This window comes from Centropristis striata, chromosome 17 (assembly GCF_030273125.1).
Source record: "Centropristis striata isolate RG_2023a ecotype Rhode Island chromosome 17, C.striata_1.0, whole genome shotgun sequence".
NCBI lineage: Eukaryota > Metazoa > Chordata > Actinopteri > Perciformes > Serranidae > Centropristis > Centropristis striata.
This window is the reverse complement of record NC_081533.1, coordinates 24,875,960-24,948,048: the sequence shown is the minus strand read 5'-3', so window position 1 is coordinate 24,948,048 and position 72,089 is coordinate 24,875,960. Positions and strand designations below refer to the sequence as shown.

At 40.1% G+C, this 72,089-nt stretch overlaps 2 protein-coding genes across 2 annotated transcripts; both read right to left on the bottom strand.

Annotated features, from left to right (window-relative positions):
- Positions 1–22,490: 22,490 nt before the first annotated feature.
- tmem102 (transmembrane protein 102) lies at positions 22,491–52,980 on the bottom strand. Its single transcript, XM_059354875.1, has 6 exons — positions 52,542–52,980; positions 50,779–50,990; positions 31,621–31,959; positions 29,977–30,170; positions 29,643–29,855; positions 22,491–29,221 (listed from the first exon to the last, which is right to left on the bottom strand). The coding sequence occupies exons 2-6, from the start codon at positions 50,978–50,980 to the stop codon at positions 28,622–28,624; spliced, it is 1,548 nt and encodes a 515-aa protein (XP_059210858.1). The 5' UTR covers positions 50,981–50,990; positions 52,542–52,980; the 3' UTR covers positions 22,491–28,621.
- A 12,451-nt stretch (positions 52,981–65,431) lies between these two features.
- Positions 65,432–71,144, bottom strand: tmem256 (transmembrane protein 256). The gene is made up of 4 exons (XM_059354931.1): positions 71,017–71,144; positions 69,645–69,682; positions 69,117–69,197; positions 65,432–66,084 (listed from the first exon to the last, which is right to left on the bottom strand). The coding sequence occupies exons 1-4, from the start codon at positions 71,096–71,098 to the stop codon at positions 65,941–65,943; spliced, it is 345 nt and encodes a 114-aa protein (XP_059210914.1). The 5' UTR covers positions 71,099–71,144; the 3' UTR covers positions 65,432–65,940.
- Positions 71,145–72,089: the final 945 nt, after the last annotated feature.

Genomic DNA, 72,089 nt, shown 5'->3' with positions numbered 1-72,089 from the left:
TACATCTCTGACAACTAAATCAGCCAGAAATTGAAGAAAAGTAGCAGGAATAGATTATTTGACATGAAAGGCTGCAACTTTAAAATGCATTTAAAAAAATGATGCTATTGTGTAGTGCATGAAGTGTGGTTGTTTACGCTAGTTGTTTATAATAAACTAAGTCATGACAGAGGAGAGAGAAGGAGGATGGATAAGACAGATTGCACATGTTATGAGGAAGGTAGCCGACAGAGGAAGGAGATTTTCAGAGCAGAGACTAGTGAAAAGAGAAGCAAATAGACTGAATTAGTGAGAAGTAATTTAGCATCAGCTTTTAGATTAAAAGAGGTCCCTGTACAGATTCAGCTCAGTATTGCCCACATTCCCACAGAGGACACCTGGACAGCTCTGAAGATGGAGGCGGTCCGCCAAACCCACCGTTAAAGTGGTCTTTGATTTTCTTGACAGTCAGGCTTCCTGGGGGGCTCCCCACTGATGTTTAGGTCAATCATCTGGCAGATTGGATGACACGTACAGGTGATACATATTTAACTTTGTTTCTACATGACGAATCATCGGTTATACTGTATGTAACCAAGCCAGTTAGTACTGGTGAAGTCCAGACGTCGACGTCTTAACACAGTTTGACTCTTCAACCTGTTCCAGCATTTCATGTTGGCTTTTTTATGTGTGGTGAGCTTGTTGGGGAGTGTACTGCAGCATTTGAGTTCTGCACTCTGAGAGACACAGGCCACCCTTCCCCTGGCTCCTCGGAGACACTGCTGATGGTGGGCGTTTGGACTGTGGGGAGGACTCAGTCCCGCTCTGAAGTTCTGCACAGTGACAGGTTTCACTGTGTGCTGTCTGCTGACAGCAGAATTAAATGATGCCGGACAAGTCTTCAACGCACCAGGAGGCAGGCATGCATGCAGTCCGTCTCCGAGCGTGTGGCACACCAAACTCTGACCTGTGACTGTGGATTGTGTCATTTTTTGCTTCATCGTTCTCACTCTTTCAGTTAAACCGATCAGATTCCTTTCTCTGCTGCTGTGAGTTGTCTGTGAGGGGTACTCACACTGGATATGTGAGCTTAGTGCAGGGTCTGTAATGGTGGCGTTCAGTAAAGAAGAACCCAAAAGCTGAGACTTGGGTAAAACAGTTGGAAACAGGGTTCATTTATGAATTTTAGGCAAAAGTAGTTTGAGGGGAAATAGTAGTCCAAGTGGTTGAAGTTGTGTAGAAATGCGTGAGGCTGGCAGTGTACAGAGGCGCAGGTAGAATAACCTGGTAAAACAAGAACAAAACATGCGTTACAAAACAGGAGACAAAACACAGGAGCAACTAGACTTGAGCGATACTTCAAAGGGCGATCTACCGTTCGTGCTTCTCAGCCACTCAGAGTCTCTGGAGGAAGTGTCCAGAACCCAAACCCAAAACTAACAAAATAAAAGCCACCAAAAAACCCCAAATAAAATTAGAAAAAATAAAATACATTTCCAGAAAACAAAAATAAACACCAAAATATACTAAAAAGAGCTGAAACCATGACAGTGTCAGGTGTGTGTTTCTCTGATTGCCAGACCAGCTGTGGGTGGCCTATATATGTAGTTGTGTTGCAGTGCTGACTCACTGTCTCACCTTCAGAGCATCTTCTCTTACATTTAGTAATCATTCCAAGTGTTTTCTCGTGTCTTCAAGTGTGTAGGTTGTTAGAACCCAGTTCTTTGTGTTCCTTAAAGGCTTCCTTGACAGCCATTTTTGGTTTTGGTTTTTAAGGCCTATCTTATGCTCCCTGGGTTTGTTTTTTAAGTCAGCTGGCCAGATTGCCTTAATTCCATATTTCCCCCTCTTCCATCCAATCACTTGCTATTTTTTTCTATCCCCCAGGGATAATTTTAAGTCACCCCTAGTCTGCAATTGAGTTCCATATCTCACCACTCTGTCAGTTGTCATTTCAGTGTAAAATCCAGTTCTCATCACATCCGGTACCCAGGGGTCCTTGAATCATCAAAAGCCTGCTCCACATCTCATCATTTCAAAACCACCAATGTCTAGACTCTAGACACCACCCAACTAAAATGAGAATGTCATGATCAGGTCAAAGACTTCTAACATTTCTTCACTTTATTGTGCACCATGTCAATAAATGTATGTGATCATTCTTAAAATGAAATCTCTCCTGACTGAATTGTCAATAAAGTTAACCAAGCTCCTACATCAATCATGTTTTGAACAGCCGTCTTCTGGCTTGTATGTCATTTATGAATAAACAGTTATGAATAAACATTGGATCAGCTTCTAATAATCTACTGTAAGGTGCATTTCTTAACATTTGTGTCAAGTAGGATAATGGAGCATTAGTGATTTGTCGAATTAATGTTTTCTTAATGTACATTAGGTATTGTACATGGATACAATTCAACGTCACACTTTCTTACCTAATAGGTTTTAAAGAGTGTGTGCCCTCAAATATTCATTCATATGCAATGTGAAGGATACATGTGGCTTTCTATATAGATTCCTTCTGCATGAAAGCTCACTCTCTGCTTTGATACCTCCATGTTTGGTTAATTGAGGCGCATGATGCATCATGCTTGACTTCCTGAGCACATGGCCCCTATAGGAAGACTTGTTCCGGAATTCTTAGGCACGCAAAGTTTTAGGTCCAATAGGTTAAAGAAGACTTCTTCTGTCTTCAGTATTTAAATAGCAAACAATCAAATCAAAGTCAATTTTCTAGATGAAGATGCAAAAAAGGTGCAAATGAGAGAAGCAATGTTACATTACATTGAAATATGCTTAAGAACTGATAAGAATTACTCCATAACATATTATTGTTAAATGTTCAGGCTGAAGTTACTACTCAGAAGACGTTTTGTTCTCTTTGGCGCCACCTATGATAAGCATTAGAGTTTGCATTCTCCCTGGTCAGCGTGGGTTCTCTCCGGGTCCTCCGGCTTCCTCCCACAGTCCAAAAACATGCAGCTTGGTTTAATTGGTGACTCTAGATTGCCCATAGGTGTGAATGAGAGCGCGAATGGTTGTCCGTCTCTATGTGTCAGCCCTGTGATAGTCTGGAGACCTGTCCAGGGTGTACCCCGCCTCTTGAACCAATGTCAGCTGAGATCGGCTCCAGCCCCTCGTGACCCAAGTTCGGATAAGCCCAGAAGCCCAGGACTCCCCAGAGACGCAAACAATTGCGCAGCTTTCGATTTTTCCAGGGAATGTCACCAGAGACACCAGGTTCATAATAAAACAAATGCTAAGGCTATCATCAGTGGGCTAATACATAAACATCTTTTAGATTAGTACTTTCAGGTTACGGTACACTATCTTAAATATTTATTTTCTGAATCTTGATGAATCAAGTTGTTCTAATATTGTTTAACCACACCCCAATAATTGACATAAACGCCTTTTCGACGAACGTGAACCTAGTTATTTTGCTGGTGCTGGTGCTGGTTTGCATTTTGTTCAACTTACGAACCATCTCAGAATCTGTTTGTTTTTCCACAGGCTGGAGAGCCACGTCATTACCTCACTGTATACATCTGGAAATGCCTCCGCTCTCCATGACTATAATAACAAAGATGGCAGACTTCATCATCTCTTTACAAATGTTGCTCGTGGCTTTGCGAGTCTACATTGTCATCCAAACACGACATGTACAAATAATTGGTTCCGCTCATCTTGAATGCTATGGACTGAGATTACGTTCTTATTAACACTGAACTTAAGATGTTGATGTTAGACTTTGTTGCTCTCTAACGTTAGACTGCTGATGCAAGCTCATATCAATCACATTGCAGTTAAAGAAATCAAATAAAAGGATTTTAAAACGTTTTAGTCGGTCTTGTTGGTCACAACAACACTGACCTAAGTGGTTTGTGGTTCAAGACCAGCAAAGAGCTGGTGCTTTGGAATCAGTTCTCCTGGCTGAGAGCCTCCTTTTTGGCTGTCGAAAAAGCGAGGAACTGGTTCAAGATTAAGCACCGGCTCTGAATTGGCCCTGGAATTGGCTTGGACGAAAAGGGGAAATACAGTCCCTTACAATACTGGGAAAGGATCTGCAGTGTTTGTCTTTGTCTGTGCACTTACAGTACTGTACATGCAGATGCAAAAGTGTCTGCGTGTCACGTGTTCATGTCAGTGTGTGATTCTAAGAACATACAGTACAAAGCAGTGGGTGTGAACAGCATTCTGCACTTAGGATGTCTGAGCTCTGCTCTAACTGTGTGTGTGTGTGTGTGTGTGCGTGTGTGTGTGTGTGTTACAGTAACTGTGTACTGTACTGTAATTTCTCTGTGTGTTTGTGTTGTTCGATATTGTACCGTACACAATCTAAAATGATGGATTACCCATAAACCAAAAACACATGTATGCACACATGCACTATCGCTATCTGCCGTACTGTTTTAATAATATAAGTTCCAAACCCGAGCCCTTACATAAAATGTGATATTAGATTCAGAGTATTATTCCCTTTCATACCTCCACATTCTTCTTCTTCCTCGCTCCCTTCATCTGTTTCCATTATCCCTCCCTGGAGTACTTTACTTTTCCTCCAATCAGCTTGGTTTCACCTTCTTTCTTTACTTCACTCTCCCACCCTCTTCCCTCCCCCAAAACCTGTGTGCAAAAATGGATTACCTGGCTTTTTGAATTATTCCTAAAACATATTTCTTTGAGCCCAAATAGGAGCTCTGCAGGAAAAGCTTATAACTAGTGTGTGTGTGTGTGTGTGTGTGTGTGTGTGTGTGTGTGTGTGTGTGTGTGTGTGTGTGTGTGTGTGTGTGTGTGTGCACGAGTGTGTTTAGTGTCTGCAAATATATTCACATTTTGGGGCATAATTGCAAACAGATACGCACACACAAACACACATAAAGAGAGACTTCCTGCTCTATTCATTGCTTCTATTCTGCCTCCTTTTGTCCCTCCCTTAGCTCAATGTCAATAAAGGCTAGGACAACACACACACACACACACACACACACACACACACAGAGTCCAGCATCACTCAATCATTCTCCCGTCACACACACAAGCACACACACATGAAAGTGGAGAGACATCACATTAGAAATCCATTTAACTTCACCACGTGTCTTATTTCATTCACATTCTGTGCATGTGTGTGTGTACAGAGTGTGTTTGGATGTGTGGGTTCAGCTTTAAGTACACGTGTTTCTGTGCAAATGTATAATTGATTTGTGCGTGTGTGTGTGTGTTTGCATATCCATCTATATCTGTATCCATTTTACATGTGCAATGATGCATAAGAGTTTTTTTTGTTTTGTAGTGCATGTGTGCACGTGTGTGTGTGTGTGTGTGTGTGTGTGTGTGTGTGTGTGTGTGTGTGTGTTGGGGGGTACATTTCTATTCATGTCAGTGATCTCCCGTGTGTGTGTGTTTGTGTGAGCAGAGCAGGAGTGATAGAGGAGAAAGGGATGGATGGAGGAGATATTTCATTTCCCAAACCCATGCATGCACGCACACACACACAGACGAAAACACAAACACACACACGCATACACACACACACAGGTCCTATTAAACTAAGTGCAATGATAAATACAGCTCTGTTGTAGAATTCTCCGTCCTCCCCTGGCCTGAGCAGTGCATGTTGGGGGGGAGTGGGAGGATAATGGCAGAATGAAGAAAAGATGATGGCGGCAGGTTAGCCTGCAGGCAAAGAGGATGACTGACAGCTCAAAGGTTATTAGTTCAGACTGAGGCTGTGATGCCTGGATGATCACAGAACAGTGCAACAGAGAAATGTAAACTGTTGAGGTTGGCTTTGACATGATGGGATTTTTGATACTTTCATAATGATTGCTTTCTTTCTTTCTTTCTTTCTTTCTTTCTTTCTTTCTGAGTGACTTAAAAAGAATGGCTGAAATCAAAGCAGCAGAGGCAGAGAGTTCATAGCTCCAAAAACAGAAGAGCCTACATTTCCCATAATGCAACCAGTCACAACCTTTAATTCTCCCTCCCAGGTTAATGGCCACATGCTTTCTCCAAATGACTGTATCTCAAAATAAATTATTATTTTAATAATTATTATCTCACAACGACGACTGAGTATTTCAAAATGATGACTCATTATCTCAAATTATCGAGATTTTTTGTATTAAAATAATGAACTTAATCTCCAAAATATTGAGCAACTGTAAAAACGAATTACTTAGTATCTAAAAATAATGCATTATTATCTCAAAATTATGAGAATTTTTATGAAGATAATGACTTATTATCTCAAAATAATTACTTATCTCAAAATGATGAGAATATTTATTAAAATAATGAACTTAATCTCCAAAATAATGAGAAACTGTAGGAAAAATGACTTAGCATCTCATAATAATGAGAAACAAAAAAATAATTACTTATTACAATGAAGACCTTTCTCGAAATCATGATGTAGTTTTTCAAAAATGATTAGAAAGTGTTGAAATAATGACTCACCATAATGAGACTTATTTTCAAAAATAGTGATGATTATATGTCAAGTCATCATTAATAATTTATCAGATAATGGCTTGCTTATATACTAGGTCATTTTTGAGTAAATGTCTCACTCCAAACACTATGTCATTCTAACAACTTACAGGATCTTTTTTTTTATTGCATTGGCAGAAATGAGCTTCCATACAGTTTGCTGTGACAACTTTCCTTTCTTTCTTTACCACAGACAGACTTTTCACAAATGTTTAGTCCAATACAATGAAGAATATGTAACAACCTTAATCTACACGGTTTAACTCACCATACATCAGTGCACAGCAACACAGTCATGGCTTCCCAATGCTGCCTTCCAGTCCCTGTAGCAGCTGATGAATAATTACAAGCTGTTTTCATAAATAAACTATAAAAGATGCTAAGGGGAAACATTTGCAGTAAGGTCATGAAATGAGGACAAGCTGCTTTTAATATTCTGCTACAGAAACAGATCACACGATCTTTATTGATCTCTGTGGAGGAAATCTTCTCCGGGCCCTCCCGGTCCTCATGCTCTACACTTCAGTGTCCTTACAGTGGGTTCACATATCAGGTTGTGCAGACAACAGGTGTGAGCTCAGTTCAAATCTGGCATTTTTACATTTTAAGCCCCCCACCTTTTCCTGCATGCCGCTACAGTGTAGTCTTCATATTCTGGCAGTAAACTTTGCTCAAGTAATTTCACTTCAAAGATACCGAGGCCGTGACCAATTTTCCTTGCTTGCCTCAGATTCCCTTCTCGACGATAGTAATTACACACGGATTTAATTAATGTGGGAACAGGAAGGGAGGAGCAGGGAGGTCTTTGAACTGTATGTTTGGAGGAGACGGAGAACGAGATGGAAAAAAAGAGAGAGAGAGAGTTAGAATGAGAGATTAGTGAGCGAAGGAAGATTGAGTTATTTTAGATCGCAAATGTGTGCCAGAGCTTAGGCCAAAAATCTCTGGTGGATCCGTAATATGTCAGTCTTTCTTCTGCCGGCTCCTTTATCCATCTGTCCCTTCTGTCTAATCTTTTTCTTGTTGGAAGTTTAATGTGTCCCATTCGCCTCTCCATCACACGTGCCTTTTGTCGGCCTGCCTTTGCTCTTTTCCTCCGAGGCCCCCGTGGGATGGTATAGCTTCCCTCCCTGTCCCCCTTCTCCTTCCTCCCTCGTTTCCTTTTCTCCTGGGCTGCGGAAGAGAGAGGGAGGGGAGGGGAGGGGAGGGTGAAAAGCAGACGGCACAAGACAACTTCTCAGCGCTGCGTCAGCACCGGCCACCTCTGGAGAATAATAAAACGGCGGGATAATTCAGCACTGACGAAGGGCTAATGAGGGATGGAGCAGAAAGAGGGGGAGAGAGAGAGAGGGGGACCGGTAGGAGGGAAGGGGGTGGGTGCAGGTGGTCTGTCACTCAGGTGAGACCACACCATAAAAATATTATCACTGAAAGAGTACCAAGTCCATCATTTGCATAAAGTTAAAGGGACGGTACAGTCGTTTCAGTTTCCAGGTGCATAATGACCCGTCTGGTATTCTTACTCATGTTTTACATTTTAGAATCTTTGCAAATATTTGGAAGTGTGTTGAACTCTGTCGGACCACTGTACACGATGAGTATCAAACACAGAAAAGTATGAATCTTTAATGTTTTGCACCTCATTCAGCAGTTGGCTATCAATAATGCACTCACATTCGTAAAAAGAAGAATCATACCTCCCTCTCCCTTGCATATTAGCTGTTATTAATAAGAACTATTTATTTTGAGACGACTGTGGCTCAGTTGGTAGAGCGTTTGTCCAAAAAACGGAAGGTTGGTGGTTCGATCCCCGACCATGGCAGCTACATGTCGAAGTATCCTTGAGCAAGTTACTGAACCCGAAATTGCTCCCGATGCTGCGTTCATCGGTGTGTGAATGAATTTCCAATGGTGTGCCCTGGTAGCCTGGCCACCAGTATGAATGTGTGTGTGTGAATGGGTGAATGAACGTAGTGTGTAGTGTAAAGCGCTTTGAACAAAAGCGCTATATAAGTGCACCCCATTTTCCATTTTACCATTTTGATATTGGCAATCCTGGTCCTGGTATTCAAACCCTTTTTTGTGGTATTGCCACAGACTGTATTTTAAAAAAAGTGGGTGTAACCACTGTAGCAAGGTTATAATAGTTTTGGATTTTTCATTAGTTTTAGTTATTTCGTTGTCATTTTTTGTTTTTAAATTCAGTTAGTTTTCGTGTTAGTTTTTTTGTAATGGGGTATTTGTTGGGTTTTAGATTCAGAAAGGTCACGATAAATTTTGCTTTAATGTCCTTTGTCTGATCTATCTCAGCCCCAATAAGTTTATCAAGTCATAAAACCAGTTCGATGAAACAGATTTCATATCAACCAAAAAGGTTTACGTATGAAAAAAATTGACAAAGATGAAAACTAAGGATATTTTCACTATAATTTTAGTTAGTTTTGTAACCACACAATACAGTTCCAGTTAGTTATCGTTTTTTTAAAAACTCTCATTTTAATTTTTATTTCAGTGAACGAAAATGTTTTTTCAATTCTAGTTTTCATTATTTCGTTAGTTTTCGTTTACTATAATAGCCTTGCACTGTAGTGGTACCCAATGGTTTGTGAACTTCGGTTTTGAAGCCTCGCCAGCTTTTTTTTTGGAGCCAAAGTTACCATATGACCGTATTCCGACAAGAGGTTGGATCTAGGGAGCAGGATGCTAGGCAGTGAGCAAGCTAGTTTGGTTAGCAACTGTAATTTAAAATATACAGCCAATTCTTAGTGTATTTTAATGGAACATAATGCTTAACAAGACATTTTTAGGTGACCTAGGTGACCTGGTTACCTGACTTCATTTTACAGCCAGTAGAGACGCCCCCTGCTGGTCATTTGAAAGAATGCAGGTTTGAGGCATTTCACATTGTTTGTAAAATATTATTTATTCTATACACACATGATGGGTATTTTTTACAACAGTGTTAGAAGATCTACAGCAGCATGTAGCCTGTATTTATTGTTCATTCCAATCAAAGGTTCATACTTTATTGACAACACTGAGACTGTCCTATTGCCATATTAATATGTTATTGCCTGACTATACATGGTCTTATAATATAGATAGAAGTATAAAAATAAAACACATTTATGTTAATCCTGATATCTGCTTATAATCAGGGCTTTTCACACTACATATTCTTAGCCCTGGGCTAATAGTTAAGCCTTAGGACAACTTAGCCCCTTATCACACACACACAGACATTGTTAACCTAAGCCTATGATTATATAATTCACATTGCATTTCCACCAGCCCTGGGTTAAATGTACGATGGAACATGTTGACATTAGAAATGCATAGTTTACTTACCCCTTAACAAGTTTAGCTGATTTTCAGTTGATAACCCTGCTCTGAAGAAGGGCCAGCAAGCCCACTTTGGAGTGTACCAGGATTTTGCCAGTGTGAAAACTTTCTAAGCCCATGACTACCACCTCCTTTAGTGCATTGCAATAACATTTGGTATGTCTTTTGTGCAACTTCAGAATTGTTACCTATTTGAGAAGGGAAGTTAGCTCCAGAAGCTCCAGTACAGCTAGCGTAATGACTTAATACCAATATAACTTTTATTAAGATTGTGTTGTCAAGAACAATTTCCAGTCAAGAAAGAAATTTCAACCTAAACTTTTAAGCCAAAATGGACAAGAAGACCTTAAAATGCTGCATGGGACAGACTCTCTCGTATGGGACATTGATAAAACTTCCACGTCCGTGCTGTTGAATGTGGCAAATTAGTATGTGCCATCTGTTAGCTGCACATTTGTTCGTATTTCCAGTGCAAGTAAGGGGGGGGGCAATCATACTGTATCTCTAATGCATAAAACCTTTAAACACTGGAGGTGTGTGGCTGAAGAAATCACACACACACACACACACACACACACACACACATTTGTCCTTGTGTCACCAGAAGAATCCTGATCCCTTCATCTCATGTGAATTAGCATCACTTATTAAAGTATCATGTAGAAAAGGGGAAATATAAATTATAAAAGATTTCCTGCAGCTTCATGCAGCATTTTTCAACAGGTGAAGCTCTGTCTCCATCTCCTTTCTCCCTTTCTCTCTAATATGCACACACACGCAACACACACACACACACACGCTGCATCTGATGCCAACAGCAACGTCTGCAAAGTTGAAAGGAGGAGAGCGAAGGAGAGGAGAGGAGCTAGAGATGTTGATCAATAAAAGTAATTGTGTCCAATGACAGACATGACTGCCAGCATTACAATCAACAGTGACGTCATCAAGCACCTTCTGCTGGAGCCGTCTGCACACACACTCACACACACACACACACACACACACACACACGTATATACAGATAGAAAGGCAGGGACAACAGAGGAGAATGGAGGAAGAGGCTTGTACAATATAATGAAAGATGTGACAAAGATTAATCCTGCAAACACTCATTTGAACCACATCCACACACACACACACACACACACATCCACACACACACACACACACATCCACACACACACAGATGCAGCAGATCTTCCAAACCCGGCAAACTTGATGACGGGCCCAAACTAATGACAACCCCAACAGAAAAAAAAGTGCTTATGTCAAGAACAGCGGGGGAAACACTCAGCGTGAGGAAGACGTACTCAGCCAAAGACTCTCTCTGTGTTTTCTTCTTCTCTCCTGAGTCTGGAGATGAGAAAACTCAAGGCTTTTTTCTGGCCACGCCACAAAGTCAACAGTATCGACTACAGTGTCAAAAATCAATGAGCGCAAAAAAATCATTTTGGCATCTTTGCGCCAGGTTAGAGCCAAACACATGGAGCCTCGTTGGTGTGAGGCTTTCACACCTCCCACAATGAAGGAGATTAGTTTTGGTTTAACATACACAATAGATGAAGATGTGACCCACTGATATTTCACAGCGTTAAATCAGAGCTGCAGCTCAGAAGTGTCACAACATTGGCTGAGGCCCCAGGTGTCCAAAAGAATTTAAAGCAGAGCTGACCTTTTATAGAACGTGGAGCTGAAGCCGTGATTCCTGTCCAAGAGTTGTTTCATCTATATGACCTGAAACATTTCTGTCCATTCTGTAGAGGCAGGAATATTCACAGTCATTGTAGTTATTATATGATGAATAAGGGCTCAAGATCTTTACTATCGAAATACATAGAAAGAAGTTAAGACTGGATAAGCATAAATTTGAGGGAAAAAAATCACCAGTCTCTGCTGTACTAAAGCTTAGCAGCTAGCATGCTAATGTTAGCATACTACAGAAACTACAGCAGTTTTTGAGGGGATTACCAAGCAGCCACAACCTGGGCTAAAGAGTGAAGCCAATGCCAAAGTGCTATGAACCTGCATTCTTTCCAATGGCCTGCAGGAGGCGACTAAACTGATTGCAAAAAGAAGTCAGTGTATGTGAAAAGTGTATGTATGAGAAAATGTCCTAATGAGTTTATGGTCTTATTCACAAGTTTCAAATCTTCTTCAATACAGCATGATGTTAATTTAGTAAAGTATGGCTACAGTTAGAGTACAATAGAGAATAAAGCGGGGCAAGCTCTTTGACGGGCTACCTTGAGATTGGTTGTACTAAAAGACACTTGGCTACTTATTTTTGCACCTTGCTAAGCTAACTAGTTAGCTAGTGCTAGATGATAAACAAGTTTCACCTTCTCATCCAAGTATTATCACAAAAAAAATGGCTAAAAGACACAGCTGCCAAAATGCTGACCAAAAGCCTTTAAAACAGTATTCGACAAGCCATTGGGTGATGTCATGGTGGCTATGTCCCCTTCTTTTATACCGTCTTTAGGTGTTAAGTGGGACTATTTCTGGGTGTTGTCACTCAACCTGCAGAGAAGGTTTTGCTCTGAGGTTTTTATATAATTTAATATGTCTTAGAGTTATTGGTAAGCAGATTGATACTTTTGGAGAAAGCCAGGTTAGTTGTTTCTCCCATTTCCAATTTTAATGCTAGGCTAAGCTAGGCTAAGCTAAATGTCGCCTGCACCAGCATCATACTGATGATAACACTCAATAAATCTTCTTACTTATTTTTTCAAGATGTATATCTACAGAGTGTCTATGAATATAGCAAGGCTGTACAAAAATATATCATCATTTTGAGATTAAAAAAAAAGAACTATATTTGGTAACTTCAGGTAACATTTTGAGAAAAAAGTTGTAAATTTACTTGATTAAAATGGCAAATCTACAAGAAAAAAAGTGGCAGATTTAAGAGATTTAAAGTGGCAAATCTGCACGAAAAAAGTCACAGATTTCCGAGCAAAAAGTGAGGAAAAGCAACTTTTTCCTCGCAGATTCACCACTTTAAATATCATGAATCTTTTTCTCGTAGATTTGCCACTTTAATCTCGTAACCTTTTTTCTCAAAATACTATTTTCCTATGGTTTTTTTTACACATTCTGCCAGTATATAATATCCTCCAATATTCTCTAGGGATGAAATTTGGAATTTGCAAGTATTTCAATGAGTACCCTATTAAGGGTTAATAGCTATTGTCATGAACCGGCTCTTAGATCATGACAAACAAGGAGACCACACATGTTTTGAAGTTATAATAAAGTAATGTTTATTTTATTTACCAAAAGAAACACAAAGGAACTTAATTATGTGAGTCAGTAAATCAGTGGTGAGGTGTGTGCATGCATGCGACGTGATGAAATGCAAATGTATAAGCCAAAGCAACCAACCAAACTAAACAAAACCAACATAATCAAACCAACTAAACAAACCAAGATGGAGGCTGTGCAGGAGAAGAGAGAGAGAACTGAGGCCTCAGCTCCTGTATATAACCTCAGTAATTGAGAGTGGAGTCAGGTGTGCTCCTCCAGCCTCTGCAGACTGGAGGAGTAGCATGTCCTGTGGCTCCTCCTACACAGGAAGAGAAATCCAGAATGGCACAACACACAGAGGGGGAGGGGATCATCACACCCCCCCGCATAAGAAAGGAGACCAAACAGGTACTCCGCAACATACATTAAACACTTAAATAATCCCATCCCCCAAGATACATCTTTTCTGGGCACTCAAGTCTGACTGAAAACACAATTAGGCCTCCTTCAATTTTAAGTTTGTTTATCTTACCAGTTTGGCAAAAACTCTTCCTACCCCCTCCGCAACCTTGAGACCTAGGAGCACTTTAAGAGAGAGCAGAAGAGAACATGATGGAATGAAGGGAAAACGCATATAAGGCAATATTAACTATGCAGACTTAGCAAGCCACTAGAAGGCACGAGAGAGGGCATCAGCCATATATTTTCCTTGCCCTCTATAAAAAGGCATCAACCCAAATCACAAGACAGCAGAAACGGCCACCTCAAATGGCAAAACCTTTGTTTTGTCATTTGCCCCACCATATACAGTCTATGCCTGAAGACATTCACAAAGTCAAGCAAATTCTGCCGCTGACAAGTTTTGCTGAAAACAGCGACATCCTCTTCCAATCTGGGCCAAAAGAAATGCTGCAAGACTTGATGGCAAGTTCCATGAACAGCCCCATGCCCAGCCACATCATCATGGGAGGCTTTCATGACAGACTCTCCAAATTTTCCAGGCACCACAATCTGCACTACAGGTTTTCCCACACAATCACCCTGTGCAGAACATTTACGCACCAGCGCACCACTTTGTAAGTACCCCTGACCTGCAGTTTCCATGTCTACCACTGGAGACACCAGATCAAACAAAGCACTCACTGAAGGATCAGTTTCTTGTTCTCCAACAAGATCAATGTAAGGGATGGACTTCAGAGGCTCAGGTATGATAACAACTTTTCCCTCAGCCTTCGATCGTTGAGCAGGTTGGTCTCTTACCTGACTCATTGCTCGAGTTACTGCACACACTGGAAACAGCTCAACCTCAGGATCCACCTCTGTCCTCACAGCCTGTGAGACAGCAGGTAGAGGTTCAGGAACGTGGGTGACATCACTAAGGGGTGGAGCCTCAGCCCAAACTCTGCCTCCTGCCAGGTCATTCCCAAGAATTATATCCACCCCTTCCACAGGCAATGCAGGCCGTAACCCCACTGCCACAACACCAGTCACAAATCCACAACATAATTCCATTTTATGCACTGGTACTGGGATAACATTCATCCCCATCCCACGCATCAAAACAAAGTCTCCGGTGTCTGTATCAGATGAGAATGGTAGCAGTGATTGACGGACAAAAGTATGTAGTGCACCAGTGTCCCTCAATATCTTAACTGCGACCTCCTTCTGGCCTGGAACCGACACACAACCATCTGACACAAAGGCCGAGTAGTCACATTCCTTTCCAGACCTACCCACAGAGGAACACAATGTAACGATTTTTCCCTTCCTAACGATCTGCGCGGATGACAACGCGACAGGTTTCACATGTGAGTTTAGCTTACCAGAAAACTTTGCTTTATCTCTCAGTGCAGGACATTCACTTTTCCAGTGCCCTTTTTGACGGCAGTAATTACACACATCATAGTCACCATGTGACTGAGCACGGATGCCCTGAACTGATTTACCCAAATGAAAACCACTTTCCTCGCACCATCTACTTCCTGGTCCAGGTTGACTTTGCCTGTACCCAGCAGGCACACGAAACTCACAGTTAGCCTGATGCGTAAGGACATAATCATCTGCTAGAGCAGCGGCCTCTGCAGCAGTCTTCACTTTGTGTTCATTTACATACATTGCAATGTGGCTAGGAACAGAATTTTTAAATTGCTCCAAAACAATCAAATCACACAATCTATCAAACGTGTCTACAGTAGAAGCCATGCACCAACGGTTGAAATGAGTAACCAGATCCCTGGCAAACTCCACATGTGTTTGTTCCTCAGACTTCTCCCATGCCCGAAATCTCTGGCGATAGGCCTCTGGCACCAACTCATATGATTTTAGCACCGCCGCTTTAACTGTAGAATAGCTTTTACTTTCAGCCATAGACAGGGCAGAGTAAGCCTGCTGTGCTTTACCAGTTAACACGCACTGTAAGACCAAGGTGCGGTCTTCATCACCCCAACCCCGAGTAATGGCTACACGCTCAAACAGTGAAAAAAAAGTATCTGGGTCTCGTTCTGAAAATGGAGGCACTAAACGCAGACTAGTGACAACATCAAACAAAGGTGGACCAGGAAACGCTTGAGCTCCCCTTACTGAGCCACTAGGTGCACTCAAACTCAACCGGCGCTCCTCTAGGTCCAGCCTGCGTATTTCCAAATTAACCATATCATTCTCCCTTTGCATTAATATTAACTCTCTCTGCTGCTCAAACGTTAGACCCACATTACTACTGGCTTCACCAAGGGCATACACCTTAGACACTTCATCTGGACTTTGAGTACATTCTTTAGACCTGACAGCGGGTTGCACCATACCCAAAACAGACCAATTTGCCTTAAGCACAGATCTCACACCCTCCTTTACACGCTTATCTCCAACATCTAATTCAAAATGTTCCGCGATCCTTACCAGTTGCTCCCTTGAACAGCGATCTAACAACTCCTCAGACGGAGCACTCAAAAACTCCTCTACACTAGCCATGGTTACAACACAAACAAATCAGCCTGACAAAATCAATCCTCAACTAATCCACAGGTCAATGTATCTCTTAAACTACGCCCAAACAAGTCCTATGATGCTACAAGTTAAGCAGCCGCCAACCGTCCACAATACACATTCAACAGACCACCAAAGTTCGTCCCACTAACTGCCTAACCAGAATCTAAACTAAGCTCCCCCCCTAGTCTTCAGGAGGCTAATTGCGGCGGGTAATTATGCACTAAAGCCCGATTTTTGTTGCAGCCCGGTAGCCCGATGCAGCCACCAGCAATGGCAGCTTCCTGCAACGCCGGATGTGCTCCCGAGACAACTGCTGAAAACCGCTTTCACCCCCACACTATAAACCCCCCAAACGAATTCCAAGGGAACCCGCTCTTATCCTAACAGGGACAAACAATGGCAGTTAACAAAGAACCTGCATGTGAACGCTTGTACACTGAGCCACAGTGTCCGAGCACCAAACTAAGACACAAAACAAAAGCTCTCTCTCCCAAAACAATACATGTGTGTCTCCCACAAACAATGTAATCTAACAACCAAAATGGTGGAACAAACTTTCCCAAAGATTACTTACCAAGAAAGTCCACAATCAAATTCCACCACTGCAAACTAGACCAAACAAAACACTAATTAGTCCTAAATGGACGAGCGGACGAGCCCCCATTTTGTCATGAACCGGCTCTTAGATCATGACAAACAAGGAGACCACACATGTTTTGAAGTTATAATAAAGTAATGTTTATTTTATTTACCAAAAGAAACACAAAGGAACTTAATTATGTGAGTCAGTAAATCAGTGGTGAGGTGTGTGCATGCATGCGACGTGATGAAATGCAAATGTATAAGCCAAAGCAACCAACCAAACTAAACAAAACCAACATAATCAAACCAACTAAACAAACCAAGATGGAGGCTGTGCAGGAGAAGAGAGAGAGAACTGAGGCCTCAGCTCCTGTATATAACCTCAGTAATTGAGAGTGGAGTCAGGTGTGCTCCTCCAGCCTCTGCAGACTGGAGGAGTAGCATGTCCTGTGGCTCCTCCTACACAGGAAGAGAAATCCAGAATGGCACAACACACAGAGGGGGAGGGGATCATCACACTATCTAAGACTAGACTTGTCAACTTTCACATGCAGGCTGTAAGTTGAAGCCAGAAAAGATGATGGTACATTCTAAAACTTGCAAATACAGTAGCTGGAAATTTAAACAGTGCAAATCGCTGTTTGCCCAGATCTTAGCTGCACTGGCTCCTACACACACCCCAAGAATCCTGCATGAAACACACACTCACTTCTGTCATCTTGCTGAGGAAAGTCTTCGCTGTTACTTTGCTGCCGTTTTTCTAGGCGATGTGATTCTGATTATTCTATCAACAAAAGATACTGCACAGCTACAGCAGCCAGCCATTGTAGTACAACATCAAGATGTAATGTGATGGCAATACATGGCTGTATTACAGTAGCTGCACAGGCAGTTACATGGTCAAAAGAGTGTGTTAATCATGACTTTTACAATGGCTTCAATGTGCATCAGTCAAGCAGAACTGAGAACTATCAGCTTAATGACGTGAGATTTACAATCAGCTATGAAGGCGCCATTATAACCACGTGTGGTTCTGCAGCCAGAAAGGATAAAACAGGGGTAAAAGGTGGGGAGACACCCGCAATGTGTGATCAGCATAAAAACCATCGTAGAGATAGATGCAGAGCTCTTTCCTGGTTGTCCTCTCTTTCTCTCTCCTCCAAACTCTTATTACACGTGATTCAGTAATGGAGATTAATGCACACTGGCACAGGAACAAGTTTAACACACACACACACACACACAGAGGGTATGATGGTGAGGAAGGCAGAGAATGAGTATAAAAAACAATAAAGTGTGTGTGCAGTGGTGTCCTGGGAAGGAAGAAACGGGGACAGAGATGAAAGATAGATTGGATGTGCTGACCAGCCACCAGAAACTAACAGGGATTACACCACTGTGGGGGTCTGGGTCTCACACGCACGCACACACACACACACACACACACACACACCTGCAGATTGTGTGTGAACTCCATCAGGTAAGTGAGGCGTTAAGGAGGTTGCAACATCCAGATTTCCTGCCTAAACGCTTCTAGGTCGAGGTTATGGATTTATGATAGCTCCACTGAGCATTTTTTCCCCGGTTATGAGGGCGCGTTTGGGGTACTCACACACACACACACACACACACTGACAAACACAAACCTCGTCATTTATGCAGGATGTAACTAGGATGACAGGGTGAGCTCACAACGGCCCACTACTGTTACTGTTGTGTGTGTCAGGTGAACACATGTCCCCGTTCAGCCCCAGTTTCTCAGTGACAGACAGCGCGGTGCTATGGAGTTACAGCCTGGCCTGGTTCACACACACACACACACACACACACACACACACACACACGACTTTATAGCCACAAACACACACAAACTGTCAGGGCTGCCTGAGGGCTGAGGTTACACTGGCCTATTTACGAGGGAGATTTGGTCACAATTACCGGCAAGAGACACCAATGTGGACTCAGTTCAGGTAGGATGGGGAAAATACATTCTTATGGAGGGCAATTTTATATATGTAAATGTAAAAAAATGTGTTTTGTAACTATTTTGTATGCTTGTTTTTGGTTTAACATCTCTGTGCATGAATTTTCTCTTTGTTTTACTTCAGGTCATAAAAAAACAATCTATTTTTTTTCCAATTACAAAAGGAATTAAAAAAAAAAAAGGATTGAGCAGCATAGTTCATAAACCAAAGGCAAGTGGACACACTTCACCATGTAACCAAGATGAAAAGTTTACTGCCATACGAGCTGCACTGTGAGGCTGGTATTTGGCAAGATACAACCTCCAGGGCTGAAAAATGAAGACAACAAATGTAGTTCCTCAACTGGCCACTTGAGGCTGGCTCCAAAGGTGAGTCCGTCCCTAACAACTCCCATGTTAAGATGCCTAACTTAACAACAGAAATGAATATGTTTATATCCTGCTCTGCTCATGCTCTTTGGCCGTTTTTGTCACCACACTGAGCTTCAGGTCCATTTTTTATACAGCCTACGGTAAGAAAAGGTAAACCTGCAATAATTGATTTTTTTGGCCACTTATGGGCAGAAGTTGTAAACACAACATACCGACACCTTTTAGGTTAAATGACACACATGTTAGCAAAATTGTTAATAAATTTAACATTCAGAAGTTAAGGAGCAACATTATTATTAACGTAGAGTCACATTTCGGCCCCCTGGCTATTGTAATCAATCAATCAATCAAAATTTTTATTCAAGACTCAGGGTCCATAGGAGACAGATATTAAAAACAGGAACAATACAAATAAATAAATTACACATGAATAAATTACACAGCAGACAAAAATATGACAGAAACCAAAAAATGTAAGTCCAATATTCAATCTCTTTTTGCTCTATTTTTGGTCTTCACTAACTGCTAAGAAATATATTAGGTGTTTTTTACATCTAAATTTCTGTCTATGTTCATAAGCTATGTGTTAACTGTTTTGTCTGATGTTTTTTTTACTGCTTTCTCACTGAAAACAGCTTAAGAAAAGCCAAAAACTACACTTGTTAAATTACTGTTTGACACCAGTGAATGATAGTGACCTAAGAGTAAAGCTATCGGCCAAAAAGATAAACCTTATGAAGGGATCACCAGAGTTAACACAGTTCATTATGAGGAGGACATGAAATTTCATGGCAATCCGTCCAATATTTATTGAGATTTTTCAGTTTGGACCAAAGTGGATACAAAGATATCCATCCATCAGAAAACCATCTTATTCCTACACTCTTGCATCAGTATTTGCCATGAAAAATAAAAACCTTTGAACAAAGAGAAGAGATAATAGTCTGAAACAAGAAAAGTACAGTCAATTTCAAGTTCAAACCTCGGCAAATATTAGGCTTTACTTAATAAATCATCTCACCTTATTCTTGAGGTCACAGCGTCGACAGTCACATCTGTAACTCACACAATCCAGCGAATTCCTCGCTTATAATCTGCTTAATAGACATCAACAGATTGCTGCTGTCAGTGCTTGCATGTGGTTTTGGGGTATTAATTTAAAAAGAATGATATGATGTGTGTTTGTACCAAAAACATCTGCGCCATCATCACATAACTAATGACAGACAATGGCTAAATATTTCTAAATGTCAGGGACCGCCTGGGGACACCACCAGATATTACATTATGTCCTTGGCATATGCACAGCTTTGATTACCAGTTTATGACAAAGATTTTTCAAGGAACCTTATCGGGAACTTTAATTGTTGCAATGTAGACATTTCTTCAAGGGTCTTCAAGAACTTTGACAAAGATTCTTTTCCCATTTCCTCTTACAATAAAACTTAATTTACTGACCATTAGTATTTTAATTATGGCAAGAAGAGGCAAAATGAGAAAAAAAAATCTTCCAAGTCTAATCTAAATCATTTCGTTTCTTGTGTTCATGACTTAAGAATAGGTTAAAAAAAAAAAAAAAAAAAAAGACGTTTTACCAGAATAATCTTTATAACTGAATTTTGTAGCCACATTGACAACATGGCCATCTTGTGGCCAAAATGAGTATTACAACAACAAACACAAAAAATGATCCAGCAAAGAAAAAATAATCACCAGCCAAAACATTTATGTTGTCCTTCATGAGACTTGAGGGTCACATAAAGCCCAATTTGATCTGAAGTGGGCCGAACCAGTAAAACCATTGTATAATAACCTATAAAAATCATTACCTTTCAAGTTTCTCCTTTACATTCCATGTAAAGCCAAACATTATAAAAATGTTTGGATTAATTGTTCATTCATTGCAGACATCCCAGACAAAGTGTTTGAGTCTAGTTTTCTCAGACCACATGAATCACATTATGCTGAAAGGTTCATATGGAATTTACCCAATGACACCCCTCTTGTGAAATAACATTATGGCATTATTTGGCAGTATGACCTTGGATTTGTACATTCCCCCCAAAAATATGGTAGTTATATTAAACTTTATACAATGTAGCCTGTGTTTTAAAATAATAATTAAAAAATGTAATAATATGACAGTTGTCAGGTCCTGAAACCATTTTTTTCCTAATCTTTAATCATGAAATGGCCTAACCTTCAGTGCTGAAAAAAAAGATAAAATTGAAAACTGAATCAAATTGTGACAGCTAAATTGAAAGCCTTGATCATAATGTTGATTTGTAGAATCATGACACCCCTAACAATTATAAATACTTGTTTTCAGCACTTGTTTTCATGTCCAATGGTGCATGCATATAGGCACATACAGCACCCGGCCACTTTATGAGGTACACCAGTACAATGTAATACAATTTAATTCAACAGCTCGGACATAAATTCTACTTCTACAAAAAAATATAGTCTTTCAGGTTTTGTTGACTGTCAAAGATAATGATTGAATTGTATGTTTATTATTGAGGTCACAGTGGGTGATGGTGGTGTACTGGAGTGCATTATATTGACATGTGTTTCTAATATTCTGGCACTCCCTTGTAAGTAAATTGGGTGGCCAAAATATTAGAAACACTTCTTAATAAAACCAAACCCTTTTTTTTTTTCAGAAAAAAAATATTGAATATATGATATTAAAGCAAAATAAAACACATTTTTGTCAAAAAATTACTCGATAATTGACGATAATTCACTCCAGTTTAACACTACTGCAAACTACAACCTCCATCATGAAGATATAGTTCAAACTGAATTTATGGATGGAGATGTTGTATTGGATCAGATTAGGTTATACAAGTGGCCCTAATGAAGTGGATAGCCAGTTTGCAAAGTCCTGGTCTGGGGGGGGGATAATATATGGTCCTATTATAAAGAGTTCCTTTGAGAGTTTTCCATGAAGGACAATCTATATCAATGGTACATGTCTGTAGTAAAGCTCATCTAATGTTATGTTCGCTACGACAATACAACTGTAAGGCTGTATGCCTTCTGAAAGTAGGGCCTTTGTATTTGGGAACAGCATAGACAATTAAAAGGAGAAAGTGACAGACATTATGTATTTTATTGGGGAGAAGTGTCCATCTGGATCAAGAGCGAAAGACATGTGAATTCTGACCTTGACCTTTGGCCTAAACTGGACTACCAAAAATAACCAAGATAACCTTTAATTCTGCTCCATTGCACGAACATTATCAGAGTCAGTATTTAGAAACTGCCAGCATGTGTGTGTGTGTGTGCGCGAGTGTGACAGAGCAGAACAGACTCGGGTGAAACATTCACAGTGCAAACACTGTCTTAGAGCGCCCTCTGTTGGATTCAACATGTGTTGCAGCTCAAATGAACTGAAAGGATTTATAGAGGCCAAGCTGATATCTCTTTAATTATTAAAATCACCATGTTAATTAAATATATATTGCATGTTTAATGAACGTATTCCCACACAGTGTGATTTGAAATGTAGTGATTTATTTCATGCTAAAGCTTGAAGACTAATCAATATAAACCCCCAAAAAATAACAGTAATAAATACAGCAAAAAAATAATTTGCACTTATTTTTTTTAAAAAGCAGAAGAACCGAAGTAATAAAAGAGATATGAAATTCAATTTCTCAGACTGTGGAGTGATTCAGTACAGATTGTTATCTCAGCACTTGAGTACAGACTGGAGTACATCTGCGCAGATAACAGTGAGAAATTAGATTTGATGTGTCCTCAAGTAGGGAACAGATTAGAGAGATATGGTGGATACATTCATCGTATTTAGTCAGTTATTTATCCACAGACTGAAAACAGAATGATCAGAAGTTTCAGCACAAAAAACAGATTATAAATAGAGTAGCACGAAGCAGAGACTGGTGTTTGGGAGTGTCATCGGTGTTTCATGCAATCCTTGGACAGCAGGGTGATCCCCTTTTTTCTAACTAGTAAGAATTACAGTAGGTCTTTCTTTAAGGGTCTTGATTGCATATCTAGAAACTGACACTATTGGAAAATACAGGATTCGATATTCATGTGTACAATTCAGGAAAACATTGATTGTTTCCAGTGTCTAGTAATCTCTAACTAGGCCCATTAAGGTACAAAGTGAGACACATTTTATACTCTCAGTCAAACATCACAGAGGCAATGAGAAAGGACCTTTAACATCAACTAGGTTTTCCAATAAATAAATGCTGCGGTTTTCTTTATGACTATTCCAAACTCGTACAATTTGTCTTGAAAAAGTGCTGAAGACACAAACCGACACCTGGCAGCTGGATACACACCCTGCTTAGACATTCTGCACCGCCTCAACAACACGCTTTGGTTTTGCTCAGGCTCAGTTCATTCACAATCACACACACACACACACACACACACACACACACACACACACACACACACTATACCAGTACAGACAGATGCTGTAAAACAAAATCTTTCAGTAGTAAGCACATGAAATTTGTAGACCCAGATTTTGAAAGCAGATGCTGTAACACAAGACTCAGAAATATTTATACATGTCTGATGGAAAAACAACCCACCAGCAGCTTTAGGTCTAGTCCACACGTACATAAGGATTTTTTAGGGCTGATTTTGCTGTGATTAATCACATTTTTAGCATCACGTTACTGTAGCGCATTATAATGGATATTTGTCTGTAGACGGGAGACTCGTTGTTACCCATAGAACCCATTTTCATTCAGATATGTTGAGGCGACATCTCAAAACTTATTTCTAGTTTCAAATGATAACAGTTTCTTCACTGCATATTTAAAACTCAGCCAGCTGCAGCCAAGTACTTTAATTTTGTGTACATTTCAAATTCATTGCAAAAATGTACTCGTAGTGAACAGTACCGGTCAAAAGTTTGGACACACCTTCTCATTCAATGATTTTTCTTTATTTTTATTATTTTCAACATTGGAGATTAATATTAAATACATCAAAACTATGAGATAACACATATGGAATTATGTAGTTTAAAAAAGTGTTAAATAAAATGTTTCATTTTTTATATTATTTTGCTTTGATGGTCTCAAATTAACTCTTGAAGAGGTGCACCTGTTGAATCTGAGAGAATAACGTAAGTGTGCAAAGCTGCCATCAAAGCAAAAGGTGGTTCAAAGAATCTAAAATATAAAACACATTCTGGTTTGTTTAACACTATTTTGTTCACTACGTAATTCCATATGTGCTCCCTCATAGTGCTGATGTCTTCAGTATTAATCTCCAATGTTGAAAGCCTTTTGCTTTGATGACAGCTTTACACAGTTGACAGGTGCGCCTCGTTAAGAGTTAATTAGTGGAACTTCTTGCCTTCTTAATGTGTTTAAGAACATCAAAGTAAAAGGTGCCACTTCAAAGAATCAAAAATGTAAAATATATTCTGGTTTGTTTAACACTTTTTTGTTAACTGCATAATTCCATATGTGCTCCATCATAGATCTGATGTATTTGATATTAACCTACAATGTACATAATATAATAAAAATAAGTTTTAAAAAATTGAATAGGATGTATCCAAACTTTTGACTGGTACAGTACATTTTGGCAGCAAGTGTATTTTTAAAAACATATTTGTTGTCTGATAGGAACATAGTTTTTTTGTTTTTTTTTTACAGAACACATAATGCAGAAAAAACAATGCTTGAGGTGATCTAGAAATGGTGTCATCATCCCCTAGTTTGTCAAGCAGAACAGTGGCCATAAAAAGCATTTTGTCCTCTATCAGCTACAGATGGCTGACAAGCAACAGTGAATGGGAACAAAGTGAATTGAGCAAGAGAGCACCTTTCTGTCACAGCAGCACAAAAAATCCATTACATCACCTCTAAAATCAGTTTGCATGTTTACAAAAGGCCCAAACAAAAAGGAAATTCCCCTGTACATATGAACTAGGCCATAAAATGACCACAACTACCCATTACCACCTTGATATTTATTACCATAACTGTAAACATTACTGTAACCTCTCATGTGCTTTGTAGCGTTTATACCCTGCCTATGCACCATCATTGGAAGCAGCATTTTAGTGCCTGGTAAACCCCACCAGATTAAAGTTTACCCATCAGTTTGTTTGCAGATAGTGTTTACTCGACTTCGTCTCAAGTTCATTAAGGTAAAACAAGTATGACGCGCGAAACTAATGGGAGTGGACTGGAGGACATTAATGCTTGTCTGGTTATACTTGTTCTCTCCACTACACCACTTACTGGCTACACAGCTCCTAATCAAATCAGTGGAAAGAGTGTAAACATAAGGTTGGAGTAGTACCAAGTTTGGGGGTGTTTTTTTGTTGTTGCTCTGGACCTCCAGAACTAAAGAGGGAAAGATGACAACCCTCTGGGGAGAAATCTCAAGGAGACTTTAGAGCCATAAAAGTGAGAGAAAATGAAAGAGAGCGGGAGAAAGACGGAAAGCGGCAGAGGAAGAAATGGGCAGAGAAAGACAGCAGGAGAAAGAGGCAGCTGTCCAGGCCCTGCAAGGCTCAACTTCCCTCTTCAAAGGACCAGAGGAGGGCCTGTCTCTCTCCCTCCCTCCATCCATCCATCCCTCTGTGGATGACTCCCGTCTGGTGAGAAACGATAGGGCCCAGTGACTAACACACACCCACTGAGGGTATAATTCAATGGGCAGCATCTGGGCGTCTGTCTGCGTCCCGCTGTGCGCTTCGTCTCTTGGTGAACACACACATACCCACACGCACGCACACAAAGCTCATTAAAAAAGACCAACCAAGCAGAGGAGACAGGGGACAATTATCAGAATCACTCAAGTCAGAACCAGTTTCCAAAAAAAGAAAATCGAACGAGAGACCGAACTGTGAGTTTCTTCACTTAATAGACACGCTTACATGATGTGCAACACGATGTGCTGGGCCCTTTGCGGGACATTTTGACAGTTAAGTACCTCGACTTACTCGTGACTGTGGTAGATAAACAGCCAGACTCTAGAGCTCCTGTTACCCGTCTTCTTGTTCAATCCAGACCTTTTTTTACTTGATCTATACATTCATGTATAGGGTTATATTTTCTACATCTCTTACATAGCCTACCTTAACACTCCAAACATGAAAGACCAAAATGTCTGCTCAGGTAGGAAAACAAAACAAGAATTTCTCAAATAACTCTACATCTTAGTACAATACCAGAAATACATTAATGTAGTATTTTATAATTAACCATTTTTATACATCTCCATCCTTTTCAGTGTTAAATGTTTTCTTAAGGCCCGGTCACACCAGAAAGAGGAGCGGAAAATTAACCTGCATGTAGTTCTACAAGTGATGAGAAGAGCAATTTACGCATAATTTTGTTTGCAAAATGTGATCACTTTAAATGGCTTTTAACCAACCACCAAATATATTCAGTTTACCATCATAAAAGAGAAAGAAAACTAATTGTCATAATTTGCGAGAGTGGAATCAAAGATTATTGGCCTTTTTTTTTTTAAACCAAAGATGTTTGAAACAATTACCTCTGCAAGGTAAGGTTATGTTTTCAAGAGATATCACGATTCTCCAAATCTACAATTTAGATTTTAAGGTGATCGTTCAATTAAATTTGACCTTTTTCTTTTACAGTGAAAGCTTTGCCATTGTTAGAAAGTCAAGTCTTGATTAGTAATAATCAACAGATCATTGATGGAAAAATCAAATGTATTATGAATGCCAGATTTGTTTGGAATGTACCACACTCAGGCCATATAGTGAAATTATTGTCTTGCCGACCCCTTTTAATTTTAAAAATTGAAACTAAAAGCAAATTTCAATCCATTTCCCATCTGTAATTGAAATCCTGACATCCTATTGTTTGTCGTTAGGTTTGTCGGGTTTTTTTGTCAGCAGGATTAGAGAACTACTGACCCGATTTTCATGAAGCTGGATGGAAGTTTGTGGCCTGAGCCAAAACAAGAGAACCCATTACATTTTGTAGCCGATCACAATCCCAGGGTGGATATGCAAATAATTTTTTTGTTAACATTGCGAGATAGAGCATTGCCTTGTGGGAGGTCTGCGCTCTCCCAGTGCCCTCAGTTGATGAAAGCAATTTGTTTTTTTCTATCAAATAACAACGTAGTCGAATAACTGTCTCAGGTCTGGGAGAATAATTTGCTGGGCTAGCTAGTCAGGAACTGCGCTAGCTGTTAAAACGCAAGCTAACCAGGACATGCTCGCAGTAGTCAGTTACAATAACTCACCAGCTTCTTTCCCTTTTCTCTACACTAAGCCTCAAGATTGTACATAATTTATTTCAATGAAGAGTGACACTGAAGAATGAAAATAAAAAACGGCTAACTGACTGCTAATTGTAAGCAAGCAAGCTTATCAGCATAGTCATTATTGGGTGTTAGCTTTGCACAGCGTTTTCAAGAGACAGATTTGTAAGATTAACTGTTTAACCGTCCGCAAACCTTTCTTTGTGGAGCCGTTTCACCTCCAACAGAGGAGGTTAAAGAAAATTGGATGGTGCAACACAACTAATTAGCAAATACCTTCCTCCATGTTTGACTCTGCAGCTCTCCGTTCCATTAAACATCAGTATTTACTTCTCCTCATGAGCAAATCCATTTATCATGGCCATTCCATTGGAATTAATTGATTTCTCTGCAAAATGTTGCCGTTTCAAACGCCGGTGTGACCAGACCTTCAGAAGGAGAAAAGGTTCATTAACATTCTGCTCATAAAGCGGTGGATTCACCAGGATGGACCAAAATGACATGTGAAGGGATATGTAACAAGTATTTTTCTCTTTGCAAAACCGCTCGAACGCAGCTCTTTGGTACATTCCATTACCCAATGAAATGTAAGCGGCTTTGAAATATATTTTAAGACCTTAAAAGGAATCATTTACATAAAAAAGGATAAGTATTATGAATACCTGAGAAAGATTTTTTTTAAAGAAAAAGATGCCATAAATTCAAGGCGTGGGGGTCAAAAAAGAGGGCTAAAATGTAGTTGACAGAGAAAAGAGACTCTTTGTTCAAAGACTCGGCAGTTCTCCTCTCAACATTACATTCAGTTACATCAGCCACACCTTGTTTTGCCTTTCTAGTTCAACCATCGCCCACTCCGATCTAAAATAAAAAGGAGAAAAGCAGCAATCAAGGAGCTGTTCTCCCTCCGTCTCTAGAAGTGTAAGTAATATATGAAAACCCTTAGGCGTACGTATACACACACGCACACACACACACACACACACATACACACACTCTGTGTTGCTCCACTGGACTTAATTCACACGACTGAAGCCGGCCCTTGTCTTTGTAGCACCAGCTGATGAGTCTTGTTAAGGCCAGCTCGTTAGGAGAGGGCCGTCTCCGTGGCAACTGCTCGGTGACATCATGTCTTGTGCGACGTCCACATCGTTTCTCAGTAGTAGGACATGTGTGTTTTTGGTTTAAAGAGTCAGTCAAGCAGCAAGAATGTTGCATTGTTCAGCATTAGGAGAAGAGTTCAGTTCGAGGGTTTTAAAGACAAACACCTGGCGGATTTTTAGTCCCCCTTCCCTCTGATTGGACGTCTCAGAGCCTTTTCAGAGTGTATTTGCAAGCTAAACACACATTTCAACACGTTTTCTCTGCAGCATGTCTGCATCAGTAGAACTTGTCATCGATGCGGAAGTGAGGCCTGGTGACATCATCGGGGTTGAGGAAGACCGATATGGATTTCCCAGGGTTCTCCGTGACCAGCTGCTGCAGTCGCTGCGCCAGCTTGTCCTCCGAAGGGGAGATGATGCCATTGGCCGGGTGATGCCCGGGGGATCCGTGGCCGTTGGTGCTCGCCGTTAGCTCCTTCTTCAGCTGGCCCGCCTGCTGGGCTTGGTCAAGAGCCGCCCGGAGGTGCTCGCTAGGATCCGAGCGCACGTGGGCGAGTTTCCTTGCGACGAGCAGTGCCTGGCTGTCCGTAAGGTGCTCCAGCATGTTGGACTGGGGTAAGAAGTAGTTTGGGCAGTTTTTACCCAGGATGCAATGAGCCAGGTCATCCAGGAGACCGAGGAGGAGGCGGCCGGGGGTGTCGGGGTCAGGGCAGGACAGATAGGCGGCAGGAAGTCGGTCACAGGCCCAGAAGAGGAGGGTGCGCAGATGATAGAGGCTGAGGCCCGTACGTGGACGGGCCAGGATACGAGTCAACACGGCTTTGGCTGCTTGGAAAGCCTGAGCCATGGGGTAGGGGATGCACTTCTTTAACTGAACCTGGGAACAAGAGAAATAGAGAACTAGTAAATTAAAGGTATACAAATGAAGGATTTCTGTTTGGGCATTAAGCTACAAAAATAGCAGACACAGCACCAAATAAATACAAGGTATAGACAAACAAAGCTTGTGCCAAAAGGAGAATAAATCTGGGGTTTCCTTTCACTTTCTTTGAGTTGGGTAAGAGGGGCCAAGTTTAAAAAACTATGTTTACAAACAGTATGCAACAATTCCTGCATAGTATGCCTTTAAACGGGAATGGTATTGAAGACCATGAATATTTGAGAGACATACAAAATTGGATTTGCAGAAAGAAAAAAATGGCAAGGAAACAAAAAAAGAAAACCAGATGGAACTGCTGTATCAATGATTTAAACGTAATACAAGGTGGCAGTGAACATGACACCAAAATAAAAGTCACCTCGCTGCGTGAGAACGCCAGCCTCCACTCCCTGTCGGGCCGACCGCCCAGCGGGGAGCAGCAGGGCAGCAGATAGAAGCCAGATATGGCTTCCTCCTCAGTGATTTTACCATCCCAGAAGTGGTTGGCGGTCAGCCAGCCTTGGGCCACAGCCGGCCAGCCCCGAAACGACACCACAGGCAGCAGGTCGTACAGCACCCGGCTAGAGCCAGCCTGCAGGGACGAGGGTGAGCACAAGTTGTGTTTACAAGAAAACTCCACAGGGAACCTTGAAGCACCCTGAGATTCCTTAACCAGTCAGACATAATGAGTTTGTTTTTTCAGCAATGTGTACCTGGAGGATAATAGTGGTGAGGGGTCCATTCCTCTCCAGTCGGTCCGGGGTGGGAATGCCTCTCTGGGGGCTGCGCCTCAGCTCCTCCACAGCCTCGCTCACCACCCCCCAGAACCAGTCTGTAACCAGGGAGGGAGAGAAGTAGCATCCATCCAGAGACTGAGGTGAAACCAGAGAGGGGATGGAGCCTTTACCTGAGCAGGAGAGGAAGGAGGGGGGGGGGTGAAAGTGAGTCTCTCCACACTGACCAGCACAACAGATCAACAGACCTACACTAGACAGTTTCTGGTAGGGTCCCTACAGGGGAACACCAAAAATGAGGTTATTATATAAACGAATAAACACATTATTTCTGTCCTCTCCTTCCTTTTCCAAATCCTGCTAACATTTCTCCCCTTCCTCTCTCTTAATTGCCTTCAGGAGGTTTGTATAGACAAGGCACCCTGTCAAGACCTCTGGCTCAGTCTGACTCATGTGGTGTCCTCAGCTGTCCATGTATGTGATTAGAGCCCTGCATGGGCCAAAAACTCCAGCCCTGGCCTTGAGAAAGTCTGCAAGGTTTTAGCACGAACCACAACCCAGGTCCAATACTGACGCCAATCACTTAAAGCGTTGCATGCTGGCGTCTTGGCCTTCAGCACATTTATACTTTGCAACAGGGATAATTTTAATCAGGTGCAAAAAAAAAAGGGATAATTGCACTCAGCTGCAAAACTTAATGGGCATTATTGCTCTGTAATATCATTATCCTGTGTAAATCAGACTTTAAAAATGGGGCATATATTGGTTGCTAGATTATGCCTAATTCGCTGTATTATCAGCGGCCACAATCCATTATTTGTGAGCTGATGTTATTGCAGACCTTTGGGTAGGTGTAGTATGCCGTTTTCTGTCTAAAGCACAGAGGGGTGCTCGTGCTGTGCTGCAAAGAATACAAATCTGATTTGAACTTGTCACTTTTGTCCTCTTTGTAACCTTCCAGGAGTATTTTGCCGTGACACATGTACATGCTGTCAACTAATCCTGACTAAATCACCCCATCCTGCCGGCACAAATACAACATAAGATCCTGTGGGAAATGTTATGATATGACCAGAAAACGTGGCAAATGTGTTTTCCAAACTGCTGAAAATTAAAGAGATTCATATCAATAAATGTCATTACTTTTTCTCATCTTGGAAGTCCTACAATCGCGAGTGCGTGGCAGATTGATGTCGCGGTGTAATCTTGAAGCCGCCATGTGCGCTTGAACTTTTCGATTGTGAAGTTATAATCATAAATGTTTCAGCGTGTATTTCCTGGGGAGCCATTTCCCGTTTCACCTATCTGAGGAGTTATAAGAACGGGGGCCTTTGCTGCCGCTTGGCCGGGCAAAATTGCATCACAACATCATGCATCAAATTATCTGGGTGGAACACGAACAAAATTCAATCAGCTCCCTTTCCTTCCCCTCTGCACTGCTAGAGTACCTTTGTCGTTGTCTATTCCACTCTTCCCTCGCTTTCCTTCTTCATCTTCCTACTTTTTAAAAACTTTTTTATCCATCCTCCTTCCACTGTAACCTGCTTTCTTACTTTCAATATGATCTTTTTCCTCCTCCTCTTTCCCTTCTTTCTCTGTCGTTGCAGTAATTATGATACTTACTCATTTCTCCATCTTCCTCGTCGTCTTCCTCGGTGGCGAGTCCATTCTCCTCCTGGCAGCAGATGCTCCAGCGGGACATGACATTGGAGTCACAGAGGCGAAGGCTGAGCCACGAGTGGCAGGGCGGGGAGTGCCTCATGTCCAGCGTGACGGGCTGGTTGCGGTCGTGGAGCTTGAGGGCGGGTACCAGCAGGGTGAAATCCAGGTCAAAGTCGGCCCCTTTGGCGTAGTCCCCAAGATCCTCAGGGTTGAGGTCCACCACTCCCTCCCGGGCCCCGCCTGATAGCAGCAGGTACTCGTTAGCCACCGGGAGGCGCTGGTCTACCTTCTGGACTAAGCCTGGAAAGCAGTTGGGGAACAAACCCCGAAAAATGAATCACACTCAGCACAATTCAAATTCAGAGGCATTAGTATGTGTGGAAATGTGTTTCCGCCAGCAGAACTGATGCGAGGAGCAATGAGCGGAAAGGTTTAGAGAAGTGTTCTCTCCTGCTCACGGATGCATACACAAATTAAAATGCATTACATATTCAGATGCACGGACAAGTTCGGAGCGTGCACACCGGCTCCGGGCGAACGCACTGGGACAGAAAACAGCAGGTGAGTGAGCCTGGAACATTTCCGGCTTAGTTTGTTTTGAGAGGGACTGCATATAATTATGAGTGTGAGCTGCAGTTATATTGACGCAAGAGGAGTGTGAAATTAACAGCCCCCTCGGTGACCACTGGGCTCGACGCTCATAATCATTTCAGCGGCTCGCCTACATGTGTGTTCAGCCAGGCTTCTCTGCAGAAACAATGCATCTGCACCCTGATTGGACGAGAAGTTATTCCTGTTAAAGATCAGCAGGAAGCAGATACTTCGAATTTATTACAACTTGGGTCATATTTTTGTAGTTTGTTTAGTTAATTGTTGAGATCTGGGAGCGTGGTAATATCGCTAAACGGAAGTCTGATGGGGCAACGAATACGAGCAGTGATCATCGTATTATATTGCTAAAAAGTATTCCTCACTCTCCACTCTGAGCAGTTTATAGGAGAGAAACTGGAGCCTCCAAATCCCTTTATGGCTACTTAGCTGTGCTGTAAACTTCCCAGGCTCTGGGCCCATGGGAGCTGCAACACTGGAGTCAAGTAAATTATGTTTTGCCAGCTTAAAAGGAGGAAGTGAGAAAGGCTTGATCCCACGACCAAACCTGTGCTGGTATAGAGCTAACTGCCAGCTTGACTATAGGTCAAAGGTATAGCATGGATGTTTAAGAATCCGTTGCAGGGGAGAGATTGCGAGAGCTTTAGTCCCTCCAGGGCGGTTAAGTGGCTGCAGACAGCTGACACAGGGGCATCGGACCAAGCCGGCAGGCCATGCCTGGGGGCACAAAGCTCCACATGATTCCTCTCATCCAATTACATGGGCATGCAACCCTAGTGGGCATGTTCTCGTGTAGTGGCATGTGTGTGTATCTAGGCATATGTTTGTATGTGAGTCAGAGTCAAAAGGAAAAACCCAGTGACACTCACCAAGCGGCATCAATAGAAACTCGTTTTTAAGCTTCCGTTTTTGGATGTTAAAATGGATTAAAGTATTTAATTTAACAGCTAGTTTGGATTTTTTTTTACTTCGTTATGAGAATGACTTTAGACTTTAGCACTAGGTGGTGGCTGACGTGTATTCGGGCTGTCTTTTGAATGTATTTTTTAAAAATTGTGTATTTCTCATGTCACGGAATCCACTGAGAGTGAGTCTTTTGTTTTGGGTGGTATTATCATATTGACAGTGTGAAGGTCTTTTTTGTTTTTTGTCCACCCGTCAGCTTTCATCCCTGGTCTCTCTGAAGCTGTGCGCCTGCCATGGCTGTAATCAGTCTCTACATGAAGGTCCCTGGGGACCACATGTAGACAGTAACCTAAACTCACAAATATGTAGGACATTACCACAGCCATTCCTGTAACCTTGGAAGGTCTGACTGAAGATACCATGACAAACCTGGCAAAGAATGTCGTCAACCATCCCAAGCTACTTTTAAATCCATCTTAAAACCACCCACTTGGGCGAATATCGCCAAAACTTGAAACATTTCTAAGTTGTTAAACACCTCAAGATCAACACACAGAGAAAGACTGTAGGCAGTGCCTGTTTACTAGTTATTGCACGTTTCTGTAAGATCTGAGTGAAAATAACAACGGAAATTTATAAACACACACACCACAATAATTTTTCATTAAAATATGTATTAGAAAATTTGAATTGCAGCACCCTAATGGGCCGCACGCCACTGGTAGTACTTAAAGAATCCATGGTAATAAATTGGGACTAACCAACCATGGTCTGACTGAGGAACATATTTGCAGGAGCAGCATACCCGCCCACAGATTCTTTTGCTACTTTACATCAAAAAGGTAGAGCAGTTTTATGGAGTTAAAAAAAAGAGGTGGGAGAAAATCCAGAGGCTGAAAATAAAAAGCGACTTAAGGGGTAGTCAGTGTCAAATGGGCTTACCAGGATCTCTCTGGCGCTTTTCTTTGAAAAGGAGCAAAATGAAAAGGCCTCATTTGACGCGCTCACTGGGGGGGAGGGCAGTCGAAGAGAGAAAAGGAAAGAGGAAAAAAAAAGTATGTGACAGCATATCTTTGGGTTTTCATATCTCTCTGCAGAATCAGCTCATCTCCCTCTACACGTTCCATTCATCTCCTGACTGCACCACTGCAGCTCAGTCTGTTTCCTCCAGGATCCTCAGCCTCTGAACTCTCAGAGTTCCATCCTCAAATATGTGACTAGCATTTCACTTTTTTTTATCAAGTGTTGCTAATTTTAGCACACACTTACATAAATGTAAGAATTTTTATGTTGAAAAAAAGCCATAATGTGACAAATGGGGGGGAATCATTGCTTTAGCCACATAGAGATTTGAGTTATTTGGTAGATTCAAACTTATTTCACTTATGACCCCCACCAAGGAATTTATGTTTTCTATACAGTTTGATGGTCTGTCAGCAGGATTACACAGGCCCGATTTTCATGATACCGGTGGAAGGGCGTAATAGGGGTCAAAGAAATACCTGTTAAATTTTGTAGTAGATCCAAATCAAAGAGTGTATACACAGTTTATTAATCATTCTCTTTGACATTGCATAATAGGCCATTTCTGATGTTTTCAGGAGGTGTCAGAATAATCAGAAAAAATAAGTTCCTGATCGTAATTCATTGCTTACTTGATCGGCTTCCTTTGCTCTTTGTTGTCATGCAAATAGTTTTAAACAGCTATCAATGTGACAGTTAAATCTTTGAAGCGTCGATGGTATTCCCACATTACAACTGAAAGTTTAAGAATACACCGAAGTTGGAAGAACAACTTCCCAACTCGGGAAATGGGACCATTCATGGAGCAAGTGAATGCAAAGAAGTCTGCGCTTTTCGAGAGCCATTCTAGTTGTTTTTTGTTTGCTTTTGTACGGTTGAATAACCCAAAAGTCCCCTCCTTAACAAGACCCACACCCTTGGTATGAACCATAGACTGTATATAAATAATGCATGTAGTCAACGTGACGTCGCCAATTGGTTTGTGGACTGAAGCATCAAATTCAGCATTACGGCTGTCGCCATCAATGTTTTTTGAAACCAGGAGAGACCATATTTGGACTGGGGAGGCAGGAGGACGAACGCATTCTTAAATAAACTGTGAACCCTAAAACAAAATGTACATTAATTACCAGAAAAAAATAAGAGCCAACTCCTTGTCTTTTAGTACAACCAACGCTGAAGACATTTTCAAAGGTAGCCACGTCCCAAATCAAAAGCTTCTTTATCATCTATATTCTTCTAAATGGGACCATTTTTTACACAGTTAACATAATTTTGAATTGGAGAAGACTTGAAACTAGCGATTGACAACATAATGATGCCATGAGAATTCTTTCTGAGGTAATAAAATGAGAAGTTGTCTCATTTTGTATTGAGATAGATAGGACCGGAGTGCTTTTGCAACCACCGTTGGCGACCCTTGTTGGAATTTATGAAACACTTCAGGCTTAAGGCACTTCCGGGCTTGCTTCACTGCTCAGCCCGGGAGGCACACAATCTGAACCCCAACATTTTGCCGGCATGTTTAAAAAGCATATTTTCTTTTAAAAAATATCTTTCATCATAAACAGAAACATTTCTGACAGTTATTGAACAGCTTATGTATGGTGAATGCTTTTGTTAGTACAAATCACCAAATCTAAGCTTGAAATCGTGATGTAGTATAGTCCAGTTTGGTTTACAGCAGGCTTATAACCTTTTATCATACTGCAACTACATATAGCTTGCCTCAATAACAGATGGTCAGAGCTTCTTTCAGCCATGTCTCAACTAAACTTCAAATTCAAAAAGTCTGCACTAGTCTCGCCAATATTGATTGGTGAAGATTTCTTCTTCCCTGCTGCCCTTATTTATTAAAGAGGTCTGATGGTCATGTCTAGTCGAGTCTCTAAGCAGCACTACAGGTTATTTGGTGAGTTATATTAAGACATTAAAGGACAAAAAAACCCTTCTATAGCTGCAAAAAGTGGCTCATATTTAAGTCATCTGTCCTCAGTCTGAGGTGTTTGATCATGCGACTTGCGAACCGAAATATGTCCAATCGATTATCAAAAGTTGAAATCTGTTGCGCTGGAGAGGAGAAAGACTGGATGGACAGATCAAAGAGAAGGGGAAACAGTGTCAGAGAGAGGGAACAGATCAGACGCCAGCCAAAGGGCAACAAGTCTGAAGCAGCGACTCCTCTGATTTGTTTAGTTTTATCTGCCACTGATAAATTGGGTCAAATAGGCGAGGAGGAGGAGGAACAGAGTGATGAAAAAGAGAATAAAGAGCATCTTATCTCTCCAGCAGGGGCTCCAGTCGGAGAGAGGAAAAACTGTATCAATTAGCGAGGCTTCTTCAATCTCCCAACACTGGCTGCAGGAAGTTTGAGGTTGTTCCAAGGAACACAATCTTTTTTTAAAATCCAAACTTCCAAACACGACTGAGGTACAGCGTTTTACTGGGCGTCTGCCAGCAAGCACGCACACGCCTGGATGCACGCATGAACACACGCGGCCTGAGAATAGAGCTGAAATGGAGACAGTCTAGGCTGGTTTCACAGCTACGGATTAAACATAATCCTATAAAAAAGTGTCTTTGAATGTAGATTTCCATTAGAGGGAAGTTTTTCGATAAGACCTATTTTCAGACTAGAACTGATTCCATGTCTGTGAAAGGACTATTGGTGACTCCATCAGTCTCAGTGTGCAGTGATCAGTTTACCAGTTGCCCATTCACATAAATCAAATATCAAAATCATCTTAACACATCATAATAACTAAGAAAAGTTTTCTACTTGTACAACTAGCAATGGTATAAAAAAAACTAAAAACTTTCAAGGTTAAACACCATGTATGTGCTGCAATCAAGGAGCAATCGTGCTGTTGCTGGAGTCTTTGAAATGACCCGCTCCAAGAGATGAGGCTGAGGGGGAAAAAATTCAATATCTGATTTTAACATCAATAAATCATCACAACTTTAATCCTGGGAGATAACTATGATTACCATAAACAAACACCACGGAGATCTGCAGCCGCTGCCAACCTCTGCACTGCATATTACTTTAAAAAATTGGGTTTGCTTGAAAGAGACAGTTTTTATGGGGAAAGAAATGTCGAATTTTACTCCAGTTTACACAAGTCTGACTGCTTACATGCATATATAGTGTGGACAAAGGATGCTACAAGCTATTTTGAAGACTTAAAGCAGAAAAAAGAAGGGAGGACAAGCCACAAAGCATTTTTTTTGACAAAGATAAATGAGGTTTAGGGGAAATGTCATCCAAAGCCATTTATATAAAGCAAGGCTTCCCCTTCAATATATCCAGCAGGGGAGGCCAACCATAAAGTCTTTGCCCTGCCTCTAAATCTCTTTATTTAAATCTATTTCTGTGTGAATTAAAAATAATTTATTTGCACAAGACTTCTCATCTGTCTTGGGAGTTTGTTAACAATGCTATACTATAGATCACACTGTGTGGTTTTGCACGGTGATGTCTTGAGCTGCATCAATACAGCATGGCCTTACAAATTAAACAGACTAAAAAGTCCCTGCGGTGGTTTACAAGCGTAGTATGAGAGTTGCAACGCTTCCACACACCTATACCGAACACTACATTTTGCCCTCACGGGTGCATTCAGACATGCCTGCTTTCAGAACGAAGCAACAAAGTGACACTGCTGAGAAATCCCCCCGAAGCAGAGCAGCGGCATCATGGGAAAGACGTCCTTTCTCATCACAGCCGGAGCGGAGTGAAAGTATTCTGCCACACACCTCTGGTTTGATCGACTCCAAAAATAGCTCTGTAAATCTCTCTGGAAAATGGGATTCCTCTAAATAAGCCGGTGACTTCTATGAGGTGTTGCCGTTTGCTGGAGAAGGCGGCAGAAAGTGAGCGAGAAAAGGGCCTGAAACTGTGCCGCACTAACAACTGAGATGCAGGCAAGTTGACTTTCTTACATTCACATACTTCCATAAAAAAAAGCCAAGTATACCACTGAAATCTTAAAATAAAATATATGGTGTCTCACTGCCTGCAAAGCACTCTGGCTGTCTTAACCCTTAATAGGGCACTCATTGAAATAAATTCCAAATTTCAACCCTAGAGAATATTGGAGGATATTACATACTGCCAGAATGTGTAAAAAAAAACCCATAAAGAGTTGGGGGAGGGGGGTAATAGAAAAAAAGGGGTTTTGAGAAAAAAGTTTACAAGATTAAGGTGTCAAATCTACGAGACAAATGTGCAGATTTATGAGATTTAAAGCGGTTAATCTGCAAGAAAAAAGTTGTTTTTTTCCCCCTATTTTGTCTCATAAATCTGCTACTTTTTTCGAGCAGATTTGCCACTTCATCTCTTAAATCTACACCTTTTTTTTCTAATAGATTTGGCACTTTAATCGTGAGCTTTAATAGTAAATTTGCAACCCCCCCCGGTTTGCATTTTATTTTTATTCATATTTGGCCTTAATATGCTGTCATAGTCAAGTTATCCTCGTACAAGTCCATGTGGATCTACGACCAAAGAGAGAGACATGGGGACCCCATTTTGATATCCACTGAAGTTACCAAATATAGTTCTTCGCCCGATAAAGGGTTAAAAAGTAATAGAGTTAAAGGAATAGTACAACATTTAAGGAAATACATTAATTTGCTTACTTTCCAAGTTATTCAGAAGATCCATCATGTCACTACGCTAAATATGAAGCTTCAACATGAAGTAGATTAGCTTAGCTTAGCAATAAGACTGGAAACCAAAGACTGTATAAAAAAAGTAGCCTCAGGGTCTGAAAAGTGATGCCAAAATGCTTTAACCTTGCATTGCTTCTATTGGCCAGCAGGGGGGAACTCCACTGGCTGCACCATAGAAGATTGTCTATGAGACAAAGACACTACTTCTAACTTGATTTATTCCATGAGTAAACATTTTCCTAATGAGTTTATGGTCTTAATCGATAATTTTACCTTTCTTTATACATTATGATGTTCATTTTGTATATCATGGTCCCTTTTAGAGTAAAATGGGCGTCATCTGAATTGTAGTTGAACCCTAGTGGGTGCTCATAGAGTCCTCAGGTTGTCAGTCAAATCCACCCTCTTCCAAATATGGTCACTTCTGAGTTCAAGAAATCCAAGACAGTCAGAAAGCCAAACTTCAGACTTTAAAAAGGGAGTCTAGTCCACAAACCAAGGGATGACGACATAGTGGCTAGTTCCATTTATTCCATATAGTCTATGCTGGATTTAATGAGACAAAGTTTCAAAAGGAAAACTTTTACAGAGAAAGCTATGTGCCAATAATGCTTGACTAGTAGTCGTGACTTCCCTGCTGTTTTCCCCTGCTTTCAGCGTTTATTCTAAGCTGAGCTCAACATGTCCTAGCTGTACTGAAATTTAAATGTGAAACTGTGTTTCATATTTAACTGACAAATATGAGAGTGGTATCCATCTTCTCATCCAATTCTCCACAAGAAAGCAAATAACATCCAAAAATGTTCAGTCCAAATGAATTTCAAAGGAATTATTTTGGTCATCTATCTAAATGTTACGTCTGTGCAGGTTCTTGGTGCAGTAGTTTCTGTGGGAGGTATTGTTGTCTGAGTCAAAATGATATTCACAATTGTTATTACGCATCCCTTACCTCTGTGCGACCTTTCCCGCTTTCCAGACAATAAAACTCTAATTCAGCAGCATGCCATAACAATAATCTTAAAAGCAGCCTCATCCCAAAAGAAGCAATTCAATCTGTTACAAATGACTCCTGACTAATATCGTCTCAACCGGATGTTATCAATGCCGTTCAACCGGCACTTCTTACCGCCTTACCTCGCACGCTAATAGCAGGATTAATCCCAGACAACCGAGCCGCTGAAAGGTGAGCCATCCCGCCTGCTCGCTGTTTATGAATTCATATCAAGGCAGGAGATTAGCTCAAAAATAGGCCTTTCAGGGAAGAGGAATGGAGAAGTTCCAATTGAATCTGATTGGTCTCAAACCACTGAGACAGCTGTGTGTGTCTGTGTCTGTGTTTAATACAACAAACAGGGCTCAGAGGGATGGCAGACATAGTGTGTCTAAACCACCTGCTGAGAGAGAGGATGCAAGAAGCTGTCTCCCAGCTTTTCACTGCTGCTTTGATGCCAGTTAAACTGTGATACGATGTCCCCATAAATGACAGGCAATTATCACCAAAAGAAAAAGTGTCACTGCAGGTTTACTTTTACATTTGAGGGCAGCGGGGTAGCCTCGTCGCTTGAGAAGTCACGCATAACTGATCCTGACCTTTGATATCCGTAGTAAGTATCATATTAAATGATTAAGTCATTATCTTATATTTGCTCCAGTCCCCAGTACACGCCATTATGAGCAATCCGTCTTACATCAGTACAAAACAGTATCCGATTGCCGTAAAATGCCGTAATTACTGTGTAATAACTGTAACTGAGTGTAATTCTGTGACATAGTATGATTTACATTACTCTCTGATATATTATCTGGTGTTTCCTTGGAACTTAGAGCAACTAGAGGGAGTAAAGACTAGAGGTGGGGGAAAAATCGATACATAGTATAGTACCGCAATATTTTGCATGGCAATATTATATCGATTCATGGCCATCAAGTATTGATATTTATGATGGACCGCCGTTTTAGTAGTGGGCTCACTTTCAGGAATAAACTGGAGATACTGGTATCATGTGACACGAGAACATCTAAGGAATCTATAGGCACCATGTGCGTCAGGATATCTTGTCGAGAAGTTGTCGAAATAACGCTGCAAAGGGTTATTTTTCAAGTTTCATGGTGATTTTCAAAGCGGTCACGTGATCTCTGACGTCATGCTATCTCAATGAAAATATGCTCTCTGGGTTCCCACAAGTTGACTCTTTACATACATGGCTGCCTCCCAATTTAGAACTGAGAATTTTCTCTTAATTGACAAAACAATTCTCAATTGAATTTAATTTTGTGGACACAAAAAGCATGTAAACAGTTCAATCACAATATATTGTATCGCAATATTCACCATATCGTGAAATGCTTAAAAAGGTCAGGTAAACGATAAAAATCGTATCGTGGGGCCTCTGCTGAGTCACACCTCTAGTGAAGACGCACCATTACCTTGAATAAAATTACAGATTTCTTCGGATTATTAGCACACAACTAAAAACTACATATGCATTGCCACATTTTAATGCAATGCTACATATTATACCTACATTTCCCTGTTCAAAATGGGAAACAAGCACTCAAGTTAAAGCTTGACTGGTTCCCCATTTTTTTTTTTTTTTATCTCAGCATCATATTCACTAGGAGTGTCACATTTCTCCAAATCCATGACTTTCAGTTATAAGGTCACAATTCTTTTGAATTTTCAACTTTATCACACTTTATCTTGAACTGTCATTTACATTTTCAAATTCGTCTTTAAAAAGCTGCATGGTATTAAGAATGACCATATTTTTTTGGAATCTACCACACTAATGCCACAGTAAAATTTAGATAATTTATTGATCATGTAATAACAATAACTTTTTTTAACAAAAAGAAGAGCCACTAGATGGCAAAAGGGTACTTTACAACAACAGCTTGAGTTTCTCAGAGTTTACGAGATGTACCTGAATGCACCATGAAATCTGTTTTTACATAACTCATGGGGAAAGCAAATATTTCACAACTGTGACTTGAGTGAAGCACGAAGATTTTCTATTGTTCCAACATCTCTGACTCCGGCAGCGGTCCTGGTGTCTGGAAAAGTGCAGCTGCAGACTATCAGTAAACTAGGCTGTCTTCTTTGAAATGTTGTTGTTTTTCTTCACTCTGTTTGCATTTTGTGTCACACGGGGTGAGCAGGTCCAACCTGCATTTGTGCTCATTTTCACACGGTCAGTTAGTACACAGATCATTCAGAAAACTGTTGCTATTTGAAGACAGTACATTTACAAAACTTCACTTAAGTTATTTGAAAGAAAGCCAAAAGTATCCGTCAGTTTGTGCCCTTCGACGCTCCTACACACATTACGAGAAACTTTTTTAAGGATTACTGAAAAGTGTCAAGGTGTGTGGCATACATACACTTTTTTTTAATATTTTCCCCCTGCAACTCAGACAGCTACAGCCTGCACGTAAGATACGGTTATCAGTTGACAGCTACAGACCAAATGATTCCTCCCTCTTCGCCTCGGGAATACTAAGAGCAAAAAATCACAATGTCAGCCTCGGTTATTAAAATCAGCAGCACAGTAAAGAACGTGTCACAAAGTGTCAAAACAGTGCTTACTGAACACGCCGAATTCTGTAAGTCATATTAAATTAGATATCATGAAAGATGCTTAATGAATGATATGATGTGGCCATGCTCAGTCACAAGTCACTCTACTGTAGTTAAATGACAGACAGTTGTTGGCTGATCTGTTACAGAGTCTTATGTAATGGAGGTCGTGAGCCGAGGTAAATTAACATCATCTAAACTGTGATTTGTATTCATTTTCACTGATGTGCCAGCTGTCCAACAATTAAGATTTAAAGCCAAAAAAAAGGTGAGCCAGTGAGCAACAATGACCATCATTTATGGCAGGCAAGATGCATCTCATCTGTGCTGCTTGGCACAGATTAGTCTACACTGATGAAAACGAAACAAAGCCTAACTAATCAAATACAAATATTTCAAGCATCCATGTGCAGACACTGCCATGGATCTGCACTGGCTGCCAGATGAAGACAGGCTCTCCGATCCAAAATGGCATTAACAGAGAATTAGTCAGCCAAAGCAGCCGTGTGGGCCCCCGATCCCAAGCTAAAAACTACAACTGGACTCTGAGCACCAGAGCAGGATCCTGCAACGAGGCAGGAAGACACAGCAGTGGAAACAGCATCCACAAAGTCGTCCACCAGCGCTAATGGGCTGGAGTGAGAGACCGGCCAGGGTCGATCCAGGAGCTAGTCTGGCTAAGTGAGCTGCTTTCCCAGAGGGGAAAAAGTTGCCACTCTGATGGTTAAAATTTTATATTTAGGAGATTTTTTTTTTTCACCCAAAAAATAAAATATGCATCACTTCGCAGAAAAGTTTGAGCAGCCTTAGAGAGGTTAGAAAGTTTGTGAGGAAGATGTTAAGTGTGTTATAAGCACATAGAAAGCTTCGGTATGACTGTCTGGTATGGGTTGGACTCACCAGAGGCCCCACGATATAATATTACCACAATACTTAGTCATCTATAGAGACTATTTTGGAATGTATTACCTTTTTTTCCAACGGCATATCATGTCCTCTAATAAAGTTCTAATAAGAAAGTTTTCAGTCTGTTCATCTCACTTACTTTTATCGCAGCAAAATGGAATTGTCAAGCAGGCACACTGACCAACTGTGTATAAAAACCATGTCAAAAATGTTGCATGCACCTGACAAACTGAAATATCTGTATTACAGTCTAAATGGTTCAACTTACAACTTGTACAAAGGGGTTATACAGCACTTTCAGCAACAGGGAACTTGAAAGTAAATTACTGCTCATTTAGAATTAAATAAAAATAAGAAAACTGAACTTGGCACCATGTTGATACTTGGTGTCCATGTATTGATACAACATTGCCATGCAAAATTACAATACTAGGCTTTATCGATTAGTTTCTTCCTGTCTGTTAGCAAACAACAGAATAATGTCTAAAAGCTGCTGTGTGGTGAGATGCACTACCAACAACTTAAGAACCAGAACTAAGTTTTTACATACTGACAAAGCGAAAAACTGAACTTTTAAGAGGACAAAAGTGGATATAAGCTAACATAGCTTGCTAACAAAAAGCTCACATTAGCGTGCTAACATTAGCGTGATAACATTCGCATGCTAACATTAGCTTGCTAAAAGCCAACAGAGGACATTGTGAATGTGAGATCTCAGCTTCTGCCTGAGAATGATGAACTTGATCTTCCTAAAAAATACAAATAAAAACATATAAATGTAAATTCAAAACTAGGAACACATGCAAGCCTTTGTTTGTTTATTTTAAGAGATTTTATTTATTTTTATTATTCATTTAGTTATTTTGATGTGGGATTTGTTTTAAAAATCCAAATGTATTTGCTTTGTTTTGCAGTTTACCCTGCAGAGAAATAAAATGGGATTTGTTTTAATCTGTTAAAGATAAGAGAAAATACAGTATATTTATATTTCCATTAGTCTAAATATGCATTCAGGGCAATGTCAAGAAATGTCGTGTTTTTTGTCTGAGAAATAATTAAGGAATCTTTTTCTGTTCCAAAAGAAATCGTGAGAAAAATTGTATCATTAACCCCGTATCGGAAATTGTATGTCGAGTGTATCGATACATGCCTACTGCAATAGCTGTGGGTCAAAGGAGTTGCCTTACAGTCTGTTTTTGTTAAGTTCGCTGATTGACACATTCAGGTGATGCTGTTGAAAATGAAATGTTTGTTTGAAGTGGATCACTGCTGACTCTAATGTGCCTGGGGAACCTGCAGTCTCTGGTTGATTATCAGCCTGGGACTGTTTAAATTTCCAATTATTGACTTTTCTGCACCCAGACATAATCTTTCAGTAGAGAAACATGAGGCATCTAATAATTGAGAATTTTCAACAGCTCTAGTGTTTTTGAAAAAAAAAAGTATTTCTGAAGCACAACAATCACAGAAAAATCTTCAGAATCTAGTGGGAATGATTAATGTGCGGGCACACATGTATCATCACACACACACACACACACACACACACACACACACACACACACACACACACACAGACACAAACACACACAGACACACACACACGGTGCTCAAGGTGAACTTTTGACTTAAGCCAATCCTGACTTGGAGGAAACCAACTGCTGATCATCCTTCTCTGTTTAACTGCCTCCACTTATCACTGTTTAAGCCTAAATGTGCATGATGCTAAGTGGCCTAAGTGTGAAGAATAGTGGAAGGCAAAGAGGCTGATGTAAGAAGCCAAACAGAAAGGCAAGAAGGTCACTGTAGGACAAAGGGAAGATCTGGTGCACTGCATAAAGAGAAAAACTCATTATTTTCACAACAATAGAGTGCTGCAGACCCCAAAGTTAGTATCAACCTGGATGCCACAACAACAAGCCAATGGGATTTTCCATTACTACAGAGAATCATAAATTGCTCACCATTTAAATGAACAAACACCAGTACTGTATATTCAGCTTCAGTCAATTGTTGACCACTGAAATAAATAATAAATAAAAACAAATGGTTAACATCATTTCTAATCACCCAAGCATCGTTTTCTGCATTATATATTGTGCTAAAGGTGCATATCGCACAATATATATGCAGATACCGATAGATAGCAATATGTCTTTGATAGACCAATATTGGCTGATAATATCCGTCAACCAGTATATCAGTTGGGCTCTAATTACTTCACTCTATAACATCTCACCATACTTATTTTTCCTGCCTTACAGATAAAAATGTCAAAATCCAAGCCAAGAAAGACCAGCGCTCGTGACTTTTTAACTTGGATCAATCATAACCATTTTCACTGGCATCAGTGGGCAGATGATCTCTGCACTGACCTCTCTAGCTGGTCAACAAACTTTAAGATCTGAAAAGTTGGTTTTGGGGCATGTCTGGGCCTTGCACCAGATCTCCTGCTTCACCGGCAGTGCAGTGTGAATCCATTTCAGCCTTCATCAGACTTCTGTTTTTCCAAAAGATATATACAGTAGTCCCCACTGCGCTTGCCCAAAGGCAAACCACAGTGTTTACTGAAACGCAGGGTAAATAAGAGCCTCTCCTTGGATCTGTCAGACTGTGAAGAAATTCACTGGGTGTATTTGTGTACGTGTATGTGTGTGTGTGTGTGTGAGTGTGTGCGCAAGTTTAATCTCTTTTCTCTTTCCTTTTCCCTGACAGTGTGCAAAGCACAGTGGGGATCCCTCTGCAGCTTAAACTTTAGAAAAACCTGGCAAAAACAGCCACAGTCACTCGTGTTCAACATCCATGCACACATGCACACACCTATGCAGTGAAGACGAGCTTCCTCCAGCAGGGCGGCATGCTCTAACAAGGCCCCTCCATCAAGAGGACGGTATTTGCTTTTCAGCGCTGCCTTTCATCCTCGGCAGGGCCTTGAGAGGCATAGGGCTCCTAATGCAGCTACCACCGTGTACTTAACTATATATTCCTAGAATCCAACAGAAACCGTCTCCCTCTGTGTAAAGTGCCAAACTTTTTACTTTCCCGCAGTCAGAGCTGTCACAGCAGGCGGTGAGGCACAGGGTATGAAAATACCAGCAAACCATTGGTGATTATGCCAGAGAGAAGCAGCCTCAAAACTGAAAAAAACACAAATTCAAAACCAAGAGAGAGTGGGAGCAGACAAAGAGGAAAGCAGAGGGCTTTGCACCTGAATCATGAAAAATGAAATCCGAAACAAAGAAAAAGACAGAAAAACAGCTAGTTTAGTAAAAAGTTTGCACAATAAAACCCCTGCCTGCCTGTACATTATGAGGTGATACAATGGAAACAGGGAAAAAGGCTTGAATGCCATTTTGATTTGTGCATTTTCTCCCTGGGTGAGGAAGCCTGTTTGATTAGGCTACATTGAAATCTACAGGAGCTTTCTGTCAACCAGTGTATATCAAGAGCGATATATCAGTCGGCCGTTATTATCGGCCAGTATTGGCCTATCCCAGACACATCTGCATCTATCTGTATCAGTGTATATGTCATCCGATATATGCCAATATGAAAGCTTTTTTTTTTTACGTATAATGCAGAAAACAGTGCTTGAAGTGATTTAGAAATGGTATCATCATCAGCTAGTTTGTGCAGCAGAGTGCAGTGTTTAAGGATGTTTTCACAACCCAAAGTCTAGTCCGTTTCAATTGAACTCTGGTGCGGTTAAATCCTCTCTGTTTTCTGTTTGGTCGTGCCCTGGTGTCATCAAAACAACCAGCCTGAGACCACTTGAAAGAAAGGGTCTCGGTCCATTTCCAAACAAACCCTAGTGCGCTTCAAGTGCACTGTGACTGGAATCCAACCCAATTAGAGGAAATGTACTCGGGTGCGTTCGGCTCTGTGTTGCTTTGTTTATTTCCGTGATTATATTTTTCACCACTGACTTTCCAATAAGAAATAAAACTGCAAGTCCATTTTTAAATTGGTCCACTTACATTTATGCACTGTGAAAGCAAACCAGACTAAATACAAAACAAACTAAAATTATCAATTTTACTATGATTCAGACTAACCAAATAGACTTGGAAAGTGCCTTAAGTCACCTAAAGATAGCTGAAAAGCGACAGTGAGGGACTACTTTTCTAAAGATGGTTAGGTAGCCGACAATGTAATACATAGCACATACAATGTATAATAATGTTAAAACTGCTTAACAGAAAGGAGCCTTCTTAGCAAATTTGCATCATCATAGCGGTGCAAAACCAGCGGACAATCCACATACATGGGTCTATTTTAATTCCAGGTCAAAAATGCATATATATATATATATATATATGCTGCCATATCAGAGAATTCTTCCCCTCTTAAATCAGTATCGGCCTCATAACATCTCATACTGGTCGGGCCATAAATAATACTAATTTGACAAGAATTTTTAAAGTGATTGTAATGATATTCTGGGCTGAGCAGAAAGCAGGCCTCTTAAAGATCGACTAGACGAGCTGGACAGAGAGTAAATGTAAAACTGGGAAAGGAAACCACAGTTGAGTGAGACACTACAGACAGAATGGACACAACTTTAAAGATGCTGGCCTGTTTTGTTTCCAGTCTACATGGACTGGACTGATAGTGACATGAGAAAACAAGGATGACAGCAGGGAGGGGGGAGAGTGCCACCTATTGGACAAACAAACACACTTCACTTCTAACTGACAATAAAAAAAAAACCAATGCGTTTGAGACAGTTTCATGTCTCACTTAGAAAACCCATGTCTCAGTAGTTCAGCATGAATGTGGAGAGAGGGAGAGAGAGAGTGACAATATGAATCACATGCTGGATCTGCTTCAATTGCAACATATCATTTACAATCTAATTTGCATTTGAAAGAGGCTTAATGTGCAAGTTCCATATCACTAATCCACACTGCTACAATTTAAAAAGCCTCCAATTCTGCATGTAAGACTTGAAAAAAACAACAACAACCATGTAATAATGTGTTTGCTAAGGGATTAAATTGAAGATATTGTACTCCTTCTGCATTGAAATGACACATGCGAGTCAGTCTATGGTGTTGATCGTGTTTGTCACACATGCTGTCTCACAACCTGAGTCAGAAACATGTTTGCAAAGGAGAGCCGTGTCCCATCGCGTTTCAATGAGATCGTGCAGCTTTTCCTCCTTTTTGCTTAAATTAAATTTGTCACATTTCTACAGACAGAAAACGCCAAATCAGAAACGATCACTGAGATGTCACAGATTGAAGTCTAAGAGTAGAAGAAAGTCTCAGAAGTAAAAGAAAGACATATCCTGCTGAGCGTGATTGAAACTCTTTTTACGCCGCTTTGTGGTATAAAATCTCTCTTTTAGCTCAGTGCTTTGGCAGCAATTTGCATAAAACACAAAAGTTTCAAACATTTCATTCTTCTCAGTATACTCTTAAAGTGTCCTGTTACACTAAATGAACCACTGGACATACAATTATGACATACTTAAACTTCACTTTAGTAGTTTTCTGCTATGTATACCTCTAATTCACTACATTTCAAAGGGCAAACATTGTACTTTTTAGTCCATTACATTTATTTAACACTCCTTTTTGCATACAAAATATGTAGTTTACTTATATGATGCAGTGCTATGCTAGTAATCAATTCAGTAGCATTAAAAGCTCCACATTGATAAACTACCACATTAAAATGCTCTTACATGTTTGTGTTAATAATAAAAACAGATTATTCTATAGAAATCTAACACTTTGAAAGAAGCCATTTTGCATTATTGGACACTTTAAGTATATTTTGTTGATAATACTTCTCTACTTTTACTTAACACCCTTTTTCTACCAACGCTAACCTAGTTGTTTTACTGGTGCTAGTTCGCAGTTGGTTCAACTTGCCGGTTTGTTTTTCCACAGGCTGGAGAGCCACGTCATTACATCATTGTATATGTCTGTAAACGTCTCCACTGCCTCAGCCAGTATAATAACAACAACAGCAGACTACATCATCTCTTTACATATGTTGCTCCTGGCTTCGCAAGCATGTACAACACCTTTTTTTGCTGCTTAGGTCACCATGGTAACAAGTTGACCAGTCAGAAGCGTCTTTTACTCAAACAATTAAATACTTTAATAACCAACTTGTCCTGAATGTTTCTTGCTGCTCTTCACTTCCACTTCAGCACATTTCTGAATGAACATATTTAACTTTTCTCTGACTTGTCTTGAACCTCTGGATGGCAATTATATTCTTATTAATACTGAACGCAAGATGTTGGTGTTAGCCTTTGGTGTAAACTAACGCTAGCCAGCTAACGCTAACCCTTATCAATCCCACTGCAGTTAAACAAAAAAAATAAAATTAATGCTACACGTTTTAACTGGTCTTGTTGGTCACAATAATCCCGCCCCCAGCCCTTGATGTAAGTGGTTTGTGGCTCAAGACCAGCAAAGAGTTGGTCCCGTTCTGGAGCCAGTTTTTCTGACTGACAGCCGGTTCTTTGGCCGTCGAATTGCGAAGAACTGGTTCAAGATTAGACACCGGCTCCGAACCGGAAAGGGCTATACGTAGCATTTTATAAATTGAGGACTTTTACTCATAATGGAGTACTTAGATCATGCTATTTATACTTTTACTAAAGTATCCAAGTATTTTTCTTACCACTTCCAATGCAGCCATATTGAAACACACTGATAAGTTTGACTCATACAAACAGCATGATGATGATTAGACAGTATGGTACCACAGCACACCTCATGTGTAGACATGTTGGGGAGCCATTGGATCAGACTGTGGTTGCACAGGGCATGTTCCAGGTGAGAGTATGGCTAACACTGTGAGTGTGAGCAGGGTGTTCCTGGAAATTATTACTCATTGCTCTCAGGGAAACTACCCTGGGTAAATAAAGGGTTTGTTTCTTTTTCTATATGCTAAAAAACATGCACATCTGCAAGAGGGGCATTGAAGAAATTGTGTTTTCTTTCATTTGTGTTTAGACAATGGAGAAAACACACATTTTGGGATCTGTCCAGAAAACACATTGACATTTCTGCACACTTTAGTGTTAGTTTTAAGTGTCACAATTATTTAGAAGGAAATAGATGATTCAAGATTGATTTAATATACTATAATAAGAAGATAACATTGATTACTGGGCTAAGTGGTATGGCCAAAATCTTCTATTGCGGTATAGGATCCATATCTAATTAACAAGATATATAATGATATAGTACGTTTTCTGGGATTTCAATAAAACACATTATAATCCAACATTGTTATGCAGAGAGAACCCTGTCATCCCATCTTTATCAACATAACTTCGAACTAAATTAAATCGTCATCCAACCATGGTGTCATTCTTATCAGTATGAGGATTGAAGGAAATGTTTGGGATACATAGTGATATAGAGCGTGTAATCCACTGTGTTTGTCTGCAGACATACCTAGCATGTTGAAGATAAAATCCTTGGCTGTGTGGACCTCTAAGGCGGTCTGGTCTCCAAACTCTCCCTGCTCCAGCACTACCAGCTCAGACACCTGGGCTGACAGCTGCTCCAGGGTTGCCCCCGACCGGAAGTCGACCTCTGACAGCTTCTTAGCGGGGGCTGGGGAGCGCGGCGCCACCGCACTCATCAGGGACTCCATCTCTACAACCCTGTAGGATAAGGGGAGAACAGGAAAAATCATCATTGGTTTGTTATTCTACATCTTCAGGGGTCTCATATCACAAGAGTCTTATTTTCATGGCCAACTCCAACCATCCCAATGGGTCCCCTGAGGGATAACTTACACATTCCCAGTGCCAGTCATAACTATTGGTTTTGAGGGCAACCATTTAGCACCATAGAATACACAGGCCTATATTTGACCTGTTTTCTTACAGCCTACTGTATGTTTTGACAGATTTAGTTCTTGAGCCTTCACTGCCATATAATTCTTGCCTTGTTTTCAACAGCCTCGTGTGAATCATAAGACTTTAAGAGGCAATTCTGAGGAAACACATGACACCAGGGAACAACTAACATTAATTTTAACAGCAGAAATGTGACGCAGATGTGGTAGCAATCACATATCAACATCCAGTCATCAAACCTTGTGCTACGTACTTTCGGTCGGACCACTGACAACTCAAAAATGCATTGATAACATGATTAAATAGAGAAGCATGGATTTAGCCACTGTTACAGTCTAACTTATGACTATTTGTACAACATCAGATTTTTTTTTTTAAAGTGTGCTTAGGCAGCCTTAGGCAAATTACTAAGAGGAATGCAGCCACAGCTTGTGCATCTCATGTACTCTCTAAAATGCTGCATTCATGGTTTTATGTAAATCACAGCTACACCATTGACATTTGAAAAAAAGATAAATTTACCCTGCTTAACATGCAGGTTGTTAAACAAAACTTAGGTTACTGCTTTTATGACACGCCGTCTACCCTTATTAATATCCTAGCTTGTATCCATGTGGGTTAGTTGTTTCAGTTGTGCCATAAAACGGTTATAAAAAAGTAGCGTTACTTTTCTGGAGGAATATTTAGCGGAGTCTTTAAGGAATTAGCGTCAAGAGGAAGGGTATTAGGTTAGTCATTAGTATACTGAGTGGCTATTTGTTTACACGTTTAAATAACTGTCGGAAATAGTGTGCCAAAGAAGTAGCAAGCCAAAAAAACTTGTAATGTAAACACAGCTCGGTGGAGTGGAATGACAACATGGCCTCTGCCCCACCAAACTAGGTCAATTAGCGAGCAAGCCCCTAGCTGCTAAGCTAATAGCCGAGCAAATTAGCCAGCCTGCCGACTGACAGTTAACATCGGCTAATTAGATAATTCAGAATAGTTAACAAATGAGCCTGGGCTGCGTTGGGTACATTCACATGCCTGCTGTGCTGTCGTTTAAGCAGACTTGCTGTGATGAGGTTCTGTGTGGAACCTCGCCCACAGCCAGCTAATTTCTTTTATTAGCCAACTAGCTTTATCAAATTAGCATGCTAGCTAACATGACAGGTGGGGCCAGTGAAGACAAGTGCAGCGGCACACATACAAACGCACAAACACACATTCACACTAACAAATCTATAGCTACACACACGCGCGTATGCACCCACATGCGTTCAGCTCGGGTCTCGTTAGCTCGCGAGTCGCGGATCACAGTGCAATCATTAGCTACCAGGCTAAAGCTGTCAAATATCGCAAACAGACACACACCCTTTACACAGTGCTGCAAAGGAGTCTCTTCGCTATCTTCTACGTTTACTGTTATTGTGATCCCTGTGCTTCAATCCGCCTTCTTCAGCTGTCATTTCCAACAGGTCCCAGGCGCCACCTTCCCCCTGGCAACACCGTCCCACAAATCATGGTCCTTCTCTGAGGATCCAGGGATTAGTAGTATGTGTGGCACGCACGCCCCACATTGCAGAACTACAAACGGATTTGTGAGGTCAGGTTTATGATTGAAATTGTGCCTGTGTCCTCGCAAAGCAGATAAAGACTGTGCTGTGGTTTAGTAGTAGCAGAGCAGGGCGGATTCACGAATGCACAGCCAGTGTTTTGATGCATGTGAGCATGTGTGCAGTCCTTTGTAAATCCAGCACAGCAGCGGTGTCCTTGTACCAGAGCGGCAGGGTGCTGCATGTGGAAGTGGCTACTGAGTCTCTGTCCACCACTATCTGTTAAAGCTCTGAAGTCCAGGAGATTTTGGTTCAAATTTGTCAACTTCTTATGCATTCATTTCTGTCTCTGTTTAGCATCTTTAAGTCTCTCCTTACATCACATGTGTGGCTCCTTTTTCTCCACACAAACTTGGCTATCAGTCAGATTTTTCATTTTATTTTAATTAACAAAGAATAAAATCTGCCAGAAACCCAAAAGACACAGTTGTCTATGGAAATGTACTTTTTTTTTTTTTTTTTTTACCATTTATACACACAAAACCAGCAGAAAAAATAATCCATAATAAAACTACAAAACAGTCTATTTGCATGTAAATTAAAAATAGTAATAGTTTTCCTTGTGGAAAGAAAATTCACATTTTAAAAATGGTCTAGAAACATAAATGGCACACTGTGAAAGCTCCTATGATGGCACTTTTAACTAGCTTTCTCAACTTGTCTACATATCATATATAAATAAAGTTATTACTGTAAATAAAACGTGTATTTTCAATAAATAGATGGGCTCCATAGGGTTAATAATGCCTGTTGATGGAGGGAGGTTATTCGGTTCCATGTAAAAAAAAAAAAAAAGACCCTCTTAAATTTTGAATTAATTGGTGTAGTTGTGGAATGAAATGTGTTAGAAGTGCTGGACCAGTGTGAGATTTAATACAGGTCATATAACCTTAACTATTATGAGCCATCATAGAGAGTTTAGTAGGTTTAATATCTGGGAATTGTTATTAGCCAACTGGGAGAGATGCAGTGATAGTGGTTGGAGCTGTTGTAATATCAAATGATATTATAGTTTCTTTAATATACGGAAGACCTAAATGGCCATGGACTCAAACATTTATTCCCTCCATTTTCCAGTGCTAAATTAATTGTATTTGTTTTCTCAAGGTCATGAGTTATTTATGAAATTATTTCAAAATAAGTTCTAGAATGAGGTATAGTAGCCTTTTTGTTTTAATTCACTAAGCACAAATTAATGCAGAAATATATGAATACATGAGTATTCAAGTCATCCATCAGTTGTCAGAATGGCATTACATTTTGAATTTTTTTTTTAAAAAGACTACATATTCTCATAGAATAGCATTAATGTAAATCCTCTCTATGAAGAGGTCTTGAATCCAGTTAATCATTTAATCCTGTATTTTTAAAGGGATATTGCAGCATTTTATTAAATTTTCATGAAGACAAGTGATAAAATCAGAAGGCTGAAAAGTACTTCATTTAAAGGGATATTTTGGGATTTCAGACATTAATAAGTTGTATGAAATACTTGCTAGTAGTGCAGTGGATGCATTATTAGCTTACTTCTTTTTTTTTTTTCGAACTCCGGTGTCGAAGTTCTGGTTGGTTCTGATCGAATGATAGTTCTGGCAAGCTGGCAGGGTCACAAAACTACAAGGTAGTTTATATTACATAGTAACATTACAACGTGCTGTCATTGTATTTACCGGCTTTTTTAATGAAACAAAAAAGTGCCAAGAGAAATTGGTTTCTGCTATGCATGTGGGCAATTGTTTTGTGGTAGAATGGGTGACCAGTGTACACATAGTTCTGTAGAGTAAAACTTGCAGTTTTATGACCATGCCAGCTTGCCGTAACTATTTAATTTACTACCGGAACCGACACCGGAGCTCGGTAAGTAAGCTAATAGTTATGCATCCACTACACTACTGGCAAGTATTTCATACAACTTTATGTCCAAAATTCAGAACTATCCCTTTAAGGTCCCAGTATGAGTCAAGCACCCAAAGAACTCCAAATCCAAAACGTCCCACAACTCAGTCACATCTTTGATTAGATTCCCCGACTGGTGGCTATAGGGCTGCCACACTTCCAGTTGAGCACTACACTAACTTGAATGGGGATAAAATGATTTAAACAAACCGGTTTTCTAGACTTCCAAAATGTTATTGGAAGAAATGAATTAATTCCTGATTTAATTCCTCTGTCATTTTACAGAGGTTATGACACTCCAAATGACTGATTTATAGACGTCTCTTTCCCTAACAGAAGTCTATTGAAAAGTATTTTTGGGCCAATGGCATGATGTGACAGACCCAGTAGACAGATCCAGGCGATCCCAACCTTAGATCCCCTGGATGTTAATGCTTCTGACTTTTCTCCAATCTTGTAAAATCATTGAAGTGCTTAATGAAACTAGAGATCATCTTTTGATTACATCATCGACAAGCAAAGTACTCACAGTACCCACTTCTGCTGTAGTTACAGAAAGTGTCACATTTTGACATGATGGCACACACACACAGACTCACAAAGTGTAGTTAAACTTTTCGAATACAGTGAAACTTTTCATTGTTCTTCTGGACATCCTGGGTTTCCTGGCAATTGTTACCTGCTATATGGGAACAACTATCTCTTTAATATAGGTGCAAACCCCTTAATTACTCTCCAAGTTATTCATTTACTGCATCACTGCTAAACTTCTTCAGATTGATGGCGCCTGGTTAACCTGTCAGCCCTTTTCTTTTAGCCTGTTGATGGATCATTACGACCTCACACACTGCAACCTCCCTCACTGTGAGAAGAGCTGTCTGTGTAGTGCCATACACTGTCTGATTCATCAGCCTATTCTGTGGCATAAGTGGAACATTTATCAAGGTAATGCTGAACCAAACAGCACTTAATGAGCAAGTTGAGGGAGTGACACTACCTGTCTGCCAAATGAGAGAGACAAGAGACAACCCTGGCCTTCAGCAGACACAGTGAGACACCAAAAAAAATGAGTGCAATCTCCCTTAAACTCACTGCTTTCAAGTCTTCCTCTTTCTTTGCCCTCTTTTTACCCAGAAAGGGCAGAAATGGGAAAACATTACCAGCTCGCTTGACATTGCTCCATATATCACCCTTGTCTTGAATTGGCGCGACCATAAAATTCTTCCCCTTTTGCAAGTCAAATCAGCGTGAAATTGGAGGCATGTGATGGAAATGTGTCAGGTCAAGTGATGGTCTGATATTCAAGGATTCAATCTCTGAAGGCAGTGCTTGTTCAGCAAAATGAGTGGCGGAAAGGTGCTAAAAGAATGTAAAAGAAAGAGGGGTACCTATAGGGGTAGACGAAAATAAGGAATGGAGGATGGAAGAGCAGTAGGAAGGAAATTGATAAAATATAATTTTTTAGCTTTTTGCATAAACAGGAAGCAAGAAATAAATATCAGAATTTCTTGTCGTGTTTTTCAGCTTGCCTGTTTCAGGCAAGCTGAAGTAAAAACTGAGTAACTGAGTAGTTACTCAGTTACTGAGTAACTCAGTTACTGAGTAACTCAGTAACTGGGGTTGTTCTCATATTCTTTCCAAAATATTATTAAAATAGTCCTTTCAAAATAGGTATTTGAGCATTACAATATTAACTCTTACACTTACTTTACTATATATATATATATATATATATATAAAAACGTCCATGAAAAATAATGTACAACAACCTAACCCATCAACAGATACAAGACAATTTTTTATTTACTCTTTATTTTTTCTATCTAACTAGCTTTGCCCATGTTCTACATACTGAAGCAGGTTTTTAGTGTTTTCACCAGGCAGCAACCTCCCGGTCTGAGTAGTGATTGCAAAAGAACTCCGGTCCTATCTATCTCAATACAAAATGAGACGACTTTTCACTTGTTATTACCTCAGAATCTTGACAGGTCGCTTACACGGCAAGTTGCATCAGGAGAGAAGCACAACAGAGCATATCCACAGCACTGTGTACATCTAAAAAGCCTTGAACTTGGGCCTTGTTTTCCTATGACCCTTTCAACATGTGTTTTCATTTCATGAAAGTTTATTTGTAACATTTTGTTCATGTAAAAATGTCTTGTTCAGTGTTCGGTTGTAGTAAAAGACACTCCAAGGAGCCGGCCGGTAAGTTTTCAGGTAAGTAATGTACGTTTTGTTTTAGCGTTAAAAGTTTATTTTTAGGTACATCCGTCCTCGCACCTCCCCAGTCCAATTATGGTCTCTCCCGGTTTCAAAAAACAAAGATGGCGACAGCCGTAACGTCAAAAATGATGCTTCAGTCCACATTCCAATGGGTGACGTCACAGTGACTATGTCCATTATTTATAGACAGTCAATGGTTTTCACAGTAGAAGTGACAAAATCAAGTATAGTCAAAGTATGCATACTAAATATGGTTTTAAATCTTTGTGTGCTAGAGAAAAGACGCACACTACTCTGGTGCAATGTAATGCACAAGGGAATGAAGGAGCTGCTCACAGATCATAATTAATTACACTGTGGGTGGTGGTGAAAATAGTACTAAATCCAAAGTTGAAATACACAGATACACTCATACAAAAGTGTACTTTAAGACTGCATGTCCTTCAGTCCCCAGCAATACACTTTCCAAGTGTGAAGTAGGTCAGATAAACAGTTCTCGATATAAGAAGCAAGGTCAGGAGCAAAATTATTTGCTGCCCTATTATATGGAAAATCTCTGGAACACTCAGGTAGATGTGCAACATGTTTAATTTTGACACGTTTGACAAGTTAGAAAAAATGTTTTCTCAATAATTAGCTTAGTGAGCGTGTATTAAACTGTTATTGTGTTTTAGTCCCAGGAGAAAGGGTAATGTATTCCTCTTAACATTTATCCTCAGTTGTAAACCTTCACAGTGTCATTATAAACAGTTTTCATTTACCCAACATAATCCCAACCTCTGCCACCATCTACCATCTCCCAGCTGGCTAATAACAATTCCCAGACATCGCATTACTCTGTGAGACGGCCGCTGCTGATAGTGGTTATGGTGATATGGTAACAATGGCAGCTCCCCCTGGTATCATCCCCTCGGCTCCTCCGATGCATGGCCGTCATCGCTGTGCTGCAGATTGAAGTGAAATGATTGAGTATAAAGCCGTGAAAAGAGAGCTGTAGTGATGGGTCCTCGGTGTCCATTGAAGTGAGGGAATAATCTATCTGAGGGTGTGATAGCGCTGACCATCATTTAAGTGGCTTGAAAGGGTCAGCGGGAGGGGGGGCAGGATGGGGATCGCTCGCTTGGGACGGCCATTACAGTCATTCTGCTTCACTGTGCGAGGTGCAGCCGTCTGATTGATGCCTGAGAGAGGATTTGGCGCTGCTTTGGTGTGTATTATACAGCACGCGCTGTTGTATATTGCCTGTGTGTGTGTGTGTGTGTGTGTGTGTGTAGGTAGATATTTGTGTGTCCCCTGGAGGAAGCTGCGGGTAATCATGTGAGATGGCCTGGGCCAGAGTGTTTCATTCCAGGTGTTTCGGGGGAGAAGTCTTTCCACAGTCAGCCCATCAGCTCCATAAAGCTCTCTATCACCTTACTCACTCATGACTCTCACACAGCTCCCTTCATCTTTGACCAAAACAGACCTAGACCAAGAAATCAATGGAACAAGGAGCTGTTCCCCACCTCAGAAGGAGCTGATGTAATTAAATCCGTCTGCAGGGTAAGAGAAATAAAGGATAGGAACGCTTGTGAAGTGCAGGGGAAGTCCCCGGAGGTTTAATTAACAATATCTAGCAGTAGTATCTGTGCTTCTTCTTTCTCTGACGCTCACTACAGTATAGACTGACGCAGAGGCAAAGCCCTAGACAGACTCTCTGCCAGTGGGTTCGCCTCGGAAGACCATCCTGCTCTATGATGTGTGGATTAAATAGCAACATACAGTGCCTATAGACCCCACTTCAGTAAACATGATGCAACTATTTCATATACTATATACTATTTCATATACTATACTTCATATACTAGGCTTTTTACTCAATTCACAGTAAAAAAAAGCTGCCTCAATTTTAGTGTTGGAAAGTTCGATTCTTTATGCTGACTCGGATCACTGACTCTGGGACGGTAAATTGAACGAAACTTTTTTATTTAGTTATTTTCCTTAATATCCTTAATTTTAACTAGTGTGGTGCCCACAGACCTGCGACTGAGCTGTCTGTCACGTGTCAAATGAACGAAAGACACAACCCTGACGACACGAACGAGTCGACTCATTTCTGCTACTCAGCCCACAGTCCTGTGGCTGAGCCTCTACAGCCGTCACAAGACAAATGAACGAGAGGCACAAACTTGAGGACACATAGTTGAGTCCCGAATTAATCATTTCTGTTTCCTCTCTTTACTGAGCTGATGCAGCTGCCATGTGATGAGGGAACGTACTGCGTGAAAATGAACTTATCACTCACCGAGACTGCCCATTACCCACAGTCATATAAAAGATTAGTTCAAAGTGAACGAAACATTCACACCGACACACCACTAGCACCAATCATTATCTGTTATCCTTAACCGATTATCCCAACTCGGGTCATGTGGGGCTGGAGCTGATCCCAGCTAACCACTACACCACCGTGCTGCATCAATCATATTTTTAAAAAAAATTAAAAAATCAGACATGTAATGTGAATGATGTTGCTCGTACTGATGAACACACAATGGATTTTCACCTAAAGGCATTTTTACAGCAAGTCCGTATTTTTCGTATGTTTTTTAGTCCGTCATCCAATAAAAACTTCTCAGAAACCTTGCACACTGAGTCATACACATTTTGTTATTATTTTTGTAGGACACAAAATAGAGTTATCAAGCATTATAGGCATTAGCATTATAATTATTATTATTATAATTATTAAGTAATTTAAGGATGCACTGGATAGTCCCAATCGAGGCTAATGAATGAATAGCATTAGCAAGAAGCTATTGTTTAGCTGCCTTGCAGCTAAACGCAGTTCAAAATCGAAACGTTCACAAACCACACACCACTACTCCATTTCAGTATCCTGGTCTTGTTCATGCTGGCTCACTCATGTTTGCTCAGGTAATTAGTGAAATGGGGATCACCTGTGTGTAGTCAAGGGGTTTCAGTTGATTGTAGAATGATTACACCTGCACCATGAAGCCAAAGAAACCCTCCAGGTGAAACGGTGATTGAAAAGTCACAGGATTAATCGAAGACAGCTTTCAAGTACAGTTTAATCAATAATTCCCTAGCACAATGATTCACCTTTGATAAAGTTTTTTTATGCCTGACTATTTCTTGGCATTCTAGAGAGGAACGTCTGGAATGCCTTGATTAGTCTGCTGCACCCATGACTCGTCCCTGAATAAGTGGAAGAAAATGGATGGTAGAATTATGCCTTTGCATTACCTACTTGTTTTTTTTTTGCTACATTTTTTAGCCTTGGTGCCCTTGTCATAACCATGAACTCACAAGTTCCATTTGAAGGCAGCAAATGCCAAGAAATAGTCAGGCACATAAACCCTTCTCAAAGGTGAATCGTTGTGTTTGGAAATTATTGATTTACCTGTACTTGGAAACTGTCTTCGATCGATGCTGTCACCTTTTCACAAGTGTGATTCTTTGCCTTCATGGTGCAGGTGTAATCTGAAACCCCTTGACCTCACACAGGTGATCCCCATTTCACTAATTATGTGAGCAGACATGAATGAGCCAGCATGAACAAGACCAGGATACTGAAATGGAGGCAGCTTTTCTTACTGTGACATATTTAAAAAAAAATCTAGTACCGTTTTCCAGCTCCTCCTGGGGGACCCTGAGGCGTTCCCAGGCCAGGCGAGATATATTATCTATCAGGCTTGTTCTGGGTCTTTCTGCCTCTTACCAGTTAGACGGGAGGTGCCCGGGAGGCATCCTGATAAGATGCCCCAACCACCTCAGCTGGCTCCTTTTGAAGAGAAGGAGCATCGGCTCCACTCTGAGCTCCCTCTGGACGTCTGAGCTCCTCACCCTATCTCTAAGGCTGAGCCCAGCCACCCTACGGAGGAAACTCATTTTAACCGCTTGTCTCCACAATCTCTTTCTTTCAGTGGGTCACGACCCAAAGGTCATGACCATAGGTGAGGTTCAGAAACAGAAATGGACTGGTAAATCGAGAGCTTCGCCTTCGAGCTCAGCTCCTTCTGCACCACAACGGTCTGGTGCAATGCCCCCACTAATGAAGAAGACCACAAGATACGAAACGAGATACTTGAACTCCTGCACTTGGGGCAGTAGCTTTCATTCAACCCAGACATAATGACGTAGGAAACGTAGACTCTTCTCCTCTGTAGTGCCCCATAGGTGGAAGCTACCAAGCTACCTGAAGACCCAACTCTTTGCTGAACACCTTCACACTTGTTCTATACAGATGACAACGATTGCACTGACCGCTCACACAACATAAAAGCACTTGCGTCCTAATGGATTTAAACTCAACCCACTCTTGCGATGTTTCTTGACTTCATCTTTGCTTGTGTTGTATTAACTCTCAATTGCTTTGAATAAAATCGTCTGCTAAATGACATTCTAGAACTGTAGGAAAAAAAAGATGAGGCCGTTTGTAATATAAACATTTCCCTCAGACATGCAGTATTTTAAAATCAGCATCAGCAAACATGTCACAACTCTTTCCACTTTTGAGGTTGTGAATACCTGATTTTTAAAAATGGTGGTTCCCTGCACTGCAATGGGTTGTGTGTTCAGCCAATAACCATAAGACAAAAATGCCTCCACTACACTATATTTGCTTAAATGAGAATTCAGTGGCTGCTTTGATTTGTATTTGCTATGAAGACCATGTTATACAGTAGAAAGCACACACACAACCTAGCAAGTGGACCTTGAGTTGTAGTTTGTCAAACTATATTTCCAAGATATTTGATGTTAATCTAAATAATTTTTGTACTGTGCTTAATTAGTGCATACAATCCAACCAGACTCGTGAAGGTAGATAAAATGCTGCATTAATTAAATGTAGCAAAATACATGTTAATATGGAGGGGGTGAAATAAGTATTTGTGTCTTATAATTGCAGTTAATTAAGATCACTTCAGAGATTTTCTCTCTTTGAAATTAAAGGATCTTTTTCGATTGATCATAATAAAAAAAGAGCCACATTGAATCTAGTTTAAAGCCACTGTAAACTGAGGACTGGATAGTTTTGTCTGAATAGCTCGGAAAGTTACACTAAAGCAGATTAAGGCAGAAACAAGTGTATCCCTTTTTCTCACTTTCTATGTCTCCCTCTCCCATGTGCTCACACATTAAATGTGGTCTGCCAGAGCAGAACATCGTGATCCAGCTGGATTTGAACACAGAGGTGCTGTGCTGGCAGACACAGGATCCACACATCTGAATGTCAGCTGTCAGGGGAGGAATAAATAGCGCTAAAATAAGACTGCTGTGTGAAACCGGTCAAAATTTATACCTTCTATTTTCAGAGAATCACATGAATTTCCCTTCAAGTATTTAACACGTAGCTGAAAATTTGATGATGGCGCTTCAGACGGTGTGGAACTCCCTGCAACTTCCAGTCAGGTGTCTCCCGTGAACTTTAAAGTGGTGAGTCAGAGAAATGTGACTGGGTGTCGAAGTCGTGTGCTGTGTGATGGGCTCGGTCGTGGAATAGCAGAAAGCTTCCCAATCGCTGCTTAATTCTAATGAGGGTTTTATGAGTCGTGATCAAGAGCTCATTGGCAACGTGTTCAGTCAATAGCGCCTTCTCTTCTGAGCAGAGCCCCGGCTTATGTGCCGACCCCAGCAAATTGACCCGAAGATTTATACAGCTATTTTCTAAAGGTCCCCTATTCGTGGGCCTACAGTCAGGAAGGCGAATTAGTGTTTCAATGGATTTCACTTTCAATTTGAATGCGGAGTGGTTGGAACATGGCCCCGGCTAAGGGAAGGCCATGGGTAATGAACTCCTTTGTGTTCTGCCACTTAAAGGATCAAATGCTTGAGGCTGGGAAGACATTCAGCACTGCAAGAGATGATTTCCTTCAGCTGCCATAGGTAGTGAATGCTTTGAGTTTATCCACCCTTTCCTGAAAACCACACATTGATGAGACCCGTTCAGCTGGCATTGGGGTTAATCAATGGAATGGTTTGCTTTTCACCATTATGTCAGCTGTGAATCCATCCAGGATGCATTGATCCATGTTCTACACAAATTAGCACTGGGGGTGTTCCGCAGGGTAATGTGTAGGAGGCAAACAAACATGATAACTGCAAGGAATTCAAAAGAAAAATAGGAGTCAGATACTTCAATTGAAGAAATGTAGGCTCTACTACAATATAAACACAGCTACGGAAGAGGACTGGGGCCAGGTAGGAGAAAAAAATAATGACAGGGTTTTTTTTTCATTTTACAGTTTGAGAATAAAGTTGAAATGTCGAGAATAAAGTCAACTTTTTGTGTTCTGTAAAGTTGGAACGATATTCACAGATTGGTTGCTTCTGTGTCAATAAGTCACCAAAGGAACATTGTTTTCTATCCGAACAGTTAGGTAGACTGCAAGCTGCAACCTGATTTTCATCAATGTCATAAATGAGCAATAACCACAATATTTAAGGTGTGGTAGTACTAATCCCCTACACATGAATGAGCTATTGGTAGTAGCTACCACAACTATTGTTTTGGAAAAAAAATCTGCTTTTATTTAATTTATGTGAATGTTTTGGACATATATTAGACGTATTGAGGAAAATCAGGTTGTGGCTTGCAGTCTACTTCACCAAACTCAAAAAGTTGACTTTATTCTCTGCATTTCGACTTTTTTTCGACATTGTATTTAGACTTTTTTCTAATTTTTGATCATTTCCACTTTTTCTCAAAGGGCATAATGAATTGTTTTTTCCTCCTCGCATTATTTTTTTCTCCTACTTGGCCCTCTTCCGTTCACAGCAGAAGTAACCTCAGCATAATAATAATCAGCTTTCTATGGGAATTAACAGGAAATTATGGAAATTAACAGAAAATAACAGAAATAACAGGAATAACAAGGAAAATACTGTTTGTATTTGCCATGTCATATGCTGATAGAAACTATATTTCAGCATGTTATAAGAATACTTAATCAACTGATTTGTAAGATGGATCCATTAATTTGTCCATGAATACAATATGAAATGTGCCCTGTGGTGAGCAAATTAACTATTGAGAAAAGCTACTTTGACGATGAGCACTGTGTGGAAACTTCAGGTTAACACAAACAATTAATTTATCATGGAGAGGTTTTGCAATGAATAATGAATTGAAATGGATTCATTAAAACTCCACAATTAGCATACCCAAGCTACACCCCACAGCATTAGATCATGTTTATAGACAGCAGGATATTTAGAGAAACAAATATTTCCCCCCGTTTTCAAAAAAGTTGCCATGCAAGCCAATCAGAATCCTCAGAATCAACAACGAATAACACGAGCAATTTCCTGTTCCTTTCAAAACAACTAGATAGAATGAGCGTGAGAACCTAAAACCCCGTTTCTCCCAGTTGACACAACAACACATAACACATAAGAGTTTTCCAAATTCTTCACTTTGCCCGGAGTTTTTTAGAAATAATTGTTTTCCGTGATAAAAAAAGGTTTTTCGTGTAAATGAGAGGCCAAACCGCATGGAAATATCTGCGTTTTCCCTTCATGTAAACGGGGCTTTAGAGCTAACAGAAAATAAGTTGACATAAACTGTGTCCTTTGCTTAAGGCTGCTATCTGCAGGTTAAATAAAATATCATAAAAAATATAAATATATTCCCTCCAATGACAGAATTAAAATTCAAGACTACATGATACATTTTATTTGGCTCAGAATGTGCAGTAGTGTTACAAGATACTTTGCAACAGTTGGTAGTAGTGTGAGAACGCATTATGCCTGCAGAATGTTGCAACTTTGCTGAATTTCTTTTTAATAGGATGCTTAAAGTTTGTGTGTGCTGCTGACACATTGGGATACTTTTAACCAAATACGTTTTAAAGGTAGGATTTTTATACTAAAATTGTGCAATTCTGCAGGAACACAGGACAACTGGAGTAGGGCTTATCCCATGGGGACCATGAATGTGAAAAATGTCATGAGTGGAAAAATGAGGAAACCCAAAAATATGTAAGAAAATGTATTTATTTCAATTTGAAATTCTTCACATTTATTTTTTATTTTTTACTTTAGTTGCCACACGTATGCTGTATAAATATACAGAAATATAGGGACTGTATTCACTGCAATTTGAAATACAGTTTAAAAAAAAAAAGCGACAACAAGATATACAAGAAACCTGCATGAAAAGGGAATTTCTTCTGGCTCATTAGTGGTTTTATTTCCCAGTACAATATTGATACAAATGTAAGCGCACCAATTTGAGGTGACATAATGCAATATGCTGTAATCATTCACGTCTTCATTTTAACACAAGGGCACCAGTCAAAAACAGACTGCAATGGTAGAAAAGTGACAATCCTGTTTTTTTAGCCTTGGAGCCCTTATCATAACCATGAACTCACAAGTTCCATTTGAAGGCAGCAAATGCCAAGAAATAGTCAGGCACATAAACCCTTTTCAAAGGTGAATCGTTGTGTTTGGAAATTATTGATTTACCTGTACCATGAATGTCGTGAAAAATGCCATGAGTGGAAAAATTAGGAAACCCAAAAATATGTAAGAAAATGTATTTATTTCAATTTGAAATTCTTCACATTCCTTTTTTATTTTTTTTACTTTAGTTGCCACACGTATGCTGTATAAATATACAGAAATATAGGAACTGTATTCACTGCAATTTGAAATACAGTTTAAAAAAAAAAAAAAAGCAACAACAAGATGTACAAGAAACCTGCATGGGAATTTCTTCTGGCTCATTAGTGGTTTTATTTCCCAGTACAATATTGATACAAATGTAAGCGCACCAATTTGAAGTGACATAATGCAATATGCTGTAATCATTCGCGTCTTCATTTTAACACAAGGGCACCAGTCAAAAACAGACTGCAATGGTAGAAAAGCGATAATCCTGTTATGACCTTATCTCCCCCTGACACCCGCAGCCCAGGACAGGGTGCGGCTAGAGGGGTGACATAACTCACAAGCTCTCCAGTTCATCCATTAACAGTCTGACAGTTAGTGTCACATAGTGGCCCTGTGGAGGGGATGTGAGCTGTTGCAGTTCAGAGGACCATGGCCAGCCAGCCAACGATCATCGCTACACCCCCGATGGGAGCCACCTTGCGTAGACCAGGGTCCCCCGTCATGGCCTGGTGGTACAGAGAGCCACAGAACATCCCCATGCCTGCCACCAGGAGGGTGCCAGCCTGGAAAGAGGGGAGATACGGGAAACATTTAGGATGTATTATGAATAATTAGGTGGTGTTTTCATTCAGTACATCACAGATATGCTCATCACTTACACCCTAGCAAGAACACTTCGGTCAACAGGCAGTGGCAACTTACTCATCCCTCACACCAGATCCAAAGAAGGAGAAGCAGCTTTTAGTGTCTATGCCCCAAGAAAGTGGAACACCCTGCCTGACTCAGTTAAACATGCCACATCAGTAGCCATTTATAAAAACAGATTAAAAACCTATCTTTTTTCAACAGCATTCAGTTGAACTGTGTGCGTGCGTGTGTGCGTGTGTGCATGTGTGGTTGTGGGAGTGGGTGCACATGTGTGAGTAAGTAAGTGTTTATTTACATACATATTTATTCTGCACTGGAATTCTACTCCTTAATACATACTCCTTCTTTAGACACTTTATTTGTATTTTTACATTACATTTTATTGTATTTTATTGTATTTTTATATTTTATTGCTTGAAGTATGCCTAGGTTGTTCTTTTTATTTAATTATTTAATTGTGTTGTTATTGTCTCTGTGTGTAATGCTGCTGCTACACTGTAATTTCCCAGCTTGGGATAAATAAAGTATTATTAGTAATTAGTAATTTGTAATTGATTTTTTCTAATTGTTTTCTGTTGTTCTGTTTTTTAACTGGAATTATGTATGTCATTGTGAAGCACATTGAGTCTGCCTTGTGCATGAAATGCGCTCTATAAATAAAGTTGAATTGAATTGAATTGAATTCCTACTACGAAGCTGAATGTTCTTTTTTGACTTCCCCACTTGCTTCCTAACTGGTTTTCACTCTGCTCAAATGTAAAATGAGACAGCTCAAATGACTCCAAAAGCATTAAACAATGATTTTTACGTCATTTGACAGCAACTTCTCCCATTTCTTTCCAAGCTTAAGTAACACCGTTAGACAGGGGGAGTGGGGTAATAAGGTCAGCTCATTCTGAACTGGAGAATATAAGTACATAATGTCCCACAGAAAATACTGAGCCTGGAGTCAAACTGTCTTTCCATAAGGTTCAACTAGATGTGACATCCAAAAGATCTGGATTTGATTGGCCGCCACATCAATCACATCTAATCTGGCAGTTTATTGATTTTCAATCAGATATTTTGTGGTTAATGAATCTTTAAATAGCATTTACTTGGTAATAGGGTTGTCAAAAGTATCGATACTCAAAAAAGTATCGATACTAAACCATTGTATCCGGATACAATACTCATTTTCAAAAGTATCGAGTATCTGAAGCTTGTTATCATGGTTGCAGTTTCTTTTTGCACAACTGTTTTTTATTATAAATATTTAACCTGTGGTTCATTTTTCTTGTTAATAAAAGCATTTCTGTTAAATTTTAGGGTCTTTGTTTTTTATCCTTGTGGTATCGAAAATGGTATCGAGTATCGAATATTTTCCTGAGTATTGGTATCGAGTTGAACATTTTTGTATCGTGACAACCCTACTCGGCAATGCGGGTTACTAAACTCCTCAAAAAAGTTTTGAAACGTTATTTCAGTCAAATATTTCCCCCCTTGAATAATACTAGTTGGGGTTGAATTATACATTGTTGGATAGTCTGTGCAACAAGGTACAACTTAAAAGGACCGTGCATTCGTGGAATGAGCAACACAGCCAAGGGTAGTTTAAAAAAAAGTGCTAAAATCCTCTGCAATATTCTCCTGTTGGTGTTCACTCTGGTTTTGAGTTGTTTGGTGGATTGAATGATTCACTCTCCCACAATAATAGGGAAAATCTCTGGAAGAAAGCCTACTGTTCCTCAGTGAAACAAGGGTGCGGAACCAGTCTTCTTGTGGTGTTGCCTTCCTGGGACGCCCACTTGTCAGTCTGTCTTTGACTTCACCAGTCTCACAGAACTTGGTCCTGAGTTTGGAAATGGTACCGCTGACACCAAATAATGCTGCCACCCTGCATACCTGAACACCAGCTGAAGCTAAAACTCAACAAAGCTACAAGATCCATGCACACAAGTGCGGTCAATTAGGTGCCAATAAGGTCACAAACCTAGAACCTGAAGCTCAAAACAAGAGTGAATCCCAACAGGAGAATATTGCAGGGCATTTTGGTACATTTTTATGGTACTGCTCACATGTTTGGCTGTGTTGCTCATTTCACGAATGCACAATCTGTACAAATTGTAGGTTTTCCAATGATATAAAATACAATACCAATTGGTATAATAGCTCATTTTTAAAGGACGCTCAAGTGCATCCAGCCCTGCAGTGGCGGTTCTACACAGGGGCCTACAGGGGCCACTGCCCCTGTGAAGAAGCCCTTGGCCCCTGCTGTGGCCCCTGTGTCAAATTAATAATAAAGTGATGAAGAATGATGAACGACAGAACAATTCTTACCTATTTTTTGTTCAAACAATACCTCATTGTAGACAAAAGGAACCCAGAATGCGTACATTGTTTCATAGTTTAATTGTTCAATAAAAGCTTGTGTATATATAAAATAAGATCATTATTACTGTCCTGCACTTCCAAAATATAAAAAAAGTAATTGTGCACAAAAATGAGAAAATGTTATTGTTGTACGAAAATAATTGTTATTGTTGGTGAGTCTCATTGTTTCAATGTATTTATATCTTCCAAATATACTTAAATGAGATGTTTAAATAAGCTAATAAGGTTTTGAATGCTTAAATATCATCTTTGCCGTTTTTTAATGTGCCCCTCTGATTAAACACTGGCCCCTGCTTGGCCCCCACAGTAGAACTGGTCTAGAACCACCACTGCAGCCCTGATGATTGGTATAATGGTGTGTTTACACTGGAATGCTGCCATCTATTCTCCTCACCAACCTCAGCCAAAAAAAAAGCAAAGAACTTACAAAATTTCTTGTTTTCTGAATGGAGTTTGGATCAATCAGGTCAACAGTATGCTGAAGAATCTCAACGCTCTCGCTCTAGTTTAATCTCTGGATTGACTTTGTATGTAATGACGTGCAAAATATTCACTTTTGGACTTCCATACTCACCACAGCAGGTTGACCACAGTGGGCAGCACCCAGCAGAGCCAGGCTGTGGTAGAAATGGTATTTGTTGGCTGTTTCAAATAGCTGGAGGGCCAGACACAGAAAGACAGAATGGGTTACTATCATGAACCTATGAACCCATAATTTTCTTTAAAGAAGATCTTTAATTGCACGAGGGGCAGTCTATCAAATCAGACTGAAAAATGCATAAACTCTTCAATAGATATTTTAAAACCCTCTTCCTGTCTTTTGACATTCTGACAGTTTCCAGATCAACAGTATGAGTCAATATGTTTAGGGAATAAATAAATAATAATCTCACAGGCACATGAGCAAAAAAATATTGCTACAGTAACTCAAAAATTGAGCACTAAACTAAAACCAATCTTAAAATTGCATAATCCAGATCATGATCTGACAAGATCACTGAAGTAGAAACTGTATTGAGAGACTGCAGCAGTGAAGTGGAAAAGGTTTGGAAAAAAACCTTTTAATATCACGATTTACCACAGTAATAGTGTATTTACATACCACTCTCTGGTAGTCGTCAGGGTCCTTGTTTTTGAAACCTAAAAAAAGAAATGGGGGGGGGGGGGGGGGGGGGTTACACAATGCAGTATATAATACGAAATATCACTTAAGCATGTTATCTAACAGCCTGGCTTCCCCTTAAAGGTCCTCTTCAGGTCCACATACACTATTTTGATAATCACTTTTAATTGATCTTGGACCCACTAATGTCATGAGGTTTTGTGTCAGTTGATAATTTTGTCAATAGTTGTACAAATTATGTTGCTGGTGATAAATAGGTATTTTAGGCAATTTCTTTTGTTGTCAGCTGTTGTAGTGTAACTTTTAAGGTCTCAGGAGAGATCAGGATCAGTCCAGCCCTAATATAATCCAGGCTTCTGTCTCATTTACTCATTTTAAATGTTACCAAAGTACAGCATTGATTAGCTACATCCAGCAAACACCAACTTGCACTTGTGACTGCACGTAAACCATTGACCCAATCACAGTGGTGGGAAGTAACTAAGTACATTTACTCAAGTACTGTACTTAAGTACAATTTTGAGGTACTTGTACTTTACTTGAGTATTTCCATTTTATGTAACTTTATACTTCTACTCCACTACATTTTGAGGCAAATATTGTACTTTTTACTCCACTACATTTAGCTGACAGCTTTAGTTACTTTTCAGATTCAACATGAAAAAATACTATATATTTAATAGGATTACACATTTATAAAACATAACAGTGTGTTAAGTAATTAACATTAGTCCTATCTGGACAACAGTAAAATGATACATACATAAATGCATCAATACAAATAATCTTATAATATATTTAGAATATATAAAACAATCTGAGTGGGTTCATTCTGCATAACAAGTACTTTTACTTTTGATACTTTAAGTACATTTTTGTGCTGATACTTTTGTACTTTTACTTCAGTATGTTTTGAATGCAGGATTTTTACTTGTAGTGGAGTAAATTCACAGTGTTTTATTAGTACTTTTACTTAAGTAAGGGATCTGAATACTTCTTCCACCATTGACCCAATCATAAGAAAAGGCTTCTTCCTCCATGACACACACTGAGGAGGCGGGTCACCTTGATTACATAATTGTTAATTTTACCAAAATGACGTGCTCCTATGTGTGTCATTTAGATGCCGAATTGGCTATTACGCTATTAAACATTAGCAAAATGTATTAGTTCTTTTCTAGTTGACGCAGCTGCGTAGATAGAGAAGCATACCTAGAATTGGCATTTTTGGGGACGGAGGCTGGAGCAAAAGCATTGACATGTGAGTGTTTCCTGACCGTGTTACTGTCTCCAGCCATAATAAAAAGACTCGAGCATGAGTGCGGAGTGTAAGCTAATGTCGGGTCCCTACCGTGAGCCCCGTAAGCCCCTGCTGCCACCGCAGAAGCCCCTGACAGAGCTGCTAACCTCCGGACAATAAGAGAAGCGCTCATGTTTTGAAGTTGCGTACGTGCGTGTGTGTGTGTGTCCGACGAGCGGAAGACTGATTGCAATGCTGCCTTCACTGTCCTTTTGTAAATTCCAGCTTCTGAAATCAGGACGTTACGGAGAATGGCTTTCATAACAAAAAGAAGCAAAATAGTCACAAAAAAATATAACACAATGTAACAAAACTGTGCTGCAAAGAGGGGGAGATGGAAATGCTCATGTGTGGAATTTAAAAAAAACGCATTATCTCATGAACGTTTGCATAGACTACATTTATTGTTACATTCATTACTATTATTATTTTTTTAAGGTAAATAAACAAGTAAAAACAAAATACATAGGCCTATGAAAAAACATAATATTTCAAAGAATACTATTTAATGGCATAGCTAAAATAATATGAAGCATCACATTTTTTTATTTTTTTTATATATTTGTAAACTTTTTTTGTCATAAGAATGCACAAGCAATTAGTCATACTGGTTTGTTGGTGACAACAACAACAACAATAATAATAATAATAATAATTATTATTATTATTATTAATAATAATAATAATAATAATAATAATAATAATAAAAATAACAATAATAAAACATGATAAGCAAAAATAAGAATGATTTTTGTAAGAGACATTTTTCTTATTTGTTGCAATTTTTCTTCTTTTCTTCAGTTAAAAACAACTTTAAAAATGAGGTTGAATTAAGAAGTGCATTAATATGAAATCCCCCTGTAAGATTGAGAAAAAAGTTAATGATTGAGTGCATAAACCGTTCATCACATTTGAAATAAATGGTAATATTTTTGCATGTGTGCTGTTGCACAGTATATCATTCTCCAAGTCTTTCCAAAATGGGATACATCTTCCATCAAAATATTAAATATTCATGTTTGCTGGACATATTTTCAGATGAATTCATCTCATTTTGTTTATGATGCCAAATAAAAAAGGGACCAGCCATGTCATGTCGTTAAAATGAGAGTTTCAAAAAGATT

What these genes read in the sequence shown, in the direction of transcription:
- tmem102 (XM_059354875.1), bottom strand. Translation starts at nt 50,980, where the DNA reads ATGGAGTCCCTGATGAGTGCGGTGGCGCCGCGCTCCCCAGCCCCCGCT. An exon ending in CGAGGAAGATGGAGAAATGA is followed by an intron (nt 30,171 to 31,620) that starts GTAAGTATCATA and finishes TCTCCTGCTCAG; the next exon opens with GTAAAGGCTCCATCCCCTCT. An exon ending in TCACCACTATTATCCTCCAG is followed by an intron (nt 29,856 to 29,976) that starts GTACACATTGCT and finishes TCGTCCCTGCAG; the next exon opens with GCTGGCTCTAGCCGGGTGCT.
- tmem256 (XM_059354931.1), bottom strand. Translation starts at nt 71,098, where the DNA reads ATGAGCGCTTCTCTTATTGTCCGGAGGTTAGCAGCTCTGTCAGGGGCT. An exon ending in CTGACGACTACCAGAGAGTG is followed by an intron (nt 69,198 to 69,644) that starts GTATGTAAATAC and finishes CTGGCCCTCCAG; the next exon opens with CTATTTGAAACAGCCAACAA. An exon ending in ACTGTGGTCAACCTGCTGTG is followed by an intron (nt 66,085 to 69,116) that starts GTGAGTATGGAA and finishes CCCTCTTTCCAG; the next exon opens with GCTGGCACCCTCCTGGTGGC.